At 42.1% G+C, this 72,089-nt stretch overlaps 2 protein-coding genes across 5 annotated transcripts; one reads left to right on the forward strand and one right to left on the reverse strand.

Annotated features, from left to right (window-relative positions):
• Window positions 1-38: 38 nt before the first annotated feature.
• CPA1 (carboxypeptidase A1) lies at window positions 39-6,366 on the forward strand. The gene is made up of 10 exons (XM_070425045.1): window positions 39-114; window positions 535-616; window positions 1,040-1,273; window positions 1,497-1,598; window positions 2,084-2,185; window positions 2,394-2,504; window positions 3,169-3,259; window positions 3,742-3,941; window positions 4,453-4,537; window positions 6,114-6,366. The coding sequence occupies exons 1-10, from the start codon at window positions 50-52 to the stop codon at window positions 6,299-6,301; spliced, it is 1,260 nt and encodes a 419-aa protein (XP_070281146.1). The 5' UTR covers window positions 39-49; the 3' UTR covers window positions 6,302-6,366.
• Window positions 6,367-16,232: 9,866 nt separating this feature from the next.
• Window positions 16,233-51,985, reverse strand: CEP41 (centrosomal protein 41). Of its 4 annotated transcripts, XM_070423899.1 has the most exons (11): window positions 51,890-51,985; window positions 43,806-43,869; window positions 33,260-33,307; window positions 29,115-29,176; window positions 27,777-27,846; window positions 21,743-21,887; window positions 19,950-20,101; window positions 19,492-19,559; window positions 18,067-18,181; window positions 17,207-17,422; window positions 16,233-16,604 (listed from the first exon to the last, which is right to left on the reverse strand). In XM_070423899.1, the coding sequence occupies exons 1-11, from the start codon at window positions 51,920-51,922 to the stop codon at window positions 16,456-16,458; spliced, it is 1,122 nt and encodes a 373-aa protein (XP_070280000.1). In that variant the 5' UTR covers window positions 51,923-51,985; the 3' UTR covers window positions 16,233-16,455. The 4 variants fall into 4 exon arrangements, with proteins under 4 accessions (XP_070280000.1, XP_070280001.1, XP_070280002.1 ...); XM_070423900.1 differs by lacking the exon at window positions 43,806-43,869 and having other exon boundaries at window positions 51,890-51,967; XM_070423901.1 differs by lacking the exons at window positions 43,806-43,869; window positions 51,890-51,985 and adding an exon at window positions 35,916-36,499.
• Between the last annotated feature and the right edge of the window lie 20,104 nt (window positions 51,986-72,089).

Here is a 72,089-nt window from a genome sequence, read left to right on the forward strand (position 1 = left end):
AGGCCCCCGGATCCTCTCTTCTCAGTTGACCTTCCCAACTGGCTTCAGCATGCAGGGGCTGCTGATTTTCAGTCTCCTGCTGGGGGCTGTCCTTGGCAAAGAGGACTTCGTGGGGTAAGAGGGGAGATAGGGAGGGCTCAGCCTCCAGCGTCTGGAGGAGATGGACAGACAGACACACTCTGGGAGGCAGGCTGACCAGGGACCAGGGCTGAGAAGGGATCAGGGCCGCCCCTGAGCCCTGGATACCTGAGCTCTGAGGAGGAATTTCCCGGAGAAGAGGCAGGAGGAGGCTTGGCTGGCTTTGGAGAGAGACACAGAGTCTACACTGGGACTGGGGACAGCAGCAGTGTCCGGAAGGTTCACAGGAGCCCAGACCATCTATGGCTGAGACCCCTTGTGCTTCCCCCTGCTCAGCCCAGAGGACTGAGGCCCAGCCTGGGTTTCTAGGCCGCCTGCTGCCCTCCTCCCACCGGGGAATGTGCATGGCCAGTAGGGGCTTCTCGGACCCTCAGTTTCCCCTTCTCCTCTGCCCAGGCACCAGGTGCTCCGAATCTCTGTGGCTGATGAAGCCCAGGTCCAGAAGGTGACGGAGCTGGAGGATCTGGAGCACCTGCAGGTCAGAGGACAGAGGAGCCTTCCCTGAGGCCCAGGGTGCCTCTCAGGCCACCTGGGCCCACCCTCGGCCCCCACTGACCCCTGGAGCCTGGGCTTTCTCCCCCAAGCCCTCTAGAAAGGACTGATCCCTGTTAGGAAGTGATTAAACCCCCAGTTCCTGGATCTCGGTGCCTTCGAGCACCTGAGCCAAGGGGGATCGCCATTCTAGTCCTCCCCACCCCTTGCTGTCTCCAAGTCCTCACCCCATTCTGCTTCCTGGGCCATTTCTCTGTGTCCAGGGGTTCCCTTTGTCCTGTGTCCAGGGGTTCCCTTTGTCCTGTGTCCCTCACATCCCCAATTGTATGGGAAATTCTGCCACCAACCCCTTTCCCAAGCTGGCCCCTCCCCAGCCCGCTGTGACAGTGCCGGCTCTTGTCCTTCCCAGCTGGACTTCTGGCGGGGCCCTGCCCAGCCCGGCTCCCCCGTCGATGTCCGAGTGCCCTTCCCCAGCCTCCAGGCTGTCAAAATCTTCCTGGAGACCCATGGCATCGAGTACACCATCATGATTGAGGACGTGCAGTCGCTGCTGGACGAAGAGGAGGAGCAGATGTTCGCCTTCCAGGCCCGGGCTGCCTCCACCGACACCTTTAACTATGCCACCTACCACACCCTGGAGGAGGTGAGGGCCCTCTGGGCCACGCCCACAGGCACCAAGCTCTTGGTCAGGCTGGCAGAACCTGGGTGTGCATGGCACCTGCCCTGTCTCCATGTGGCCTGGTGGTCTGGGCCGTGGCCCTTCCACACTGCAGGGCTCACTGCTGGCTGGCTAATGGAGCTGTTAAAGGAGGCATCCCGGCGCCTGGAAGCCATTAAAGCCGGCCTTCCCTCCTGTCCCTTCTCAGATCTATGGCTTCATGGACATGCTGGTGGCTGAGCACCCAAATCTTGTCAGCAAGCTCCAGATCGGCAAAACCTATGAAGGCCGTCCCATCTACGTGCTGAAGGTAATGAGCTCCTGCAGGTGGTGTACACGGCACATATGCAAGAATGGGCACCCACATCCGTGTGCAGGGGGAGCCTGTGGTCACGGGGAACACCGTGTTCACCGACTCCCCGTGCCAACAGTGGGAAGGTCTGGATTTCCATGCTGGTCTAGGTGTGTGCATATCTGTATGCACAATTTTAACTTTTAAGTGAACTGTTTCCAATCCAGAGTCCCATCGTGGAAAGTATCCTGGAGTTGGGGTAACCCAGACCAAATGTTTTGTGACCTCCAATGGAGAGGAACAGGGTGGGGCCTGGAAGCTTGGGCTGAGGGCAGGAGGCCAAGTTCTGTGGGGGTCTCTGTCCAGGCCGCGCCCCTATGCCCCACCTGAGTGGTAGCCCCACAAACAGAGTCTCAACCTGTGATACCCAGAGAGCAGCTGGCCTCTGGCCCCGGGGCGAGACCAGGCCCCAGCCCGACCACCTCTCTGCTCTTCTCGTTTAGTTCAGCACTGGGGGAAACAACCGCCCCGCCATCTGGATCGACACAGGCATCCACTCCCGGGAGTGGGTCACTCAGGCCAGCGGGATCTGGTTTGCAAAGAAGGTAAGCCTGGGGAGCTGGTGGGCGGGGGGCGGGCAGGGGAGCTCTGGCCCCGTGGAGCACTGGTGCCCCAGGCCCATAGAATACTGGCCTCCTCTTCCCACCCAGAAACCGTGACTGCAGAGGGTTGGGGGGCACGGGCAGGTGTCTACTGGTCTAGCATGGCAGATGCCTGGCCCGGCCCCCTCCACCTCTCTGCCTTCCAACCCAGATCACACAGGACTATGGCCAAAACCCGGCTTTCACCGCCATTCTTGACAAGATGGACATCTTCCTAGAGATTGTCACCAATCCTGATGGTTTTGCCTTCACCCACAGCAAGGTATTTGCCTTCTCCTGTTCTTGGGGAAAGCAGGGTGGGCCTCTGGCTCCTGAGACTAAGTTACTCACCCCTATTCTCAACCTCCAGGAGTCAAGGGAAGGGCAAAGAGACCTGTACCCCAGACCAGGGTTCTCAACCTCGGCGTTCTTGACATTTTGGTCGTGCTAAGTGTTTAGCACATCCTGACGAGTGCTCATGAGATGCCAGTAGCAACGCACTAGTTGAGATCACCAAAAATGTCTTCAAACATTGCCCAATGTCCAGTTGTGGGGGGGCAAGATTGTCCCCAGTGGAGACCCACTGCCCAGACCTTACTTCCTGGTTTTATTTCATTGTTATGGCAGGTACAGCATGCTACCAATCAAATGCGAATGGGGTGGGCACCTCATGCCTTTTCACTTCCCACCAGAAGAAACTTCTGGCCACATGTCACCCATTGTCTCCTCCTCCATTCTCCTTCAGCCGAGAGCCCCTCTACTAGTATACGTCTTCCTCTGACCACCAGTCGAGAGTGGTTTCCGACCCCACGCCTTGTCCACACCCAAGCTCCGGGTCAGGGTGCTTTGAGTTGACTGAGGCCTCCAGCCCACACTGCTCCCTGTGGGCGCTGAGCCCCAGGCTAGCGCGGTGGTGGTGACAGACTAGTGTCTGCTTCCTTCCTCAGAACCGCTTGTGGCGCAAGACTCGATCCCTCACGGCAGGCTCCTCCTGTGTTGGGGTGGACCCCAACCGGAACTGGGACGCTGGCTTTGGGAGTAAGGCCCAGGGTGATCTGGGAGCAGGGATGGGACAACTAGGAATGCCTTCTTACACTTCTGTCCCTGTCCTGCCCCAGCAGCAAGGGCTTGGGGTGGGGGCGGTGGGACTGTCAGCCCCTCTTTGAGGCTCAGTGAGGGAGGTGGCACTCTGAGGCTTGCTTGTCCCTTGTCTGTAACGAGAAAGTTCCTCCCAATGGAACTGAGATCTGAAGCTTCCCTAGGGGTCTGCAGGCCGCCCCTCTGTGGCCACTTCATGCAGAAGTGGGTCTGGTTTGAGAGCCCTTCTCCCATCGTGGGCGGGTCCATCATCTCTGCCCACAACCTGGAGAGGTGGGCCCCCCAGATTATAAAAGGCCTCTGGCTTTTCCTTCATTGGAGGGTGGGGGTGAGCCCTCCTACATCCACCTCACCCCCTACCCCATGCAGGGACACTTGGCTTCGCTGTAAGGAATGCCAACCACCCCCTCTCTCCTCCTCAGAGGCTGGAGCCAGCAGCAACCCCTGCTCTGAGACTTACCACGGCAAGTTTGCCAATTCTGAAACGGAGGTCAAGTCCATCGTGGACTTTGTGAAGAGCCATGGGAACATCAAGGCCTTCATCTCCATCCACAGCTACTCCCAGCTCCTCCTCTATCCCTATGGCTACACAACAGACCCCGCCCAGGACCAGGCTGAGCTGGTACGCGCTCACCCCTGCTTGCCCTTCGATCCCAAAGGCAGCTTTGGGCAGCAGGCCTAGGGCTTCATCCATCAGATCTGCTTAAGGCGCGAGGGCCTACACCTGCCTGACACCCTGTTCCCCCCTGGGCCCCTGGTGGGGGAGACTGGCAAGACAGACCAGCCTTACTTTTAGTCTGGGAAACTGAGGCATCGAGTGGTTGAGTCGCTTCTGTCACGTGGCAGACTGAGAGGAGGGGCTAGACTTGGAGCTTGTATCTCAAGTTCACACTTGGAGCTACAGTGTGACAAAAGGGCAGGAAAGTGCCAGGCAGACACCCTGCAGGGTCAGAGGATCCCAGCTCTGGAGCTGCCCTGCAGGTCCTAGCAGGCCCTGTGTTCTCTGCTCGGGACCTGCTTTTGTGGGGTGCGTGTTCCCGGGTCACCCTGCCACCTCTGGGCTGCCCTGGCCCTGCTGTTCTGGGGGCTTGGTGTTGACGGCCATGATGGGTTTTGTTTGACATTTTCTCCAGGATGAGCTGGCCAAGTCTGCTGTGACGGCCCTGGCTTCTCTGTACGGGACCAAGTTCAAGTATGGCAGCATCATCAAAGCAATTTGTAAGTGGGTGCATGGTCTCTGTGTGTGGCCCCGGGGGAAGCTCAGTTGGCCAAGGGTGCCCAGATCTGGGGACATGGGCAAGGAGAATGGCTCCTGACCCCGCCTGATAACTGCGGGCTCCGTGGGCAGTGCTGCCCTTTCTCTGTCTTCTTCGACACCTTCAAACAAACATGTCAGTTCCTCTGAGAACTCTTGTCCCCTTGTCTTGGAGTTAAGTCCAGCTTCATGGAGAGTGAAGGTGGAGAGTTCTGCTGGCATTCGTAGATCACCCAGAAATTCAACTTAAAAAATATCCCCCGCAATGCCCTTCAATTAGAGAATACATCTGCTCTTTCCCCAGCGACCGTGGTAGGAACACTGCTATACAACAAATATTTATTGAGCACCTACTGTGCACTAGGCCTTGTTTTACCTGCTTGGGAATAAAATAAGCATAGATTTAAAAACAAAACAAAGTCTTACATTCTAGCCAGGGAGACAGACAATGACCAAGAGTAAATGGTACAGTAGGTTAGGGAGTAAAAGGAAAACTAGAACAGAGTGAGGGGACCCAGGAACCAGCGGGTGGGAGTGGGCGGGCGAGTTGAAGGGAAGGCCTTAATGAGAGAGTGAAATTTGGACAAGTGTTGAAGGAAATAAGGGAGGAAGCCCAGAGGCTATCTATCTGGAGAAGAGCTTCCAGATAGAGGAACCTTCTAGAACAAAAGCCCTACCTTGTGGTTTGGCCCCTTGTTGTAGGAATAGCAGGGACAGCACAGAGACCCTCGTGGCTGCAGCCGAGTGAGAACACAGAATTGTGGAGGCAGGTGGGGTGCAGGCAGATCTGTGGGGCCCGGAGGGAACGCACTGGGTTAACCAGCTGACCGGAGGCAGGAGCACTGAAAAAGCAGGGCACAGGGACAGAGGTGGGGGGCGTGCTGGTCTCATATACGTCCCGCCCTCGGGCCCAGGTTTTGGTGGGTCACAACCTTCCCCAGAGCTGGCCTTGTTTTTGGGCTCCAGGCCTTTTTTTGGCAACTGTTTCAACATCAGGTCTAAGGTTTTTGCTTTATTCAAGGCCGTCAAGTTAAATTCGGATACGCAGCCGCCTCCCTCCTCCCTGCCCAATTTGAAAGCAGCTTCCTAACGGCTTGGTAACTGCAAATCTGGGCCAAGTTTCTCCTGAAAAGACAGACAAGGAAGCTTTGCTTTGACTCTGGCCCTTGCACTTTCCCCTGCAGACCACGGCCCCAGGGGGCAAATCCTGGTGACCCAAGTGGGTAGCTGGAGACCTGACCAAAATGGCTCCTGGAGGACGGAGGCGGTTCTCAGTGGCGCTTTTGCAATCGCGGGAACTTTCCCGCATCCCCAGGGAGAGGAGAACCCTTGCCCGCCCACCTCTGTGGGCCTCTTGGGCTGAGAACCTTCTGGGGAGTTACTAGGGAGGAAGCCAGGCTGCTTGGTCAACAGCCGGCACCAAGTAGATGGTGTGACCCCATCAGCACTGCAGGGGCTCCGGGCTTTGGACCATCAGCCTGGCCCTTGCAGTATTTCCAAGTGACTGACCTTCGCTCTCCCGCTTCTGTTCCTGCCCAGACCGAGCCAGTGGAGGTACCATTGACTGGACCTACAACCAGGGCATCAAGTACTCCTACACCTTCGAGCTCCGCGACACCGGGCGCTACGGCTTCCTGCTGCCCGCCTCCCAGATCGTCCCCACGGCCCAGGAGACGTGGCTGGCGCTCCTGACCATCATGGACCACACTCTGAAGCACCCCTACTGAACCGGCCCTTCGCTCTCCCCTCTTTAGCCTCCCCGGCAACCGAATAAAGTTCGAGTGCACATGGAGCAGAATCTTGGGATGTGCATATGGGAACACATGGGGCGCGTCTGCTCTTTCAAGCTGGGGCAGGAGTGATTTAGTTCCCGCAGGCCTCGCTGCACATGTGTGGGTGGTTGGACTAGATGACCCCGAAATCCCCCCCGCATTCCAAGGTCCTGTGAGTTTGTATCCAAGTGGCATCTGTTTTAATTAGACCACCCCGAGCTCAGCTCGTCAGTGGGGTGATTTGTTCATACCTTAGTAGCAAGCTGCAGTCACAGCTGCTAACCAAATGCCTGGCACCCTGCTGCGGCGAGGAATTCCGCTCGTACAATAGTCTAGCTGGTTGGACCCATTCATCTACAACGGCAATAACTTTTAGTATGAAATAGAATAATCGGGTGGCCACTGCTGCCCCAAATAGATGTTGCAGCCAGGCAAAGCAAATTTCTGTAAAGCAAATATGGTCTCCCACTCCTGAATGAAATTGGAAGAGAGCAATTAGCTTAAACACAATCATTTTCTGAAGATGAAGAACACCAATCCCAGGACATTTAAAAAAAGATATATATTTTTATTGATTTCAGAGAGGAAGGGAGAGGGAGAGAGAGAGATAGAAACAGCAACGATGAGAGAGTATCATTGACCGGCTGCCTCCTGCACACCCCACACTGGGGATGGAGCCCACAACCCGGGCATGTGCCCTGACCGGGAAATGAACTGTGACCTCCTGGTTTGTGGTTGATGCTCAACCTCTGAGCCACGCCAGCCGGGCCCAGGACATCTTATTAATTGTGGTTTATCATGAAGACTGCCTTTAGAGACAGAAGTAGTTTCCTTTACATTTGCACAGCCTTTCCAGGATCTTTTGGTCCATTGTCTCTGCGCCCTTTCCTGTCCCACCCACCACCACTCCTGAACATTCACAGACTTTCTCAAACAAAGGCTCTCCTCTGCATACCCTCCACAGAACCTAGAACTTGCCTTCCCTCATTTGGCTTGCTGATTCTGATGGCTGTGATATACCATTAGTGGCTGGCACAACAATATATAGGGTACCTCAATCTTTTTTCAAAGCAAGAATCTACAGTTTTCTCCAAATCTCTTAAGATATGACTGTAGAGCAGGAGGTTACTCCAACATCTCAACTGAAGCCCATGCTTTCACATGGCCCTAGTTTCTATTCAACTAAGATGGCTTCCTACAGAAGTCACTGGGAAGTGGGTGGGATGGATTGGTAGCTCCCCAAACAGTGGGAAAGGGGGTGAGGGTGGCAGCCTCTTCCTGTATCAGCCGGGTTGGGATGTCACAATGCTTGCAGCTCCACTGACTTAACAGCCTTGTCTTTTCCCACATAAAATGGCCTAAAGGTAAAATGCCTTTTTTTAAGGGACCCTTGGGGAATTTTCATCTTGAAGGTTTTGTTTTTTTTTTTAATATATGTTTTTTTGCTGCGAAACAAACTAAAAAATAAAAAGAATAAAACTGACTATACATACAATATATATAAACTTATAGGAGGCAAGGTAAAATAGTGTCTCAGCCTTTATAGAAACATGACCTAAAGATTTTAAACACTTCCTTCAAGTTATCTTTTGGGAAACATTTCCCTTCAATCTATGAAGATAAGCTGAAACCCATTTTAATGGTTCAATTTGCACAAGTGAAAAGCTGATCTAACTTTTTGTTTAATAAAGACTAATAAGTGAAAAAATACTGTCAGTAAGAAAATATGTCATTTTATAAAACTGGATTACTTAGATTTCAAGGGGTCAAATTGCTTAATTTAAAACTGTACTCCCTGCCTGGCCTGTGTGGTTCAGTGGTTGAGTGTCAACCTATGAACCAGGAGGTCACAGTTCAATTCCCAGCCAGGGCACATGCCCAGGTTGTGTGCTTGATCCCCAGTAGGGGGCATGCAGAAGGCAGCTGATCAATTATTCTCCCTCATCATTGATGTTTCTATCTCTCTCTCCCTCTCCTTTCCTCTGTGAAATAAAAAATATGTATATTAAACACACACACATACACTAATAGTAGGAAACACTTTGACATTCAATTTCCAAAACCGTCAATAGTATTTGATATACAGATGTCCAATATATATTTGTGGGATGAATGTTCTCCACTTTTTCTAATGAACTCATGAATTTTATAATCTCTCTAGTATAGGCTTGCAAGTTATTTTGAATTCTCCAAGGGGTAGTTTAGAAAGTAAGGCTCTGAGCAAGTAAGAGTCAAGGAAATGGAAAAGACAAAAAATGAAGCACTAGAATGAAAATTCCATGAGGGCAGGGATTACATTGTTCTTGTTAATACTTAATCCCTACTGGTTGGCCAAGTGCCTGGCACATAGTAGGGACTTAATAAATGCCTGTTAAATGGAGACATAGAAGTCATTAATACTTTTCTTTTATATTTTCTTTTTTTTCTTTTTTATTAATTTTTTACAGAGAGGAAGGGAGAGGGACAGAGAGTCAGAAACATCGATAAGAGAGAAACATCAATCAGCTGCCCCCTGCACACCCCCCACCAGGGACGTGCCCGAAACCAAGGTACATGCCCTTAACTGGAATCGAGCCTGGGACCCTTCAGTCCACAGGCCGACGCTCTATCCACTGAGCCAAACTGGCCAGGGCTTCTTTTATATTTTCAATGTAGGAAGAGCATTACATTTTGTTTGCAGATACATATTTTTTAAAAATCTATTGGTGAAAATTTTTATTTTATAAATAAAAGCACAAAAGCTTAAAGAAGCATTAATTTTAGAAAGTATTGTACCATCTGTGAAAAAGCATTAATAACCTTGAGGGGAAAAGAGCTCTTATAAGTAAAAGCAATTCAAAAAATAGACTAATATTTCAAAAGAAAAATAGGCAATTCCCAAAAGAAGAAACACAAAAAGCCAATAAATGTATGAAAGATACTGATCCTCTGAGTAATCTTTTGGCCAATAAAGAAAAACAAATATATTATTTTCTCCCATGATTGACAAAGAATAAAAAGACCAACAAGGGTATGAAGAAATAAGAATGTCTTATCCTACTGGTGGGAGGATAAATTTACACTCCTTCCTGGAGGGCAAATTGGCAATGTGGGTAAAAGTTTTCAATGCATCGCCCCTTTGACCCAGAAGTCCACTTGGAAGAATTTATTTTATTAAAATATTCAGATAATTTCAAATACGTGTATGTACATGGTTGCAATAATAAAAATTTAAATAAAAAGAAAAAGAACCTAAGTAGATAACAGTATTGATGCGAATGTGACAGGTTTATACATGGAGTGTCGTGAAGCCACTGAGGTCTATGTTGACGTGGGAAAATGGTCACAACATCCTGAGTGAAAGAAGCCGGCCGTGCCATGGAAATGTTCTAAAACAGGACTGCGTATGGTTGCACAACGCTGTAAATTTACTGCAACACTGAATTACATATTTTAAATGGGTAGTGGTGGTGGTTTTCCTCTTTAAACTTTTCTGACTTTCTTGCAATGAACTTTGATAATGGGGGTCAGGGGGGTGCTGTTTCAAGCACACAATATAACCCACGGATAAAGTTATCTAGTATCAACATCAAACATGTAAACAGCCATCTACATTTGAGCCCAGCCCTGACTGGTGTTGCTCAGTGGTTGAAGTGTTGGCCCATGGACCAAAGGGTCATGGGTTCGATTCCTGGTCAGGCACATGCTTGGTTGCATGTTCAATCTCTCCCTCCTCTCCCCCTCCTTCCATCCCTTCCACTTTCTCTAAAAACCAATGGAAAAAATATCCTCAAGTGAGGATTAACAACAAAAAATAAGTAATACATTTGAGCCCAGATTCTTTTTTATAATTTGTCATTTCTTCTACTCTGGCATCATATTCCACCATCAATTGCCCAGAACAATGCAATTGTCTTATCTCTGGAAAAATTTACACTCCAGATAGAGCTGGAAGCAGCAGTTTTTACGAAGAGAAAGGGTTACTCATGCCTCCAGTTGGGGACCATTCCCTGATGCACTCTGCCGTAGCTCAGAGGAAAATTCCCAAGAGCTCCTTCTGCTCAGATTCTGTTCCCCTAGCTTCTGGGGAATTGACTATGGCAATTGATTATGCTTAGTCTCTACAGCTTTTCACAATTCCTTATTTTTCAATGAACTCATTTTACTTTTTTCTTAGCCCATTATATATGGCCAGTGAGGCACTGGTGGTCCATGGGAACCCTTCGGGTGGTCTCTGAACTAACACTCACACACACACACACACACACACACACACACACACACACGTCTAGCTTTCTGACTTTGGCCTGAAGTTAAAATTGAAATGTCACTGAATGCAATCCAGAAATGATCTCACTGGCCCCTCGTCCAGTGCCGGCTCTTCATCATCTCAGCAATTGTTTTGCAAGGGTGAGTGGGACTAGGTGGATCTGAAGATGCAAATGGGCTCTTGCTCTCAGGACTCTAAGGACAGAAACATCCTTCTGTGAACACACTAAGGCCCAGATGCTACTTTCAGAAAACTGATATGACCAACTGCAACATTCAGATGGGCCGGCTGAAGGAGGAGCTCCGAGAAAAAAAGCACAGAGCACCCGTGAACTCTGAGAAACTGTCAAAGGGTAAGGAGTGCTCCCCAAAGCTTTCAGGATCCGCATTAAACTGGGAACGCAAACCGTGAGCATCATTTAACAACCCCAGAGACGGACGCTGCCCGATGTTTCTTGCCAAACCGAAAGAAGAAAATGAAAATTCTTCTGCTTAACCCGAGCAGCGGCTCAGCTGCATTTCAGGGGAGTGCAGTGAACATCGCTGCTAACACCCCTCAGGGGGCACAGAGGGCTGCTGCTGCTTCCTCCTGCCCGGGCCTCAGGCCATGGGCCAGTTCACATCCTTTCTGTCTCAACCTCAATCAGAAACATCACCACAAAGGAGAGAAAAGACCAGACACCAATCGCATCAATATGGTTTATTGAATGAACAGTTGGACTTCTTGGGAAAACGGCCTATTTTCTGCCTACAATCTAACGAAAAGTTTGTAACTCGTTCCTTAAGTGACACCTCAGTAGGTGTTCGCTAAGAAGCTAAACAAACCCCAGAGACCTTGGAACACCTGTCCTCAGGACGGGTCCCCAGACACAGATGGCGGAAATGCAGAGACACAGAGTCCCGGGAGCAGATGTCAGTTCCTGAGCTTCCGTGGCGGCGGAGTGCTTCCTGTGGAGCCCCAGGTGAAGGGGGGGCGGGGGGGGCAGCCAGCAGCCAGGGGAGGTTACATTCTCACTGGTAAGTCGGAGGCCTGGCGAGGGAGAGTGTGGTTGTGCGCAGCTGATGGAACCTGCTCTGGAGCCACAGTTCTCCAGCTGGGTCCTGTCCTCCCGACCTTCTAGCTCAGCGACTCAGGGCGAGTTGCTTGGTTTCCACTCCACCCTCAGCCTCCTACCTGAACATGACGGCGCCTACCTCGCGGGACTGCTGTGAGAACTAAATGAGTCAAAACATAAAACAAAGGCTCTGGAAACACTGCCTGACACATAGTCAGCTCTCCATCAATGTCTGCTGGTACGACTGTCTGGACATCTTCAAGATTTGAAATAAGAGAGAAAACATAACTCACTCTCAGCTGGGGATGGAGTGGGACCCAAATTTGGTGAATGCTGAAGGCAGACTGCAGACAGCAGGGAATAATGAGGCCCTCACAGCTCTCCGGGGCCTCCTACAGCGGGTAATCTAAAAACCTCGGGGTTGTGAATGCCTCTCCCACAAAAGCAGGACGTGCACAAGGGGATGAAAGAGAAAGCGCTTCCCGGATGTCCAGAATGGCCGGCCGGCATTGAGTCGCCCCACAATGGGCCTCACATCCCAGACTGCAGACTTGACAGGTTCCATTCACTTGGTCACACACCCTGATTAAGGGCCACTGTCATCTAGTTGGTGATTTTCACCCTCGAGGAGCTTATAGTCAAAATAAAATTTCAAATAATTAAAAAAATGTAGCCCACCAGGTAACAGCATCTGGTAAGTGACCTCTGTTGGCCCCACATTTCACCAAGCGCCTGGGGATGGTGCACACGTGAGAAGAATCTGCTGCTGCATTTGGAACAAAGAGGATCAGCATCAGAGAGGGAGGCCATCGGGATGGTGGCGTGACCAACAGAGTTTTGTAAACACATAAAACCATGCACTGAATCCTGTTCTGCCAGAATTCAATGCTGAGAAGTTTCCGTTACATATTTTATGCTATAATTGACCTGTGTACCAATTTAAGAACTCCACAATAGACAATTTCAATAATTACTACAATTGTGGGAAAGAATTGCTAGCAAAATGTATTTTGAACACTTTGCAAGCACAGCCTGTTTTATTTACTGTTTTTATGAGGAAAATATATTTGCTAATCAAAAAAGTAATTGAACTGCATGTAAGCATGTCATCATGCTCACATAACCAAACTGATGAATTAGAATCCATGTTTCTGATGTTTCTTGGGAAAAAAAAGAAAGTATTATGGAGTTACATCTTGGAAAAGAATTGTGAAGAAAACAAAGGCACACAAAATACACTGAGAACATTCTGGAACTGGGAAAAGAAAGGTTCTTCATTATTATCTTCAGAGTAGAGCAAGAAGGGAGCCACGGATTTAAATCCAGGTGGACAGAAATTAATTATCTCCCTTAAAAAAAGTCAGATAACACAAAAGACAGAATCTATAACCCATAAATAACATGACAGGAGCCAAAACCAAACAAGAAAAATTACCCCCATATTTCTTCCTAGTCTAGGACTCTGATTCCCCTTATATTCCAGAAGGGAATTAGAGAAAAGGAGGTTTTGTTTTGGACTGTGTTCTTGGTGAGTAGCCTAAAGTCTAAAGAATTTTTTTCTGGTCTCAATAGCACCATAGGAAAAATCCCTCAGCAACTAATGAGCATTGTTTGTCCTCTTTTCATTCTGATTTACACCAAGTCCAATATGATTGTGCTGGTTCTGGCTTTCCACTCAAGGGAAAAAATAAAATGACTTTAAGGTTATTTGAATCATTCTTTACCTTTCAATAGATTAAATCTGACATTATTACAGCCCGAGATTGTTCTTTTTGTTTTTGAATGAGTAACGCAGCTTTTCCCTCCCGCCCCACTTCTTGCCTCCTTGCCTCTCCCCTTCCTTCCCTTCTTTCTTTCTTAAATACATAACCCTTTAGAGCAGTGGTTCTCAACCTTCCTAATGCCGCGACCCTTTAATACAGTCCCTCATGTTGTGGTGACCCCCAAACATAAAATTATTTTCGTTGCTACTTCATAACTGTAATTTTGCTACTATTATGAATCGTCATGTAAAGATCTGATATGCAGGATGTATTTTCATTGTTACAAATTGAACATAATTAAAGCATAGTGATTAATCACAAAAACAATATGTAATTATATATGTGTTTTCCGATGGTCTTAGGCGACCCCTGTGAAAGGGTCGTTCGACCCCCAGGTTGAGAACCGCTGCTTTAGAGCATTGAATGTACTATTTAGACGTGGGCCCTCACCGCTGCGCAGATAGAGCTGTAGCTGTGCAGTGACAAAGCACCTTCCATGTAGGGGGTCGCGAGCCCAGGGCATCTCGTCAACCCCTGAAACACTGTCAGTAAAGCCCTGCTTCATGTGTTTAAGGTGGCAATCAGTCCCTGTCTGAACATGACACCCAGGCCTCTGCCTGGAGAGCTGACGTCCCTTGCCCTCACTGGAATGGTTCCTGATTTATTCATACAAATATCCCCAGTCTCACATGGCTCCCCAAAGTCATCTCACCAGAGAGGAAGGGAGAATTTGGCCGAGGTCAGCATATCAATAGCAAACAACAAATGAGTAACTACGCACTTTAATATTCAACATTCATCATTGCACAGAGTATCACTTAAATAATACATGTCAGTTAACCTAATGTAGAAACGAGTAAAGTCAAACATTCAAAGCAATACCTTGAGCATGGAAAGACTGCGAGTGCCACTTAACACCCGCAGTGCAGCGTCAGAACGGGTCTTTAGGAATAGCGACTCCCAATCCTTACCAACGGGGCAAAGCACTGTGGGGAACGACACACACACACACACAGCCTGTCAGACAGCTTCGGCTAAATGCACAGCAGTTCTGACGGGTTTGGCGAACCTGACTTTCCACGTATGTACAGTAGTTTCCAACACTCGAGTGTCGTTGGGTGCTGGGGATGCAGAGTAGGAAGACGGGGGGGCTGCCATTTACCCTAAAATAGAATCGAGTGGGGGAACCTAAACTCCTGACTAGTCAACTTTAAAATGGCATAACCAGAACGTTGTTACAGAGAAAATAGTGTGTTTTATTTTCTTAAAAATGTATGTGTGTCAAAAAGGCTGAAAATCTTGTCCGTGCTAGGGGAAAGTTGAGTGTGGAAAAATCTGCATTAAAAAAAAAAAAAATGTATGTTGTAAAGAAAATAAGAAGCCAGAGCATTTTGGCATTAAAACAGGCCGCACTAGTTCTCAGGCAATAAATTTATGGGGAAACATGACAGGCTCCTCATTAAAGCTATGTGTACGTTGGCTGGATTTTATACAAGATTCTTGACTCTTGTGGAAAACTGGGCACGGCTTGACATCTGAACAATGTCGCTGGTTTGTTTGATTTCTAAAGCATTGGAAAATGTTATACTTTGGAAATCAAGTAGAGAGGAATAAACATACTGCAACAGAACTGGGCTGAATCGGAAAGTTCTTTTTCCATATGAATCTATGCGATATTTATTACCTTTACTTCTCTTACAAACACAGCCCCCTTGCTAGAAATACTGTGGTACTTTTTTCTTTTTCTTTTTTTTTTTTTTTGATGGCGAGAAAATAGTGCCGTTAAGGCGAATCTTACCCAGCAGCAGTAACCACCTAAGGATAGGCAATTTTCAGTTGGCTTTTCAGAAGCTGGTTGCCATGACAAAAAGCACAATTTATTCCTCAGTTCCTTATCGCAGCTACAGATCACAGACCATAAAAATTAACAAGGCTCTTTTCCTTTTCCTGATGATTTCAGAGTTCCTCATCCTTACCTGAGGTCTTTTGTTCCCCCAATTAAATGGAATGAATGTCAGTCATCTAGCAATTCAATTAATGCTGATTCAAAATTCTGGCCCAAACCAGAATCTATAATCACAACCTCCTAATCACAGCTCAGCCATGAGAATGAAAAGTAAGTAGGAAATTGCACTAATTACTCAATTAGACTAATACTGTATTTTAAGCAAGGGCTTAAGGGGCTGTCAGCTCTGACAAAGGACCATGGGGGCGCCCTCACCTGTGCGCCCTCGGCGGCCCGCCCGGAGCTGATGTGCACAAGTGGCCATGATTTCTGCCCATCTAAGGTGGGATGGGCCCGAGCTGGGTCATGGAAATTCCTAACAGAGACACCAGCGAGGGGCAGCCCTGCACACGGACAGCAGGGCTTTCTGGGAGGCCGTGTCCAGTGAAGGCACTGAGCACACACCACCACCGGCGCTGGCTCCAGGAAGCGTGCCGCGAGGAGGAACGTCCAGGAAGTGTGAGAGCTGCTGCACTGAACCTTAAAATTGAGCGATGCTTGCGGAACCAGCTTCCAAACTCACCAGAGCCTGTATCTGCGCTGGGAAGAGCGCCTCGACCTGCGGCCCTCCCCTGGGGGCTCTGGGGAGGCTGGGAGCTAAGAGTCACCCACACCCCAGGGCCAGCTTCTCAGGCAGCACAGCCTCTCTGGACAGCCTCCATGAAACCAAGAACGTGAGTGGAAAAGAACTGGGTGGGAAGAACACCCCAGATGTGACTGAAGTATTTACACAACAGCACGGGATACACACCCAAACAAGCTGGGCCCTATTACAAACACGATACCCCCCCCCCAACCCCCGTCCCCCACCCCCAGAGACCCTTTCTTCCTACTCAGTTCCAGAGACGTGAATATGGTGTGGATGACGGGTGGACACGAGCCTGTGCTGCCTCTGGTTCGTGTACAAACCCTTCTGGAGCTGGAGAGGAAGAGGGCAGGGGCCTATCACACGTGTCCTGGTCTGAAAAGGACCAGCTGGGGAACTGCTCAGGGGTCCGCAAGCAGAGAAAACATTTATTTGAGTGGGACAGACAGTCTTTACTTCCAGGGTTTGCCTTGCAGGTGGCCGCTGCCTTGAGAGCGGGGGTTCGCGTGGCTGGCAGGGCCCCCGCTGGACAGGTTCTGAGCGCTGCGGGTGCCGGGGACCTTGGAGTCTCTTGCCGAGGCGTTGGCGTGGCTCAGCCGGCCTGAGGGAGCAAGGGAGCAGGGAGAGAGCTGCAAGCATGGTCCCAGGGACAGTCTGCCAAGTACACTTTTAAACGCATGAAGTCTTATGCTACAACCACTTTGAAGCTAATCAAGTCCTATTCAGCATTCACTTAAGGCTAAAACCTACTGTTTATCCTTGTGACCAACTTGACAGTGGGGAAAAGGGCAGGGATGAAAGGCAACCCCGCCAAGCTAGCCTGTGCCACCTTCCTTCTAGGCAGAGAAGTGAGCAGGAGCGATGAGAGGACAGAGAAGAGGAAGCAGTGTGCAGAGGAAAGGCCTGAAGAGGTCTGTGTGCCTAGAAGCAACAGAAGGACATGAAGACTTTCCAAGAAGGAATCTGGATGCTTCAGGTTGGCCTCTCAACTCTGCCTGAGACACACACGTCGATAAAGTCTCTCCTCTCCTCTCTGTGCACAATGCCCAATTCTTGCCACAATCTCGCATCACCTCCACTTGCCCCCCTCCCTGCATCGCTCCTGTACCTTCCAAAATACTGGAAGACTCTGAATATATTACAAGGGATCACAAATCTCAAGCTCTACAGAAAGTGTCATCTCTAAAGGTCAAAAGATCTTACTGAGGTTGTCTGTCGGACCCTGCTCCTCTTCCAGGTAATATTCTATCTGTTTTAGGTCTTCTGGGGTAAATCTCCACTTATTCTCAGCCGGTGGGGGTGGCACTTTGGGGCTGGGTCGTTTCCGGGCAGAACCAGGAGGAAGGGCTTGCTGGCAAGATGCAGGCAGGGAACCCGTAATCAGTCCTTCTGGGAATTTCTGAGCTAAGACTTTGAGACCTGGGTGTGGGAGATCAGAGAGAAAGCAGCGTCACCACTGCGAGGCCAAGGCGAAACCTGACAAGGAGCCCGCATGCCTCCTCATCCCTGGCTTTCAAGTCAAGGCCAGCACCAGTGGCGAAATCTCTCTCCACTGCTTCACCATTACGAAAATTACACCAGAAAATGTCGCTTGTTATGTGGGATTCTGAGAATTCCCCCAGAAATCCTTCTGCGTAAGTGCTCAGCATCAAAGCTTCCTCGCAGAGCCCTGATGCCATGTCAGTATTTCAGGAATTTAAAACATGCGCCGATAAAGCGCAGGGAGGTTTCACAGAACTGCCTCCTTTCAGCCGCACGGCTCTCTCTGTCCAAAGCACCGGCAGCCCTGGGTCTATTGCGCCGCGCTTTATTGCACTTCACAGATGTATTTTTATTTATTTTTATATTTTTAGAAACTGAAGGCAAGACCCTCTACCAGCAAAAAGATTATGACTCGCTTTGCTGGGATACTTGCTCGGTAGTGGTGATCTGCGTGTGTCCGAGGAACGCCTGTGCTAATCCTGACCTCTCCCAGGAAAAAGGGGATGATGTGGGGGTGAAGGACTGTGAGCCCCGATTTCAGCCTTTAAAGCCCGGAGCAGAACACAGCCCCGCTCGCTCACCTCCGGAAAGCATGAAGAGGTTTTCAAATCCCCGCTCGCACATGGTGGTGGCCGCCTGGCTGGCCAGCCTCTCGTCGTCGTCATACAGAATGATGATCTTGCCGTGAGCATTTTTCTACGAGTCAGACGAGTTAAGGTTTGACCACACTGAGTTAATGCTTCTAGACCACAAGAAACCCCCAAGGAACAGAGAGCTGTCCAAGTTTACCTTTCTGAATTCAGGGGAATGCCAGACGGGCCCTCTCTTTACCCATCCCACTGGCAGTTCCTAGATTTCTTCCTGTCATGGAACCCGCTCGAGCCGGTATTCTCTTCCCTTATAAACTAACAGTACCCTGATCCAAGACGCAGTAGGTGCACTACACATCCTTTAGCTCTGTTATCATCACAACCCTGGAGAACAAGTATTACAAGTCCATTCTATAGGCAAGGAAGTAGAAAAACTTTTATGTTCAATACGCTCTAACGCAGCCTTGTTTATAATAGTATAAAAAAAAAAGTACAATAAAGTGGAACACTTTAGTAAATTATAGTACATCTGAAGACATATACACTATATCAAAAATGGAGTTTATAAAGACCGTGTGTTAGTGTGACAAAGTACACTGTAATATCAAGTGTGGAAAAAGCAAGACACTAAATTATATATACAGTATGATTTCTACTTTGTTAAAACATACATAGAAGACAGTCTGGAGTAAAATATACAAAAAATGTAATAAGAGTTGTTCAAATGGGTGATTATCAAAGATTTCAATTTTCTTTCTCACATACGTCAATATTTAAATTATTTTCTACTTGTATGATTTTTATGAGCAAAAATATTAAAATTTTAAAAAGAAAAAAGTTAAAATATAAGGTAGAAAATTTACTTTATAAGTTTTACCTGGGAAAGCTTTCTGGGGGGAAAAATGTCTTAGGACTCTTTTGTGAGAGAAGGAGAGAGAGAGAGAGAGAGAGAGAGAGAGAGAGAGAAACATCAATGTGAGAGCAAAACAACCATTGGCTAACTACTGCATGCTCCCACCAGGGAACAAGCTCACAACTGGGGATATGCCCTGACCGGGAATCGAACCTGGAACCTTTCGGTGCACAGGACAATGCCCAACCAACAGAGCCACACCAGCCAGGACAGGACCAACTCTTAATGGATCATAGCCTTTAACCTGATGTTCGTTAGCCCAGTGCAGTATGGCTTGGAACCATCTGCAATCATAGTCAGCATATTCAGTAACAGCTAAGAATCCAAATTCTAAAATATGCCAAAATAAGCGAATTACTATAAAAAGTCATGCACACATTGCTTCCCGGCCTTTTGGCTAAGATCAAGTGATGTATCAAAAGTCCTTCACAGAGTTTTCCTGGTAAGTTTGATTATTACAAACCTCATCCTCACCCAACTCCTTAAAATGCAACAAAGGATACATATTCAAGAATGTCATTTGAATAAGGGTTCATTGTTCTAGACAGAGTTGCAATTGGGTAACTGTAAGCTGTAAAGAAAGGAAAATTAGGAAGTTTGTAGCTTTCCTAGTACAACTTGACCCCGCCCTCCAGTGGGTTTAAAGTCTCACTAAGAACTTAAAGAAATATATTTTCAAAATCAACAAGCCATAAACCTAAATACTTTTGTGAAAGAAAAGAAACAGGACACTATAAACAAAATATGAAGCTTTACTTGACTGTATCTGACATTCGCCCTGGGCCCTGAGCCATGGGAGCGCGTCATCGGCCTGTCTCAGAGCATTATGGGAAAGCCAACTCACCATGGACTGGGCTAGCATATGGTCCCTAACTGCTGACCATGGGATGTGGTCAGGTGGCCAGGATGCAAGAACGGGCAGCGGTGTTGGGAGGAGGCACTGTGAGGCCGCCTCTCTTACCTCCAACAATGTGGCATTGCTGGTAAGAGTCTCTATCGCGCACATCGAGCAGCAGGAAGGGGCAGTCGGGGTACGGCTTGTCTCTGCTGTTGGGCTCCGCTTTCTTCGCCAGCCCTTTGTCTAGATCCAGTTCTCCAACACCACTGATGACGCTGCAAGTGGAAAAGTAGGTCAGCAGCAGCTAGTCTTAAAGGTCAGATGCTTTTCCTCAGAATAGCGAGAGAGAGCTCAGTGTCTTTTCAAAAGACACTGCAAAGCAAAAGGAAAATGGGTATAGTGTCTCAGTTCTGCTTCTGAATACAAGATCCTGTGGTTCCTATTTTATCTCACTGGGCCCCAAGGCGAGGACCCACAGGTCCCCACTTACCTCCCGACAGTGTACGCCAGGCCATTAGCCTGGCTGAGGGGGGAGACGCTGTAGGGTGCATGCCGCCTCCAGCAATCAGGGCAGCATTCAGGGAAAGAGGCGGCGAACAATCAATCCAATGGAATTTTGAGGGGCGTAAGAGAGCAGAGCAAAAGGGGAAAGAATAAGGCTGATGGGGCAGGATAAACGAAGGCCTTTCTATATGTAATGGAAAGTAACGACGACTTTTAATTTATTCATTGAGTCTATCCAATCTGGATTTTGAACCTTAATGTTTTTAGTAGTTATGTGTACTTACTTCCATTTTATAAGGTTATGATGTTGAGGTTGAAGAGGCTTTTAGATTTAGTGACATTCATAGAATCAGACACAGGAAAAGCTAAGATTAAAATGAGTTCACCACTGACAGTTCTAGTTTAAGGTCATAAAATCACTAAAATTGGTCACCATATTAATATTATAAGCAAAATGGGGTTAAAACATGGATCAAAGGAATAAGAGCAGTAGGTGTTATGAACAAAATGGCAAGTAGTGGAGCGTCGCTAAGAGAAGATGATTACTTTCCTGGCAAATATGAAGACATGTATGCCAAACCACAGACTGACATGCAGTATATAGTTCCTCCCCATCACAGCAAGTCAAATTCTGCATTTAAATCTGATAAGCGTTATAACTACATGCCATGTAGTGCATATTTTGTTGAACCACAGGAGAAGAAATTCTATCCTCAATGGTAGTCTCGTTGGTCTATTTTGTTTTGAAAGCAATTTTAGAGTCCTTGCACAAAAGTAGTTATAAAAATAATAATAGTGGTATAGACAATAGCAATTCTTTACTAGTTGGACTATTTTACCAGTAGGAGGGATGGGTATGTGCCAAAAGTTAGCACTGTCTTATAATCAACAGTTACTATTTGTGGGAAGGTGAGGTGTCACAGTGTACGGAAGAAGGACCAGCCACGTGCAGCTGGAGGATCGACACCAAGGGCTGCTCTCACTCCTCTTTGCACCTACGTGATAGCAGAGCCCTGTGTGTGCCTCTCCACTTTCCTTCTGATTCAAGTCAGGGTACTTATAAGGGGCAACAGACAGAAAAGGTGAAGGGAATCATGCTCTCTGCGCCAAAAGACAGTAGTTGTAAAGCCACGTCCTGAGAAAAAAAACGTGCATATGGGAGGGGCGAGAAGAGTAGAAGCGAGGTGTGAAAATTAATGCTCTCCCAACAGCAGAGTCTTACATTCACCGACGGAGGATGCTGTGGGAAGACTCAGGAGGAGGCATTTACACAGAGAGAAAGTAGAAGGTTGGGTGAGAATGTGGGGCTTCACCATTGCCAGTCTGTTCCTGAGGTAATTAAGCCACTGAAATCGGTCTCTCGCCTGACAGGAAGGCAAGATGCAGGGGAAGCACGGATCCGATTGGAGTACCTCTGGAGTGTCGAGCGACTGGAGTCCCCCGCTCCCACGCTATTTATGAACTGGACAGGGCTCGGCGGCTGCTCATCGGGGCTCCCCTTGCCATTGGTCCTGGCAGTGACTTCGGCATCAGGGTCTGAAGTCGCAGAATCGTTGTCTAAAACGCGCAAATAAAGAAACAAGTACATTTAATCGTAGAATCTGTATTTACTTATCAGGCAGGGCCACTGAAATTAGGTCAAGAAAAGGAGCGCACGTCACCTTATTTAAATTGTTCTATAAATTCTCAAATTAGGTACATAGGTTCTCAAAATGCCACCTGTGGACTCCAGGAGTCCCCAAGGCCCTTTCAGGGATCTGCAAGGTAAAGATTGTTTCCATAATGATGCTGAGATGTTATTTATCTTTTTTACTGTGTTATTTGCCCTGATGGTGCAAATAAAATGGTGGATAACACTGCTAGTGCCTTAGCAAGAGCCAGGGTCATGGTGCTAAGTTTTATTAGCAATCACCCTGTTTGCACCAACCTGCAATCACAGTTAATATGGCAATCTCACTTAACAATCGTCCCTGGTGACGCACTAATAATGAACAACTTTATTAAATTTTACCCTCACGTACACGCCTTTTTCATATTCTGTGTGATGAAATGGGGAATTGCATACCGACCGTTTGCTATATACCCAGGTCCCATGGTTGTCTCAAGGAAAAGCATTAGTCTGATTATTGCTGCTTTTGCCGTGAACACCATTTTTACTTGGAAGAAAATCTGAGAAAAACTGGTTACTTAGACGTGTGCATTTGGCAGACATGAAAAAAAAATGATCTAAGTGAAAAAGTGAACTTGTCATTTCAAGGAAAACAACTGATGGCATTTGTTGCAATGATTACATTTTGAATAAAAAATCATAATTTTGGGAGCTATGTACCATCGGGAGCTTGACTGTTTCTCCATACTTAATGCCTTTTCTGATAAGATAGGCGGTGAGATTGATGAATGTGTTTGTTTGCCTTTTATGCTGTGTAATGAAATTTGTCAACATTGGGAAGAGCTTCATAACTCAGTGAACCAATAATTTTCGCACGACCAAGGCATGATGTTATAAAATCATACACGGATAAAAGATTCATTCAAAGTGCAAGACAGACCGATGGCTTTTAATGTAACAGCGTGTGAAAAATTCATTAATATGGTTTCAGATTCTACATTACAGCTAACCTTTAGGAAACTATCAGTTGTTGTTTTGGTGTTGTATCAAAGAAAGATATCCACAATAATGGAAAGGGCTATTAAAACACTCTACCTTTTATATCTACAGGTCTGTGTGATGCCACATTTTCTTCAGATGCTTTAACCCAAATAGCATATTGCAACACATTGAATACAGAAGATAGGAGAATCGCCTGTTTTCTATTAAATCAGACATTAATCAGATTTACCCCAAAAAGTAAGTAATTCCATTCTCAGAAAATTTTCTATTTTAGAAATATAACTATTTTGCACAAAAATATGTTATTTATGTTTATAATGGGTGAAATAGTGAGTAAATATTTTAAAGTCCTGTTTAAAATCTTAATACCCCAAATATTAATAGGTATAATTTACATAAACCAAAACTTTTTGAGGTCCTCAATAATTGTTATAGTGTGGAGGGAGATTATTACCAAAAAGTCTGAGAATTTACTGTTCTAACCAGTATAATTAGAGAAGAAATAGAAATGAGATCTTAATTTGGATATGATATAATTTACTGAGCAACTTCAAGAGATTCCTATAAGCATAAGGAAAATAATTAGGTGGTTAGATAAAAATATAAATACTAACAAAATATTTTTCCTATATACCAATTAGAAAATAATATGAAGATCTCATTTACAGTAACAATTACAGATATACAATATACTCACCTAGAAAATAAACCTAATTAAGAAATGTAAAGATCTGGTAAAAACTTGTAAATCCTTTATAGGTCTTATAAAAATTAACTTAGGGACATTAACCTGAATGAAGAGAGTGGCATACATTGAATAGTCCTGACTGGGTGACTAAAAGTTAAATGATTTAATCCTTTCCGGATTTATTTTTTAGCCTTAATACAAATCCCAATGGGATAAAAAAAGAAGTTTAAAAGGGTTTTAACTATAAGAAGAAAAAAAAATTATACATACATATATAAAAATTTAGAGAACCTGATTCATCAAATAGTAACATATATTGAAAAGGTAAATGATAAAAGCAATGCTGAAGTACAACCAGAACAATAGAATACAATAGAGAACACAGAAACAAACCCTAGAAAATATATAAGAAGCTAATATATGTTCAAGGTGGCAACACAAATCAGTTGATAAAGGAGAACTACTGAATAAATGCTGTTGAAATCATCTGTCAACTATCTAGAAAAATCAAGTTTAGCTAACCTCTCACATCATATACCAATACAGGGTTTCTCCTCCAAAAAAGTATACACACTTTGAATGATCATAAAGTCAGTGTTTATTAACATATAGTTCATTAAAAAAATTTAAAGAAAGCTACAGAAATGAATACTTTTGTGTGTGTCAATGCCTGTTTTCAAACTGATGACCGTTTTGGTCCAGACACCGCTGATAACATGAAGCAATGAAATCACAAATATTAAGAATCATTTTGTTCAGTATTTGTGTGCCCTCAATTTGTCAACTATTGCTGGCTTTGTACCGTAAACTTTCTTTTATGTATCCCCATAAAAAAAGTCTAGTGGCACTTTAGAATACATTTTCTTTGTTCAAAGCTTAGTCTGGCTTCACCCATTATTTCAAATCAGTTAAACCTGAAAAGAAGTGAAAATTAAGTGATTATCAGCTGGTAAAGTGTGCATACACTTTTTTGGGACACCCTATATATGTAACAGATAGATTGATATTAAAACAAAAAACAAAACTAACAAGCAAGCTGGTAGGAGAAAATAGAGGTAAATAATTTATCTTATTTTAGAATCTGTGAATCTAAAGCAATAAAACAAAACATAACATGAATGGCTGATTTAATCATGTAAACATGCAAATCTCATATATGTCAAAATCAACACAAAGAAAATTAAAAGGTGAATAACAAATTAGGAAAAAATACCTGTAACATATATGGATGAGAAAAGGTTAATATACTTAATTTGCAGAGTTTAAAGAAATTAACTAGCTCCTTAACTGAAAAAAGGCTCATGTGTATAAGGTAAAAATGCAAACAACATAAATTTATGTGGAAAGGAAGCCTTCTTCCGATTCCAGATGCATGGCCCTCGGGCCTCCTCCCCCAAGGGAACCAGCTTCACATATTTATGTCTCCTTCCAGAAATAAAACAACTACATACTTCTGCATATATTTTATTTCCTCCCCTTTTTACATGTCCAGGAGAACGCTATTCATACGGCTCTACACCTTGGCTTTTGTTTTGTTGTTTTATTTTTACTTGATAATACAGCTTGGAAATTGTTCCAAATCATCAAGTAAAGATTTTTCTCCTTTATTTCCAAGGCTGTATTGGTTTCCAAAGTAAAAAGATATAATACTTACATAACGCTTTCATAAAACGGTAAGTAAAAGATGAACATTCCATTAGAAAAAAATGGGAAAGGACCTGTAATATCCTCGAAAGAAATACGTATGACCAATAAACACACACACACACAGAGCTCACTGTCACTATCAGAGACATTCAAAATAAAACCATGCTAACACTGGCTGGGATGGGGAGAAACATGTCTTCTCATGCACTTGGTGGGCTGCAGAGGTAGAACCTTTCAGAGAGGCTGTGGAATCAGCATTGAGCGCCTCCAAAACAGGTCTACCCTTTGTTCATCTGCAGCGATTCATCTCCAGGAAACAATCAGAACCGCACAAGCACTTATGTATTTACACCGCAGCATTATTTTATAAAAGTGAAAAATTAGAAAAACTGTAGTGCCCCAGGAATAGGAGAATAATTAAATAAATTATGGTATGTCCAAAGGGTAGGCATTATACGACCACACGACCTTTACACCGAAGCTCTGTGAGTCTATGTAATGACACGGGAAAGTATGCATGACAAAATGTTAATTGGAAACAGCATAATACAAAACTATATACGAAGAGTATGGATTTGGGTGGGAGTTAGATGGGGGGCGGGGGAATAGACAACAAAATTTAAAACAGGGATTATTAGTTATTTTAATTTTCTTTATATATTTTTTGCAGTTTTCTAATTTTCTAAAAATACACTTTTAAGTCAGGAAAAAATAAACATTACAAAAGGAGATCTTGTAATCCTTCAAAGATAGTCAATATGCAAACAGATACAATCTGTCCTACAGGCATTCCTGAGTGAGTTATTATTCTGTGTGGAGCACTAGAAAAACACTAATATTACTCACACATTATGGTGTCCTATTTTACAAGAGCCTATTTTGCTGTGCAAATTCATCTCAGAAGAGAAAATTGCATGAGCCCATATGTCCTGGTGCTGCAATCTCTATAATGAATTAAAAGACCCAATCCAGGTACTTATATAACCAGGTTAAAATTGGGTGTATTTGTATGAGGAGACTCAATTATCTCTATTACAAAGAGCCCTTCTTTCTCTGCTGTGTGAGAGGCATCTGTCAAAGATAAATTCCTGGCTTTTTCAGATTCCCTTTATCCTCGCTAACAAAAACAAGCCCAGGGAAATGACAGTGGAGTTGCACAAACCCAGTGTTCAGACTTCCTGAGAAACTTGTCTTGAAATCAGAAGTCAAATTCCTGGCCTACATCAACCTTAACAAAACACATTCTCCGTCAATAAACAGCCACACATTGATTGCTGAGCGCTTCAGGATAAAATGAAGACCTTAGCTCTGTGTATGCCTTTCATGAGAGTACAACGAAGAGGTTTTATTTCGTTCGACTCGGCATTTAAGAAAGGAAATCTGGAGCCTACCTATCTTTCTGGCCTTATCTCCTACCAGGCACCTATTCCTGCCTCAGACCACAGCCAGACTGGATTACGTGACTCCCCAGGCACGCCGGGAGCTCTCTCTTCTCCGGGCCTGTGTTCAGCCTTTTCTTCTCGGTGCCTCTCCTCAGCCAGCAACAGCCTCACCTGGAAGGTCTGGTTCAGAAACCTTAAGAAAGTCTACCTGTTTTCCAACTGGAAAATACCTTCCCTCCCCCGGCACTCCCGCAGCAGACACTGGCTGCCATGGGAGACACTCTGGCTGTATCACCTTCAGCAAGTCACTGCACCTCTGGGCTTGGGCTTCTCATCGGTAAAGAGTACCTCTTTCTAGAGCAGTGGTTCTCAACCTTCTGGCCCTTTAAATACAGTTCCTCATGTTGTGACCCAACCATACAATTATTTTCGTTGCTACTTCATAACTGTAATGTTGCTACTGTTACGAATCGTCATGTAAATATCTGATATGCAGGGTGGTCTTAGGTGACTCCTGTGAAAGGGTCGTTCGACCGTCAAAGGGGTTGCGACCCTCAGGTTGAGAACTGCTGTTATAGAGTTTTTGCAATAAATTAAATAAGAAAACACAGGTGAAGTACCTAGCAATATACATGAATTCAACAAACGATAGCTTCCTGTCAGTCCTCCATTACAAATTTCTGCCCTGTTAGTGATTCTGTGCTTCTGCCATCATTCTCCTCACTCAACATGCAAACACGTGTGCACCCGTGATGACAAACCCCACGTATGGAGAGCTGGGTTTTATTCATCTTTGTAGTCTCATAGCGCCTAATTCTGTGGCTTGTACATACATAGAAAACACTAAAAATACCTGTTGAAAAAAAGTAATTAGTATATCAAACACATCTAAAACATTTAAAACTACAAATGCTAGAGCCAGAAAACCAGATGGCTTTTTTTTTTTTAAGAGGTAAGAATTAACAATTAAAGCAGCAGATAGCATTGCTCAGAGAGCAACAATCTAATTACAAACAGGTACATCAAAGTCCCAAGTCGCTGCCAACGCAGCCGCAGAGGGCGAGCGCTTCAGTCAAACGGTCAATCCGTTACTTTCCCGCAGCCTCAATTCTCATTACCTTCCAGTCTTTGAATCTCCTCAGCTGTCACTTCCAGTGTTTGATCTGACAAGGAAGCAACCTGGATGACCTGAGAGAAAGAGGAATGAAATGTGGAGATGTGTCTATGTTTGTTTGTCTTTAAACAGAGGCAAGCCTGTCTTTTACAAAAGACAGGGAACATCAAAGATCTCTTGTTTTAAGAAACTGTCTGTGTCCTCAACTAGAGACTAACGCTCGGGTCCCCTTACTCCGGGAGTGGTCATTACACTGCAGAGGACCGTTCCAGAAGAAAAGGGTTCATTTAAGACACTGCACAATAAACTTCAAAGGCCAAACGGGCAACTTAGGACAAGAAATAGGAATAGGAGTACCTAGCCATATACATGAAACTACGCCCATATATATTCTGGTCCCAACATAACATGTTATTACTTTTTTAAAAAAAATCTTTATTGTTTAAAGTATTACATATGTTATACTTTTTTAACATGTTGTTTCTTAAAAATGCAATACTTATAATAACAAATTGTATCAGCAATTCTTCATGCAAGGAAGAAATAAATGTAATTATGAGTACATTGATTATAGCATTGTATACCTAGATTTTTTTTTAATCCTCACCTGAGAATATTTTTCCATTGATTTTTTTTTTTTTTTTTTTTTTTAGAGAGAGTGGAAGGGAGAGGGAGAGACGGACAGACAGAAATGTCAATGTGAGAAAAGTCAACTCGACTGGTTGCCAACCCGGGACGCTTCAGTCTGCAGGCTCTATCCACTGAGCCAAACTGGCTAGGGCCTTACATATAGATTTTGAAGCAGTTTTTAAAATTTAGCTCATAAGACCCAAGATCCATCTTGAGTTACATCAATGGAACTCTTGTTTGGGTACCAGAGAGACACTTGGTCCGTAATTTTCAAATGAAAGGATAAAGTGACTTTCCCAAAGTAAAAAAAATAGCCCAAGGAAGACTTGGAAAAAGAACTGTCATCCAAGGGCGATCACCTGGTTTACACAGAGAAAAATGTCCAAACAATCCAGAGTCCAGAACTCTAGATTCTAAATATTAAATTAAATGGAAAAGAAAAAAAAAACAGAACCTAAGCCACAAATTTGATGATTTAAAAGTAGAATGTACATTTTACTTTATAAAATTCTTATCAAAGAAGAGAGAAAAATTTCACACTGTCCTCCAATGAATATACACATCATACACCAATTAATTCTCTCACAGGTAAAATATAAATAATCAGAAGAAACCCCACTGCAAATATTACCTAGAATCAAATTTAGAGATACTCACATAAAGCAGCACAAATTAGACAAGTTTTACTCCAGTGGGAGATTATTAAACTTACCAGCTGGGCAAAGGTGGTAACTTTTAGTCTCTTGAAAAGCTCATCTTTTTTGTATCTGTAATCTGAAAAGCACAAATATTTTTCTAGGTTTATTTTGCTTCCTCAGAGGTATTCATTCTTTCTAATCACCAAGTTATATTTCTCAAGTTATTTATGTGCTTTTACATACCTTACCTCATTTAGTCCTCATGATATCCTCAAAATTAAAAGTGGTCAGTATTATATAATTTCTTCATTTCTCCTCCCCCCCCCCCCCCCCCCTTTGCTTGGGCCATTAGAAAGCCTATAATTGAATAGCCACCTCTTTGTGTCTAGAGACTTTATCCTTTGCCTTTATGTTATTAGTCTACCATTTTTCTGTTACCATGCTATGCTATGGCTGTACTTTGGCCATATTGTACCACATTTTTGTAAACTGCTTTAAACTATTTTCAGAACAAAAGGAAACAAATCTGCATTTTATAAACAGGACAGAGACCCTTAAGCGGAGTGGCCCCAGGTCAACCCTGCCCTGAAAAGACGAGTTACATTCCAGAGGTTACAAACTATGCAGGAGACACAGGACAACACTTCCTCCCCCAACCCTGGGCACAATGCTGGGCACACGTGACCATCTCTTGTGTCCGTTTCTCTTCACCTCCACTTCAATAAAAAGCAACCTGTTCAACAGGTTTGCAAGATGAAAAAGTTCTGGAGATCTACTGTACAACAAAGTGAATATACTTAACACTACTGAACTGTACACTTAACAATGGTTAAGACAGTACATTTTATGGTATGTGCTTTTTACAATTAAAGTAAAAAATCAACCTAAAACATCAATATGTACTCAGTGCTATCTGTACAGTTTTGAGACATAACTCCTCCAATGAGGGTACCCCTGTAATTGTGATAATAATCCCATGTAGCACATTAAACAGTTCTTTAAAAATTTCAGCCAATATCACTTTATCCAATCTCTGCCCCATAGAGGCATGTTAACGGTTAGCTTCCTTAAACTTTTCTGAAAATGACTGCCCATCCTCAAGTTCTCAGCACTGACCCCCCTCCCACTCTTACCCTTTACTCCTCTCCTCTTTTAGGTGTTTATTTTGGAGCCCAGGGCTCCTTAAAGACTGTGCCATTACTTCAGAATTACTAAAGGTCCGTTAGCTGGATAATTACTGTGGCCTTCACAGCACAAAGTCTCATAAGCCAAGACTCCTAGCAACAAAGGAAAGGATTAAGATATTTAAGGCTGTTTACCTGGTGTACTAATCATTTCTATGAATTTTCCAAAAAACCAGCACAGACCGGATAGTTATTTCGGAGGATAATGTTTGCTTGATTTATCAAACACCTTATGACTCAGAGTCAGGAAATATTACCTTAAAAACTCCATCAAGATTCTTGTCTTACAGGGAATTAAAGTTTTGCTGCTCTAAAATGTCTTAAAGAGAGCAATTTGGCTAATAACTGACCATTACTTCTAGAAAATTCTTAGAACAACTTCTTCTGGATACAAGGTAACAAACCTAGATGCAAGCCAGCTTCTAAGACCCACCAGGATGTAGACCCAAATAGGCTGACCACAAGCAATAACAAGGGCAACGGAATCGCCACCAACCCGTCCACCAAAAGTCACTTATTTAAGTCAAAATGGTGATACATCAGACAATGAAAGTAGTCCATCGCTCTCAAGCAGTTTGCACTGTGCCATTTATCTACCGATATTCTTTCTGTATAGTTCCATAGTTGGAAATACTCTCCAATTCTTCACATTCTAAGTACATTAAAACCCCCTTTAACTTTGTTGAATTACCTCAAACAAAAAAACCGGTTCAGCTGTCTTCTAACGATCGCCCTCTCGCACGCACTAGAAATCCCACTGCACATTTGAGCCTCAACGCTACATACCTGGTTCTGGTTTAGAAGGGCAGCCATCGCTAGGACTTTCTGACATTATTGCTCGGAGATAAAAAGATCAAGCTAGACGTTGTACAGTAAGTTTTAAAGTTTACAAAAAGGATGGCTTGGAAAGCTCTGTCAGTGTCCTCGCGAACAGAGCTTTAAGAATGGAGCTTCTGCTACTGGTAGCTTCTCCCAACTCCGTGATGGAGACAATGAGCCCGAGTTTCAGATATGCTATCAAGTTTTGCTTCTCCAGTAGGTCTGGAGGCTCAGCCTGTCTCTCTCGAGTTACTGGAAGGACAGAGACCTAACTATCTAGGATGTCCCACACTGGGTCCAACTAGTGTCATCTAACCACCAGAAGCCAAGAATACGCTTTGTAAGTGGTCAATAGACACAGAGTGTCTGTTCTCCCCGGGCAGAGCTGAAAGAATATTCAGATTACAAAGGAATTCTGCGTTTTCAGGGTTTTGTTAAAACACGTTATTAGCAAAGGGAAGTTGGGCTCGCAGTGGAAGACAAATCAAAGGAAGTAACAGAACAAGGTTTGTGATTTCACAGAAAGACATGGCATCTGAGGTAATCCGAGAAAAGTGATGGGGCTCGGGTGTCACGGAACAAGGCAATATTCTCCTCCCTTTGACCCAAAAGAACATCTACAACAGAAAATGGGATAAGAGAAGGAAATATCGTTCAAAATGTAGATCCCAAACCAGAATCTGAAGTAATTCTAGTCAGGGAATCAGCACAAAGTGTATGAAACCAGGTGAGAGGAACCTCCTGTCTTACTAAAAGGAAGCCCACAACTTCTAAAGAGAAAAGCATTTCATTTCCAAGGACTCCATTCCAGAGGCATTTCTTTGGGGAGAAAAGCTCCATTTAAAGTTTAGATATTAAAGAAACCACACTGTGCTTTTTAAGAAATGTTTTAAACCGGGTTTCCGCAATCTGGGTGGAACGAGACATTTTTAGGGGACAAATTCTGGTGTGGACACGTGAGCTTTGGTACTCGGCTGCAAATGGACAGGAGGTGAAAGAGACCACACACCGAACTCGAAGCAGGCCAGCCGGATTGTCCTGCCACGGATGAACTAAGGGCGACAATAATGCAGCCCAGGTGAGTAAACAAGATTTTTTTCATAGTTTAAAATTTTAATATATCCTTAAAATACATACGTATACAATATAAAGTGCAAAATAATGTATAAGCTATAATGTAGAATGTATAAGAAGAAAATAAAAGGCCGCTGGGACATTACACATCAGAAAACAAATGTCTCCAGCAGGAGTCCTATAGCTCACGGAGGCAAACAGCAGAGTCAGCAGAAAGCTGCTCCAGAGTCCACATCTATTATCTGGGGTTTCTCAGCAATTCAAAAGGAACAGAAACATTATCATTTAAATTAAAAGGCCTGCTGTGTAAAAACAAAGTTCTCTGAATTCTGGATTTGTAGTAATCTCTTCCCAGAAGATGTATATTACCAGAGCCAACTACTGAACTGTTATCTGAGCGAGTCCCTCTTCCCTCACATTAGCTAAGTACTCCCCTCGCACTGTGTTCCACTGGAGATAGGCGCAAATCCGTCTTAGGACGTAGATGTTTCTGCTTCTTCTTTAATTCTGGCCTTGATGTGTACATTTTACATCTGTTTTGGACACAGACTGAAAAATTATGATTTTGTACAAGAGCAAAACACTCAGTGACTAGTGGCATATCTTTGCAGAAGATTAGTTTTTAAAAAGAATGTGTATGAAATATGATTTTTAATTAAAAGAAAGCAGACTGCAATGAATTTATAATGTATAACATCGCTTTAAGAATAAGCTCTTTCTCATATCTCTAAGGCTTTCATGAGTACTAATTTATACTCAAAAGAGCGTTATGAAATAAGACATTATTACTCCTATCTCAGGTATTGAGAAAGGAGGAAAGATTAAGTACCATGAAAAAGGCTAAGAAGACCGTAGAACAATGAAACTAAAGTGCAGGTTCTCACTGCTCACTCTACATTCCTACATTAACACCTCCTCTGAGGTCTAAGTCAGGCACAACTCGACCCACAAGCCACGATCCTAGCAGCTAACCAGGAAGGTCATGTGTTTCCCACGTCTCTCCAGCCTCTTGCCAGGCCAGCGGACTCCCATAGCTCTCCGTGCGTGTCAGTTACAGAGTATGATTAGGGTTGTTAATACCCAACTTATAGAATTACTACAGGGTCCCATTATGCCAGCCCATCAATAATAGTGCTACTTACTTTTTTTGATCTCTTCTAGCTTCTCAATGTATTTAGTCATACTGTTACCTAAAAAGAGAATAAAGATTTTAGATATGTTTTTAATGGAAGGAAATTAGTAACACTGTGAAAACAAAACGGAGTACAAGTATTCCCTAAGCCTTCCTATCCTGTTCTTACAGAATCACAGGAGGCAAATGGGCCACACACAGTAATACTCTTTTTTGAATTATCCAGCATCATTAAAAGATGATGAATCATGGGAAATGTTTGGTCAAATGTGTTAAGTTGGGGTGCACGCCCAATAAACATTAAGAAGTCCCAGGCAGTAAAGATGATCATTTTATGTAATTTTTTTCCTTTTTGAGTCAAGGCTTTCCTCCTTTTACTCCCTCCATAATCTTTATGTGGAAGAAAGAAGGAGAAAGAGAGGCAATGATCTTCAAATGTCCAAAATGTGCCGTTGTGGCTACCCAAGCAACCCTTTCCTCCCCACTTAAGTCTTGTGGTTTCCCTCTTTCCTGAACTTGGCCTTCCTCTATTCATGCTGATGCTGCAGCCTGAACTAGACCACACAGTCTGTACACTGGAATTCACGGTGGACTTGATTTGCTGAGAAATAACAGCAGATTCCCACAGTGTGGAGTCCCCGGCCCTCACAGTTTATAGCCTGGTTCTACAATACCAACTTCCAGCCAAGGTGGGCTGGAGAGTTTGTGTGCATTAAAACTGGGCCAGGATCATTCTGGTTTCTGAATGAACTACAGTCTGGTTCTCAAGCCAGAGGTGATTTTCACTGGACATGCTTTCATTTGATTCGAGTCAATAGAGCAAGCTCTATCTGGCACCTAAACGGTATAGCAAAGAGGGGAAAACATGCAAAATAATTTCTTATTTCTAAAATTGTGCTCCTAACTTTTAAGCCTTGAGAGGAGCCGAACTTCAGATAACAAAATGCTTTTCAATGAATGGCAAGAACTACTGTTTTTAAGGGTTATTCTGAATTTTTCTTCATGGTTAAGTCAGAAGCAGAGAAAGAAAAGTCTTGCTCTGAAACCCAAAATTCATTTTCAAAAATAACTTATGTCATTTGTTATTATTCATCATGGAATGAAATTCCACTGAGCTAATTTTTTTTTTTTTTTTCATCTGAAGACACACACTCTCTGGGATCTGGACTCGGTGTGCAGTCTTAGAGCCGGAGTCTCTCCTCCGAAGCTCAGAGACAGAATTGCCATGATTCTTCCCAGACACATATCCTTCCCTCTCCCTGCGCCTCTGAACTCAGGTGGGAGCCGGTGTGGTCAATGCAGTGGGGGAAGATGCCAGGGCAAACAGTGTGCTGCTCAGCACCCCACAATCTCATTCTTGAACTATTTTACGTAACAGCTTGTGGTTCTGTGCCCCCGAGTCCCCGGCAGTCGCATGTTGCTGGCATGCAGATTTTTTTTGGCCAGGGCCGCTTCAGACGGTCTCATCAGAACACCAAGGCACAAAGAAAGAGTCCTGACTTGTTCTGACACAGCAAGTGAATGACTAGATGAACAAAGTGGTCCTTTGTTCATCTAATATAGCTCACTAAAACACATTGCTTCTCTAGTTGTAATGTTTTAAAAACACGATTTAACTGTGAGGTAAATACGTAGGAAGTGTTACTTCCTTAACAGAAGCAGGTGGGAAGCATTTCGTGCTCTAAATCCCCCAAGGCATGCTATGCATGGAAAATAATAGCCAACCTTATTCTATAGTCTTCATTATGAAAACACTGCATTTCCTGCCCTAGCTGGTTTGGATAGAGCATCGCCTGTGGACTGAAGGGTCCCGGGTTCGATTTCGGTCACGGGCACATGGCTGGGTTGCAGGCTCCATCGGGGCACATGCGGGAGGCAACCAATCTATTGTCTCTCTCACATCGATGTTTCTCTCTCTGTCTTTCTCCCTCTCTTCCACTCACTCTAAATATCAATGGAAAAATATCCTTGGGTGAGGATTAACAAACAAAACAAAACAAAACAAGCCACACTGCATTTTCACTAACAGTCAATTATCAACATTTTCAGAGTATTTACACAGCAATTCATCTTTGTACCAGCAGTGCCTCACAACAAGCTGTCACTCCCACTGTTTGTTTTTCCCAGAAAAGGAAAAGGCAGGGAAACAAAGTCTTTTGCTCAGGTAAACAAATGTTTGGCAAAATTAAGAACAAATCTAAGAGGGCCATTGAGAAGAAGCTGTTTTCACTAAAGATATTCATTCTATCCACGTAGGAAGAAAAAAAAAAAAGAAAATGGTGGATTTCTGCATTGTCCCAGTTGGAGAACTGAGACAGCAGGGTGGCTGACTAACGGACACAAAGTTTCCTCACAGTGACTTCAGAAGGTATGGAAAGTAGTATTCTACCCCTCTTCATATGAAGACTAACTCATTAGCTCATCTTACCAGATCTTATTTCATCTGAAAATAGTTTTTTGACTACCATTTAAAGAGACTAGAAATAAAACAATTCTATAATTGATTAACTTGTAAACATCTTTGTTTTATACAAGAGTAAGGAGCCTAAAGGAATATCAGCAAACCAGTTTTTAAAAGAATTGAAATGACAATTATTGCACGATACATTTTCTTAGACAAGATTTTGATTTAAGAAAAAAAAAGTCAGTGGCTCCCCATTGCTTACTGGCTAAAATTTAAACTCCTTGCTCTAGTGCTGAAGGCACCAATATCTTGCCGACCACTTCAATCTTGTCTTAATTCCAAACTTGACAAAATCTCTGTTAGTCTTGGATTCTTGAACATGTCACCTTGTCCATGTAATCATAACTGCTCACCAGGCTGGGAGGGAACTTCCCATCCTCCGTGCTTGGCTTTCCACTCACAGGCATTTATCATTTCACTGCCTTATTTGTGTGCAAGTCTTATCTACCTTATTACTGGGGAAGCCAAGGACTGTTTACACACACACACACACACACACACACACACACGAAGAGAATATCTCTCTCTCCCACTGTCTAGCACAGGAGGCACTAAAAGATATCTGAAGAATCCTCACGAGTTATTTTTATAAAGCAAATAATCATACCACAACCTGGTTTGAGGTTTGTATGCCCGCTTTTCTTTAAATGTACAACCTGATTTATACGCAGTGTCTGTTATATACTACCTATACGACCCATATTGTTTCAGGAGTCAGGTAACCTAGAAATGTATAAGGTGGTATTTAGTTTCTACTTAGTTTACAACTTAAGTAGCAACAAAAGATATATTTATAAACTTTTTCAATTTGAACCAAGAGAAAGAGACAACCCAACTATATCAACAGCGTTATGCAAAGATAGAGCAGAGTCGATGAGCTAAGAGACTCATTCAGTATATTTTTTCCTTTCTTTTCCGATAATTTAATAACATTATTTGCACTAAGCCAGTAAGAAAAGCAAGTGATTTTGAGCAGCAGTAATCTAAAGTAAGATTTATAAGGCAGACCCGGTTGCTAAGAGACAACTCCATTGCTTTATTTTTCTTCAATATTCCCCTCCTCTATGGAGAAGTTCTTTGGGCTCAGAAGGAGCAGAAAGCGTGAAAAGAGGCACAGTGGTCCTTTGTTAATCTCAATAAGTTATACGAGTGCATAGTGCTTTCTGGTTTGTAAAAGGCTTTCACATACATTTCTTCCTTTGACATAAGAAACAGAATTAAAAACTGAAAAAGATGAAGAGTACCTAGACTGTAATGAGTTTGACTGCTACAGATCAAGGCTATTAGCAAAAATTCAGGAAAAGTAGACGAAAGAAAAAAAGAAAATACTAGTTTGCGCAGAGATAATAAAAGTAAGGTGAATAAAAAAAATAAGGCTAGAAAACACTGAGTGGAGAAGGCTACAGAATTTTAGAGAGCTAAAGAAATTTGAAATTAGACCGAAAATGGAGTGAAATGAGGGGATAATACAAGCAATGAAAGAGTGTAGGAGACGAACAAAGGGGGAGCCCTGTGGCTTGGAAAGTGTTCCTTAATCAGCCTGCGGTGCCGCAGAGCAGAAACACAGAGAGGGTGCTTGAGAATAAACGAGAACCCTGCAGTGGAAACGGAACAAAACGCCGCCAGGGATTTCATCAGAAGCATAATCCATTCATGGTACAGTCTGGCAATGCTGGGGAGCTGGTAAGATATACCCAGGCACCTATGGGACAAAAGAAATATTTGAAGTTCAAAATAGTTCTGATATTCCCAGCCATGGCTATACACTGGTGTTTGAGTTTATAAGAGAAGTAGAATCAGGAGTATAGACATAACAAACCATCTTTACCAAGGAAGAAGGCATCATCAGTCTTTGAAGAACTCAGTAGCCAATGATTTGGGTGAAGACAGGAGATATCAGGAAATCCTTGATTTCTTGTGATTATCTCTGAATTACTCATTGTTTGGTAAGAAAAGATGAAAGACCTATCTATTTTGCCTAGAAATGAGAAATGCTCACTCATTTCTGTGCCTGTTTCTATGGCTCTGATGGCAGAGCTTAAAAACATACCACAGATGGGACCTCTTTACTCTCACTTGGGCTATAAGGTCACTCTTGTGTTTTCTTAACCAGGTCTCCTCACCCTTTTCACCTTATGGCATACAGATAAGTGATAATATCTGGACAGAACACAGCTTTGCATTGTCTCAGGCTCTGATGGCTACCAAGAGGGCTAAAGGGATCTGTAGTATAACTTGGCATATAATACACAGGCCACTATACTGAATACACAGAGAGGTAAGTCATAAAAATGCATAGAAAAAAATTAAAACCTTTTCCCTAAATTGTCTTTAAAACAATTTAATACATTGTTTGCGGGTAGTTTTTATTGTGCACTAACAGGTGGCTCTACTTCTTACAGTCAACGTAAAACGTATAAATACATTTCCCGCATAGAAACAACAAAAGAAATTGAACACTAGAATAAAACGACTCTCCCACACTAAGCTAAACTAAACTTTGAGTTTTAAGCCATGAAGCACACTTTGGTCCTTCCAAAGCCATTAAAAATGAGTTTGGGAGACATTTACTTACAGGAAGATGAGGTGGATGTATTTTTCTCTACTCCTCCAGCTAAATACAACAAAAACCCTGGATGACCCACAAAAAGGGAGAAAATATTTGCAAATCCTATTTCTGATTAGGGTCCAGAATCCAGAGAATACAAAATAACACTTATAACTCAACAATTAAGAGAAAAATAACCCACAATTTAAAAAATGGGCAAAATGGTTTGAATAGCCACTTTTCCACAGGAGATAGACAAATGCTAATAAGCCCATAAAAAGGTGCTCAACATCATTAGTCATTAGGGAAATGCAAATCAAAACCACAATGAGATAACACTTCACACCTACAACCATGACTGTGATCAAAATGATGGACAATAAAACATTTTTGAGGATGTGGAGAAAATAGAGCCCTCCTGCATTGCAGCTGCTTTGGAAAACAGTTTGGCAGTTCCTAAAAGAAGTAAAGACAGAGGTAGCATAGGACCCACTATTCAACTCCTAGGTATGTAACCTAGAGAACGGAAAGCATATGTTCACACAAAAACTTGTATACTAATGCTCATAGCAGCACTGTGGCCAAAAAGTCTAAATGAACCAAATGCCCACTAACTGATGAGTGGATAAGCAAAATGTGGAATCACTATACAAAATACTATTTGGCAATAGAAAGGAATAAAGCACTGACACATGCTACAACAACACTGACCCTTGAAACACGGATGCTAAGCGAGAGAAGCCAGGTATAAAAGACCACATATTGTTGAGCTGGTGTGGCTCCGTGGTTGAACGTCGATCCATGAATCAGGAGGTCACAGTTTGATTTGCGCTGAGGGCACATACCCGGGGTTGCTGGCTCGATCCCATTACAGGGAGTGCAGGAGGCAGCTGATCAATAATTCTTTCTCATCACTGATGTTTCTATCCTTCTCTCCCTCTCCCTGATATCAGTAGAAAGAATATATGCACCCCTATGTTCATAGCAGCACAATTTACAATAGCTAAGACCTGGAAACAGCCCAAGTGCCCATCAGTGGGCAAGTGGGTAAAAAAGCTGTAGTACATGTATACCATGGAGTACTATGCAGCAGTAAAAAAGAAGAATCTCTTACCCTTTGAGACAGCATGGAGGGACCTGGAAAGTATGACTGAGTGAAATAAGTCAGTCAGAGAAAGACAGGTATCACCTGATCTCACTCATATGTGGAATCTAATTAACAAAATAAACTGATGAATGGAGTAGTTCTAAAGACATGGAAGCATGGAACAGAGTGTGGAATCTCAGAGGGAAGGCGGGGAGGGTAGATGGGTGAGAGGTAATCAACCAAAGACCTTGTATACATATATGCATAACCCATGGACACAGACAATAGGGTGCTGAAGGCCTGGAGTGGGGAGTGGGGGTGATCTGGAGGGAGTCTACGGGGGGAAGAAAAGGGACATATGTAATACTTGCAACAATAAATATTAAAAAAGAAAAAGAATTATACACCATGACTACGTGAGATTTATCCCATGGATACAAAACTAGTACAATATTGAAAATCCACTATATTAACAAGTTAATGGGAAAAAAGTCACATGATTATATTAACTGATGCAGTAAAAGCATTTAGGAAAATTCAACAGTCATTCATGATAGAAACTCTCAGAAAAACAGCCACAGGAGGAAATTCCCTTGACCTAATATAGCTAACACTACACTTAATGATGAAAGAGTAAATACTTTCCCCTAAGGCTGGGAAAAGACAAGGATGTCTACTCTTTTCACTTTTATGTGACATAGTGCTGTTACTTCTAGCCAGAGTGATAAGACAACAAAAGAAAATGAAAAGTGTACCGACTGGAAAGGAAGAAATAAAACTGTTCCTTTTAGTAGATGACATGATTGTCTACACAGGAAAGCCCAAGGAATCTACAACCTTCCCTGTTTCACCCCAAAAAACATATACCAAAATGCCTCCTGTACCTAAAAAAAGTGAGTTTAGCAAGGTCCTGGATACAAAATAAACATACAAAAAATAAGCTGTATTTCTAGCAATAAACACTTAGATACCAGAATTTAAAATATAGGGCCATTTACAATTGTTCAAAAAATTACATACTTAGGTGTAAATGCAACAGACCATGTACAGGATTTATATCCTGAAAACTATTCAATGCTGATGAAATAAATCAAAGAAGGTGTAAATAAATGGAGAGACATAGTATATTAACGAATTGGAAGATTCAACATAGCAAGATGTCAATTCTCCCCAAATGAATATACATAGGTTTAATGCAACTACTATTAAAATCATAGTAATATTATTGTAGGTATAAATAAGATGATTCTAAAATTTACATGGAAAAGCAAAGGAATTGAGATAGCTAAAATAATTTTGTAAAGAAAAGTAAAGTGGGAGTAATCAGCAACCAAGTTTAAGTATCTAATTTACTATGTAGCTACAGTAATCAGGCCTGTGTGGTGCTGGCAGAGGAATAGACATATAGGTCAATGGAACAGAATGGAGAACTCAGAAGCAGATCCATATAAATATGCCCAACTGGGTTTTGACAAAGGTGAACATGCAATTCAATGGAGGAAAGGTCATCTTTTTAACAAATGGTGCTAGAGCAACTGGACATCCAGAGCAAAACGTTCATCTCACTCTAAGTCACATATCTCACACAGACATTACCTGAAAATGTATCATGGACTTCAATGTAAAACTTAAAGCTATATAACTTTTAGAAAAAAAGCGTAATAGAAGCTCTTTGGGATCTAGGCTAGGCAAAAAGTTCTTAGACTGGACAGCAAAGCATGACCCAAAAAGGAAACATTAAAACTGCACTTTCCCCAAATTAAAAACTTTTGCTTTTTGAAAGACCCTGTTAGGAGGATGAAAAGACAGGCTACAGAGTGGGAGGAAGTATTTGCAAAGCATGTATCCAACAAAGGACTGGCTAGGATACATAAGGAACCCTCAAAACTCAACAATTAAAAAGCAAACAGTTCAGTTAGAACATAGGCAAAAGCCAGGAACAGACATTTCACCGAAGAAGATAGACTGATGGTAAATCAGTGCATGAAGATGCTCAACATCACTAGCCATTAGGGAAATGCAAATCACAGCCATAATGATACGCCCCTGCATATCGATCAGAATGGCTAAAGTAAAAAACCAAGTAAATGCTGGCAAGGATGTGGAGAAATTGGATCACTTAGACATTGCTGGTGGGAATCAAAAATGGTCCAGCCGCTCTGGAAAACAGTTTGGCAGTTTCTTAAAAAAACACAATGGCAACTACCATACAACCCAGCAATTGTACTTCTGGGCATTTATCCCAGAGAAATGAAGACTTATATTCACACAAAAATCTGTTCACAAATGTATACATCAACTTTATTTGTCATAGTCAAAAGGTGGAGACAATCCAAACCTCCTTCAACAGGCAACGGTTATACTGTCGTATGCCATGGTATAACTACTCAGTCACAAGAAGGAACAAACTACCAATAAATGCAAAAACTTGGATAGACCACCAAAGAATTATGCTGAGCGAAAAAGCCAATCCGAAAAGTTGTATATTGTATGATTCCATTTATACAGCATTTGTGAAAGGACAAAATTCTAGAAATGGAGAACAGGTTAGTGGTTGCCATGGTTAGGGAGGAGGTGAGGGTGGAAAGCGGAAGTGGCTTTAAAAGAGCAGCATGAAGGATCCTTGTGGTGACGGATATGTTCTGTATCTAGTCTGTAAACATCAACGTCAATATCATGGTTGTGATTTTGCAGTATCATTTCCCAAGATGTTACCATGGGAAACTGAGTCAAGGATCCATGGAATCTCTCTAAATCATTTCTTATAATTCCATATGAATCTAAAATTACCCCAAAATAAAAAGTTTTATTAGCAAAACACTAGCTTAGAATGTCAGGATAGCCTTGGCCGGTGTGGGTCAGTGTTTAGACCACCGGCCCACCCACCAAAGGGTCTCGGGTTCAATTTCCAGTCAAGGGTACATAACGGGGTTGCAGGTTCGATCTAAGGCCCTGGTTGGGGTGCATGTGGGAGGCAACCAATCGATGTGTCTCTCTCATCTCTCTCTCTCTCTCTCTCTCTCTCTCTCCCCCCCATCCTTCCACTCTCTCTAAAAATCAATGGAAAAATACCCTCAGGTGAGGATCAACAACAACAACAACGAAAATCTCAGAATAGAAAAGGATATAGGTAATCACTATGTGTTATAAAAAAGATACTTAAAACTGAAATTAATTTCAGGTATCATTATACTGAGTCAAATTTTGGTTATGAATTGAGAAATTGAGGAGAAAAAAATGATTTTCATTGAAATTTCAGTTCAATTTCTAAGAGACAAAGATATAAAGCTATACACAAATATTTATTTTTTGGGGGAAAAAACCCTCAGCTCTGGGGAAAAATTAGGACAGTACACAGGACTGAAACAATACACAGGACTTTGCACCAGTTCTCCAACATCCACTTCCTCATCCTGCATACAAATCCGTTCTAGCTTCTTTACTGAACTTCATGTAAATCACACGATCTCTGTGCCACAATTTCCTGCTTCTCAATAACAGATAATATTTTTTTTACCTCCCATCAAACAGGATATTTGCAAGGAAATATCTGTACAGCACGGAAATGTTTGAAAGAAAGATCCCCAGAAATTGTATCTGCAAATGGGTTCATTTAAAGCATTTAACTCTATTTTATATGAGGAAACATGTACAGTGTGAGGTAATGATTTTGAAGGAGACTGGAAAAAGACAAAGACAAAATGAATGAGATTTAAACAAAGTTGACATCCCAATTTATTTTCTCAGTTGTCTTCAGGTTACTGGTGGAATGTTCAGTATTCTAAAGGCATGCAGTACCCCAATCTACTAGCGAAACCATCTTAATAGGATGGATTTTCCACAGCAGGCTTTAAAAGTTTGAAAAAAAAAACTAAACAAATAAACAACAAAAATCTCACAAGGCTGCAAATCCACAAGGGGCCTGGTGAAAAATGTTAACAGCATGGAAATAAGCAGTAATACACTCAAATTTCATTTTACCTGAATTGCAGCACTAATTTAATTTTGTCTGGTATTTCAGTTACTCATTCAAGTCTGTCTGCCTCCACTTGAATCTAAGCTCTTTGATTGCAAAAAATCACGATTCACACTCATCTTTCTAGTCCCATAGGCCATAACTTTGCAAATACCAAATTGAACAAAGGCACACAAGTATAATCTATTACTCCCAGTCTAAAGAAACATACTTGAGGTGTCCCCAAATAGAAGTTGACCATCTGATATTTATTAGCCTCAGCCCTGCAACTTATTGAACAATGTTTTCATCAATTTCTCAATTTATAATAAGCTAATCCTGTGAATGGAATTGTCGTGGACAAACTGACAAACAGGTATCAAAAGCAAGTCCCTGAGCCCAGAAAGACATCAAACAAGACAATGGGAAACTTTTAGCTGCTTCTTGCCAATAATTAGCTTTTGAATTTTTAAAAAGTTTTAATTTTTTAGTCTTTACTCACCAGTGTCCAGTCTTGACTTGACATGCTGATACTTTGGGTTTTGTGGTATCCTTTTGGTCAGATACTAAAAAAAAAAATTAAAAATTCACAATACATTGGATTAATGTACTGTAAAGATAAGGGTGGCAAAGTTAGGAAAGAGTCAGTTACTTAAAAAATAGAACAAATGCTACAATTTCATCGAATTTATAGGTAGAAAGAGGTCCAACAATCCCTTAAAGATAGGACTATGTGCTACAGCATCTCTACAGGTGAAGATGGCTGTCTTGTTTCTGTCAAAACATTTGCATATTTTGCCAAAATAATCTCATAGCAGCATGTAAAAAAAGGACTCGGGAAAAAGGCTCTTAAAATCATTTCTGACATTGAGCCAAAATTGGTCACTAATTTCCATCCAGCCCACTGTTGCAACCCAGAATAAGCCACCCGCCTCTGCCTCAAGAAATCAGTTAAACCAACTCAAGGCAGCTCTCTTGTTCTTCTTTTTAATTTTACTCTTGGTATGATGACTTGTAGGCCATCTCCTCTGGAGGCCCTCTAGCTTGTATCCACATCTCTCCTGAAAAGGGGGCACGTGGACCCAGACCTGAGCACAGCGCCCAGATGTTGTCGGGCCGGGAACGGTTTGGCAGGCCTCTCCCGCTGCCTGCCTGGAGCCCGCGGCTCCACAGACGTCACGGCCATGGCAGCTGCTCGCGGTGCAGCCGGGGCACATCCGGGCTCGGGGTAAGTTTATGGCCAGGAAAGATGCCTATCTTGGGTCTCCCTTGTCCTGTACTCTGGCAGTGAACTCTGAATCCAAGCTCAGGACATTGACCCACATTAAATTTTCAAAAGCCATGGACTGAGGAAAGGCTGATGAATAAGGACATTATAGAATATACTTGCTTGCTCAGGCTTTTTTTCTGGCCTACAAGTAGGAAAACCATATGTTCAGTCACAGGTAGCTGTGGAATATGAAGTTAAACCGGGTAATATGCCTTTCCAGCTTCACCTTTCGCCACTCGCCCACATGTTGCCAAGTTAAAGTTGCCTGAGTGTTCCCCAAAATGTGCCACATTCATTCAGGTCTCCAGTCTTAGCAAATGTCCGCCTAGGATGCCTTTTCTCAGACAAAACTTCACTTCCTTTATAAGCTGTCCCAGGTGGAATTAGGCACTTTCTTTTCTCCCTCCCTCCCAGAATATGGACACCCTGTACCACTGTTTACAACTCGCCCTTCTTCTCTCGGCTAGGATTTCCTTGAAGGCAGGGACAATAACTTACTCAAATTTGTATTCACCCAGGACTTAATAATCAATCAACAAATGAATATATAGAATGAGGACTGTACTATCACAACTACTTGGTGGTTCCTTAGATGAGAACATCAAACTTTAAAACCTGTATCACTTGCCCTTAAAAACGTAGGTAACTACAGCATTTAGTTAACGACTCAAAACTACCATCTGCTATTTTAACACTTAAAAAGAAAAAAAAATCTCAAAATAAAGATTGGTCCTTTATTATTATTAAAAAACTCACTGACATTACCTGTTTTTCATTTCGCCCTAGGTAAGTAAAACCTTCGCCATGGATGTGTTTGTGGGACCCCTGAATTATTTTACCCTGAAAGGTTTCTCCAGCTGATCAGTCACATGCTGTCTACAAGAAAAAGGGACTCTAATGCCAATTTCAACTCCTTCCTAGATGAAGATGGAGAAGATTCTTTCTTTCCTTTTTTTTTTTTTTTTGAGAAGGCTTTTAAGTGAAAGAAAATATTCAAAGACTAAAAAGAGGGACTTTAGGACAAGTTCCCAGAGGAAGACAATACCACAGCAAAACAAAACAAAAAACCCCAAAGCAAACAAACAAACAAAAAAAAACGGAAAACATGTGCCTGGTAAATTGAGTCAAGAAAAGCTAATACTTGCCCTGCTGGTTTGGTTCAGTGGATAGAGCATCGGCCTGGGCACTGAAAGGTCCTGGGTTCGATTCTGGTCAAGGGCACATGCCCAGGTTGCGGGCTTGATTCCCAGTGGCGACATGCAGGAGGCAGCCAATCAATGGATTCTCTCCCATCGTTGGTGTTTCTATCTCCCTCTCCCTTCCCCTCTGAAATCGATAAAAAAAAAAACATATTTTTTTTTAAAAAGAAAAGCTAATACTGGAACTCAGTTATCTTAGGCTAGAAATTTTCTTTTTTTCTATCTTGCTCTCCGTATTTTTATAATTTCTATATGCTATTTCCTGTTTTTACTTTTGTTTTGCTTTTTCCCTAGTTGCCTAGCAAAGCTTCTTTTGAAAAATTCCAGGCTCGTCTCTGCTGAACTAAGGGGATTTGTCCATACCTAAGCCAACATAGCTAAGAAGTGAGGGTGTCTCTGGGGACCAGGTGTGGTGGCAGCAGAATGATGGGGGGAGTGCGGACAGCTGCAGTCACGGAGCCCCCCCGCCCCTGGTTTTCCCTTACACAGCCTAATGAGAAATCCATATGCTGCAGTAGGAAAATGTAGTATTTCTTCTCATTTTCCTATTTTGGTCCAACTTCTTGTTCCTGACTTTCTAGTACCAATCGCAACGTAAAAGCATTTGTGCTCCGCTCTAAGCAGAGCACCGTGGGTTTTATGGAGCTGCCATACTTTTTTCATTAAAATTCTTGCTTTGGGGTGACTGTTTCTTGACCTACTGACCAACTGGCTTTTTTTCAATTACATAAACAGGATGGGATGGCGGGAAGTGAAAGAACTGAAAAAAGAAGCTGTTTCAAGGAAAACCATTCATTCAAAAAGCCGTATTGGGTGCCAACCATTCATCCAGTCGCATTTACTGGGTGCCTTCTAGGAGTAAACCACTGTGCCGAGGACACAGAGGTGAAAAACACATTCTCAGCCGTCCAGCTCTGCCTGATGCTGGAAAGGAAGGCGAGTGAACGGATGCCACACTGCACGATAAACAAGGAGCGAGAAGCTGGGGGTGCCACGGGAGTATGTAAAATTCGCCCCTAAACCAGACCAAGAGGAAAGAACCGTTTCCTGAGGGTGAAATCTGAGGGCTGAGTCAATTAGCTAAACTCGAGGAGTAGTGGGTGGGAGCGACAGGGGAGGCAGAGAGGCTGAGAAGGTTCATGTCTGTGGTATTATAACAGGCTCTTTGAGGGCAGCCATAGGGGGCAACATGGGGTCAGATGAGGCTGGAGAGACACACAGGGACAGATCACAAAGGACCTTGTATCCATGCTAGGAAACCCGGATGTTACCCTGTAGGTAACTGGTCCTCAGACAAGTGCACTTTTCTCCCCCCACCCCAGGGACAACTGTCAATGTTTAGAAACATTTTAGGTTGTCAGACTGGGTGGTGGGTGGGCTACGGTTGCTTACTGGCTGTGCTCTCCTGAGCAACTTACTGAGACTCAGTTTCTCCATCTTTATTTTCTATTTTTTTTTAAAATATATTTTTATTGATTTCAGAGAGGAAAAGAGAAGAAGAGAGAGATAGAAACATCAATGATGAGGGAGAATTATTGATTGGCTGCCTCGTGCATTCCCCCTACTGGGGATTGAGCCTGCCACCTGGGCATGTGCCCTGACTGGGAATCGAACCGTGACCTCCTGGTTCATGGACTGACTCTCAACCACTGAGCTACACTGGCTGGGCACCAATCACATTTTTAATTTTGTGTTGTTATTGTCAATTCTCACCTGAGGATATTTTTTCCATTGCTTTTCGGAGAAAGTGCAAGAGAGGGAGAGAGACACATTGGCTGGTTGCCTCCCACATGCGGGTGGGAGCAAATGGGAAACCCAGGTACGTGCCTTTGACCAGGAATCGAACCTGGACCCTTCAGTGTGCAGCCTATCTCTAACCACTGAGCATACCAGCCAGGGTCCAATCACATTTTAAGTCTCCTACACGAAAACATAAATTAACAATGTAGGGATAAAAGAAGTCTGAAAACATTGATATAGACTGAATTGTGTCCCCCCAAATTCATACATTGAAATCCCAATCCCCAATATAACTGTATTTGGAGAGAGAGCCTTTAGGAAGTAAAGTTAAATGAGGTCATAAGGGTGGACATGTTCTTATAAAGAGAAACACCAAAGAACCTGCTCCTTTCCCATCCCTGCACACAGAAAGAAGAGACCTCTTTCTGTGAGCACATCTGCAAGCCAGAAGAGAGCTCTCACCAGAAACTACATTGGCTAGCACTTTGATCTTAACCTTCCCGGCCTCCCAAACTATGAGGAAAAAATTTCTGTTGTATAAGCCACCCGATGTGTGGTATTTTGTTATGACAGCTCAAGCTTACTAATACAAACATCTCCAACAAAACAAAAAGAAAAATAGCAATATGGAGGAAACTGAGGCTATGAAGGAAAAATATTTAAAAACACTATTAGAGGAATGAAAACACATATCCACACATGAACTTGTACAGTCATATGCCACTTAACAATGAGGATACACTCTGAGAAATACACAGGCGATTTCGTCATTGTGAAATCTAGATGATCTGGCCTACTACATACCTAGGCTATATAGTATGTAGTATATACCGTCGTCGTATATACTCAGTTTCTAAAAAAAAACTAAATGTAAGCTTACATACCACCCAAGAACTGTACTCCTAGGCATCTATCCCAGAGAAATGAAAATTAACATCACACAAAGAACTGTACCCAAAAGTTCCTATCTTTATTTATTATAGCCCAAAACTGAAAGCAGCCAAATATCCCACAATAGCTGAATGGTTAAATAAACTGTTATACATCCAAACCACAGAATACTAATCAGCAATAAAAAGGAATGATATTGCTACAAGCTACAACTTGGATGCATCTCAAGGACATTATTCTAGTGGAGAAAAGCCAATCTCAAAAGGTCACATACTACTTGATTCCATTTATGCAATATTCTTAAAATTACAAATTGAAGAAATGGAGAACACATTAGTGGTTGACAAGGGTTAGGATAATGAGGGGGAAGAAAGTGGATGTGACTAGGAAGGGATAGTATAAGGGAGATATTGTAGTGATAGGATAGTTCTGTATCTTGATTGCAAAATCTACACACGTGCAAATCTTGATTACTAGTATATTAAATCTACACATGTAATAAAAAGGCCTAGAACTATACACACATAGTACAAAGGCCAATTTTCTGGTTTAATATTGTACTATATTTGTGTAAAATATTATCATTGGGGGAAACTGGGTGAAGGGCATATGGGATTGCTTTGTACTATTTTTGCATAGTAATCTGTATTTATATCATGTGAATCTGTATTTAAATCAAAACAAGAGTTTTTATAAAGGATATCAGAGTCCAAAACAGAGCTCTTAAGGATTAAAAACATTATGGCAGAAATTAAAAACTCAATAGAAGGATTGGAAGATAAAGTTAAACAAATCTCCCAAAGAGAGCAAAAAGACAAAGATGTAGTAGACCAAAGAACATATATGCACAGCTAATGGACAAGACAACAGTGTGGTGAAGGCCAGGGTGGGGAGGGTGGGGTGGTGGTGGTGGGCAAAGAGGGAGAAAATGGAGGGGGGGGGGGACATCTGTAATAATGTCATCAACAACAAAGGAGATAAAATTTTTAAAAATTTGAGAAGCAATCATATAGAAGCAGCAACACAATAATGAATTCAAGAAAGAGAGGATGGAGAAAACAGGAGGGAGATCACAATGCAATGTTTTCAAAATGCGGATGGAGTTCCAACCAACAATTCTATACTCAACCAGACGTTCAGGCAAGTACATGTGAAGGTAGAGGACTAACATTTTTAGACAGGCCCAACATCTTAGGCATAAATAAAAAATATATATTTATTTCTTATGCACTTCCAAGAAACTACAGGAAACGGTGCTCCGCTAAAACAGGAGAGGAAGCTGGACGTCTTCCTTTAGGACACAAATGTATCCTCACACATCCCTGCTGCTCCCGCCGTCCTCTTCCACCCACATTCCTGATCCCGTTAGCATGGCATCGGCACCAATGAGGAGCCCAAGCTGGGAACCAACCATCCATCACTCTCTCGTTTCTCAAAACGAATGATGAGGTCTTGATGATTTTACCCCCTAAATATTTCTCTCAATCCTGTCCCTCATGCTGTGGCCTTTCAGGGGTTCTCAACCTTCCTAATGCTGCGACCCTTTAATACAGTTCCTCATGTAGTGATCCCCAACCATAAAATTATTTTCGTTGCTACTTTATAACTATAATTTTGCGACTGTTATGAATTGTAATGTAAATATCTGATATACAGGATGTATTTTCATTGTTCGCGACCCACAGGTTGAGAACCGCTGCTTAGGTCTATAACATCATAACCACCCAACCCGTTTCCTTAGGCCCAGACCTGGGCTCCTCAGATCCATTCTCCACAAGGTGTCCCAACCACGACCTGAAATGCAAATCAGATCACGTCACTCTTTACTTTAAAAGGCTTCCTGGATTCTGGCCGGCAGACAAGAGAAACATATGGCAGCTTGACTGCCGCTCTCCACACCTCCCTCCCTCACCTCCATGGTAGAGATCATACAGCAGTGATGGCGAACCTTTTGAGCTCGGCGTGTCAGCATTTTGAAAAACCCTAACTTAACTCTGGTGCCGTGTCACATATAGGAATTTTTTTTTATATTTGCAACCATAGTAAAACAAAGACTTATATTTTTGAGATTTATTTTATATATTTAAATGCCATTTAACAAAGAAAAATCGACCAAAAAAAAATGAGATCGATGTCATCGGTTCGCCATCACTGTCATACAGAATCCATCCTGGCACGCTCCTGCGGAGCCTAAGCTCAGCCTCACAACTTTGTCTACATAGCTCACAGGCATCCACCCTGAGGTGAAAATAAAATAAAATAAATTGCAACGCCTGGACAGTAAGAAAGGCCAGGAGTTTCAGCAAGGCACAGAAGGCCCTTCCGGACTTGACGCCTGGGCTCTGCAGGGAACTGCCACTGCCTGTTTCACACCTTCTGTCAAACGCATGCTGTCCCACCTGCAGCGCTTCTTCGCCTGGCTCACCCCCTGGCCGGTTCCGGCCACTCCAGCGCCCTTCTCTCCCTCCGTGCGGTCCTATCGTCCCCTTGGGCTCTCTTACATGTTGCTCCCGAACCACATTGCATCCAATTCTGTTTACAAGTCTCCCTGGCTCGACTGAACTCACTACAGGACCAAGGCCTTGTCTTACTGTCTTTGCATGTCTAGCTCCTACTCCAAGGTGGGAGTCCCATGCACACGAGTGGAAATTAAATGAACACAAATGCAGCAGGGCAGTAGGGGCGGAACAGACAAAGTAAAAGGTGCTGTGGGGTCGGGGTAAAACCAATGTGATAGTTTGCGCCCTTTCCAGAAGGCTTGGTCTGCTTATGGCTGCTCTTTCTGTATCCCCATAAGGCAGTGGTTCTCAACCTTCCTAATGCCGCGACCCTTTAATACAGTTCCTCATGTTGTGGTGACCCCCAACCATAAAATTATTTTCGTTGCTCCTTCATAACTGTAATCTTGCTACTGTTATGAATCGTCATGTAAATATCTGATATGCAGGATGTATTTTCATTGTTACAAATTGAACATAATTAAAGCACAGTGATTAATCACAAAAACAATATGTAATTATATATGTGTTTTCCAATGGTCTTAGGCGACCCCTGTGAAAGGGTCCTTCGACCCACAGGTTGAGAACCGCTGCCATAATGAGCCGTGATAGCTGCTTTTGATGGTGTTAGTCTCCGGGCTGCAATGTCACGTTCCTCATGTTTTGTATCTGCCGCTCCTAGATTGCAAGCCCTTTGAGGGAAGGGGCTGTGTCTTTCGTTATGCACTTCGCTCCTCTCGGCGACAAATACCGGCGTGCAGAGAGCAAGGGGTGAGCAAGGGCGGGATGGGGGCCCAGCGCGGGAGGAAGGCCCGGGCTCCGCGCCCCCGGCCCGCCCCGCCTCCTTTCCCCCTCCAGACCCCTCCTCACGCCGGCCGCTTCCCGCCTTGCGGGCGGCGGAAGTCGCCGGCTGCTCTTCCCTGCCCACGTGGAGCCTTTTCCGGTGCGCCCGCCCCCTCCGCCTCTCCGATCCGGACCTGGCCCTCACCTCAGGATTCCCAATGTGCCTCCGGACAGACATACTGGCGCCAACCGACCACGTTCAGGGTTCTAGCCTCACCGGTTGCCTCTAACCCTAACTTCCTACCCCTACAATCTCCGCTCAGCCGCCTCCCTACAAGCTCTTCTCCGATTGGCTTGCCTTTCCCGGCCAGCCAATGGAGGCCCCGTTTACTACCTCTTTGCAGGGTCTAGGCAGGAGATGCTACTCCAATGGTTGCCAAGGGCAACGCGGGACGCCGGCTGCCAAGGCCTTTTGTGCTCTCGGCTGGGCCCCACGGGCTGGAGCTGTAGCGCGGGAAGAGGGGCGCGGGGGAGGGGCTGGCTGGCGCCGGCACGGGGGCGACTGCGCAGATGCGGGGGCGGAGGGTTTAAGGAGAAGGGGAGCAGGGGCTGGAAAGTGGGGAGGGAGATGGTGGTGGTACAGGGAAACAAGCGTTCTAGCAAATGTGGAAGAACAAATACGGTTTAAGACACACACACCACCACCACCCTTAAGGCCATTTCAAGCATCTGGGCTACTTCCACCACAGGGAACAGATAAGGGACAGGACTGTTCAGCAGGGGTGGAAATTTGTAGCTTATTATTTTCAGGTTAAGTTAATATGCAAATTATGCAAAATATCGTGTAAATATAGTAATTAGTGTTGCTTTAAAAGCTTTTAGCTAGCTAGAGAACGGCAGCCTTAATTGCAAAGTACACACACCATTCTGTGATTCGTGATTCATTTAACAAATATTTAATAAGCACCTTATGAGAAAAGCTGCAGAAGGTTTCGTGGAGGATGGGAGGATGACTAAAACCCAATCCCGTTGTCATGGAAACCATTGTGACTCCTGCCATCAGCCACCACCTGTTCTTATTCCAGATCTGAAAATTAAGTCCTAGCACCTTTATAAAACAATCACACACAGTTTGACTTGGCTCCCCAATGTCCCACCAAATCCATCAAAATTATTGTTTCCTTTTACATGGGAGGAACAACACAGTAACTCTTTGTTCTTTGCTCTAAGTTGTTTTTTCAGGGACGGAGAAATGTTACTCTGAACTGTTCATATTCCTGGCTCTCTGTGAATAACAGCATCCATGTGAGCTATTTTAGGGTCTGTGTAGATGACCCATTCAACAGTATGGCCTCACATGCCCTGTCTTCTCAGACACTTGGGCATGCCACCCTGAGGGCCACACCTTGAATCGTGTTGTCACAGGTGGGTGACCCTAGGAGCTTACACTGCCTATAGCGGTCTCTTGCCTTTTCAAGCTTCTTACTGAGTTTTGTCAGAACTTCTCTAGTGTTCTCCAGTCCTCCAACTAGAATAAGGAAGAGTTCAAGGGTTGCAAAAAATTGGGAGGGGAGCGGTGGGGAGGATATTTATCTAGAACCTTTTGCATAATAAGTAGAAACTTGTGGACACATTACTAAGAATGTATGCTTATCCTTACCCAGGGTACTGTAAGGGTAGGGTAGAATAAACAGTGGAAGGGAAAGAAGAGAGGACGATCATAAGGAACAAAACTAAGAGGTGGTGAGAAGGAGCAGAAAATAAATTTAAAGACATTTGTTGGTAAAATTATTGTATACATGAGAAGAGGTAAGGGATGCAAGGAATGGGATAGCTGTAATTTTTCTAACATGGAGGACTGAATAGATGAGTGATAATTCATTAATCGAGTTCAAGAAAAATTGAACATACCTGGAGATTATAGAAATGTGGGTTCTTGGGCCCAACTGTCAGAGATGCCGACTGTGTGTGTCTGCAGTGGGGTTTAGGAATCTGTGATTTAAATACATGTGGCCCCCCTCTCTCACTCCTTGGTTCTGATGCATAGAGTCCAAGGGCCACACCTTGAGAGACTGTGCTCTAGAAAAACCTCCAATTTCCTTTACATTTTGCCTCGGAATCCTTGGAAAGCTTAAAGCTATAAATCAAAAGGCTTTTAGCTTCATGAGTTTCTTTTTAGGGTCCCCTTTGGATTTGCTACAGCAAAATTGCATCAAAATTAAAGCAAGTTGCTTACCCCAAATATAAAAAACAGTAAATGGCACAAAAAGATGATTCATAGAAGAAAAACATTCGATAAACATATGAAAGACAAAACCAAACAGCTAGATCCCATTTTTCAACTAACAAGCAGACAAAGATTTTTTGTTTTCTCTCTCTCTCTCTCTCTCTTTTTTTTTTTTTTAATGATAATGCTCAGTGCCATGCTCACACATTGTAAAGGTGAGTAAAAAGCAGTGAGACCATTTTGAAAAGTAATTTGAAAGTGAGTATGGAGAAGCTCTCAAATCTTAATAGTCTGAGAATTCCTCCTAAGGAAATAATAAGAGAGATGCACAAAGATTACAGCCACGGATATTTACTGGAATTGTATTTAAAAGGTTAAAAAATTGAAATAACCTAATTGATCGTCAGTTAAAAATGATTAAAATAAATGGTGGCATATCCATAAAATATAACATTATGGAAGAATATTTAAAAGTATATTTTAAGGAATAACTAAGGCAATGGAAAATTGTTCCTGATGGAGTAAATGGAAATAGCTGGAAACGATTTTTAATTTAATATAACCTGATTTGTGAGGGGGGGGGGGGGAAGCAGTACCCACAAAAATATTGTTTTGAAAATATTTAAAATGTAAATCATCTCTGGATTATGGATAGTTGTTTTCTTTTTTACACTTTTGTGTATTTTGCAGATTTTCTTAAGTGACTATGAATTAATTGTATACCTTAACAAAAACACCCACCCCCTAAGAAACCAAAAACCGCATTCTTATTTCAGTCTGAGAATGGTCTATGGCATTTGTCTGGGCCCATTTAGACCTGAGCTGAATTCTGTGTAATTCCGCTATTTGAAGTGCAGTTTGCTCGTTCTTGGCAGGAAAAAGACTCTTCAAGCACTCGAGTAAGATCCTTGCAATCAGAGTTGTAATTGCTAAGAGGTTTGAGCTTTGTTTGTAAGAGAAGAAGTTCTGATTCTTTTCTTTAAAAGTTCCTACTCCCACTGATTAATCTCATTTTTCATGAAGTTGGAAGTGCTCTTGTGAACTTGCATTTGCGTGATGTCTTCTTTTTAACCCTGTATGTGTCCCAAACGCTTTTAGTTTCTGCAGAGTTGGTGGGAGTCCCAGTTGGGTAAGTGTGGCTGGTTTAAGGATAGCTAGTGTTTTAGATGCTGTGATTGGTCAGTGAACGTGTATGTGTCAAGCAGTCTGGCCCTCTTCTGAGCCTAGAAACCTTTGGACCCTCTTCATCCTGAATCCATCTTCTTCTCCAGCGCACACCATCCAATTAGCTCCTCATCCCCTCACGCTCAGCTTTCAACCTGGTTTCCTGGTCAGAGCCCAGGAGCCTCCCCTCAGACCTGTTTCAAGATGTTGCTTCTCAAAGATGGGCCTTGGCTCCCTTCCTTGGCTTCGTTTACCTTCATTTCCTAAATGACACAAACTCAGATGCTTAAGCAAACAATTCTGCCCAATTCGGTCCAGTCCTGGGGTCCTTCCTCTGCACCCCAGAAATGGAAGAGCAGCTGAGGCAGTGAACCCACAGATCCACAGGCTCCACCCTGGGATAAAGTCCCTGTGGCTCTGGTAACAATTTGGTGTCGTTCTACCTGGTGGTTGAATGTGTCCAAGGGAGGAGCACACTAACCTCTAGGCCAGTGATGGCGAACCTTTTGAGCTCGGCGTGTCAGCATTTTGAAAAACCCTAACGTAACTCTGGTGCCGTGTCACATATAGAAATTTTTTTAATATTTGCAACCATAGTAAAACAAAGACTTATATTTTTGATATTTATTTTATATATTTAAATGCCATTTAACAAAGAAAAATCAACCAAAAAAATGAGTTCGCGTGTCACCTCTGACACGCGTGTCATAGGTTCGCCATCACTGCTCTAGCCTAAGCGTGAGATCTGACCTTTCTCTGCCTCCCGCTTAGGCTAGGGTTGAAGTACATGGCTTGAGCCCAAAGTCTCAACCATCCTGCAGCCTCTCCAGGTATGTTCCCTTGACTGGGAATTGAACTTGGGACCTTTTGGAGAGTGTGTGTGTGTGTGTGTGTGTGTGTGTGTGTGTGTCTGATGCTCTAACCATTGTGCAACACAAGCCAGGGTGTAAATATCTGTTTAAAATGATCATTATATAGACGTTTTCAGACAAACAAAAACTGAAGGAATTCATGGCCAATAAACCCATATTACACAAAATGGTAAAGTAAGTTTTTTGGCAGAAGGAGTATGATATTAGTGGGAGTTTTGACATACACAAATGAAGAGCAATGGAAATGATAAAATGAGGGCAAATATAAAAGACATTTTCTTTTGATTTTTATTCTCTTTAAAAGAAAATTTACTGTCTCAGTACAAATAATAATAATGTACTATGGAATTTATAACACGTAGAATTGAAATGCATGACAATAATAACACAAAGGTTAGGAGACAAAATTGATTCTTAAACTGTACATGAAGTAGAGAATTATTTCAAGGTAGACTATAATAAATTTAGTATGTATATTATAAATCCTAGGGCAACTACTTTAAAAAAATAGTCATAACTAATAAGCCAATAGTAGGGATAAAATGAGTTAATAAAATACTCTGTTATTCCAAAGAAGTCATACAAAAAAGAATAAAGACTAAATAGGACAAATAGAAAAGAATAGCCAGATGTTCAGATTAAATTAAACCATATCAATAGTTAAGTAAAAATTGTCTAAACCAGGGCATAAATTATGATTCTCAGCTCAAATCTAGCTTGTAGTCTGTTTTTTTAAAATAAGTTTTATTGGAATCGAATCATTATGTATATACATCAAACTAAGATAATGTTATATATCAATTATGTCTCAATTTTAGAAAATGAAGAATAAGAAGAAAAAACAAAGTGAAAAGCATCCAGTTGAGTCTCAATCAATTGAAAGAATTGTGAAAAATAATGAGATAGTTATTTTAAGCTAAAAAAAATGTTTTGTTGGAACATAGCACACCCATTGATTAATGTATTGTCTATGGCTTTTTTCTGACTCCAATGGCAGAATTGAGCAGTTGCAACAGAGACTGGATGGCTTACAAAGCCTAAAATATTTACTATCTGTCCCTTTACAGAAAACGTTTGCCAACTTCTGGTGTAGACACCTCAGTTAAAAGGCAAAAGGAAGGGGAGGACATATGTAATACTCTCAACAATAATGATAAAAAAGGGCAAAGATGGTTAGATTGGATAAAGAAAATCAACTATTTGTTATCTATAAGAAATATACTTTAAATATAAAAATACTGATTGGGTAAATGTAAATGAATATCGAAAACTGCAAACACTAACTGAAAGAAAGCTGGAGAGAGAGTGAAGTCGATTCAACAAATGGTGTTGGGAAAACTAGCTATACACATACGAAATAACGAAGTTGAACCTTACACCATATACAAAAATGATCTCAACGTAGATAAGAAACCTAAATGTAAGAGATAAAACTCTTAGAAGAAACATAGGGGGAAATCTTCATGACACTGGAATTGGCTATTATTTTTCTTACAAATTATCAAGGCAATTTATTAATAATATGATCTTTCAAGAAAAGCTCATTGTCCCATGCAAATTAGAAAAACAATTACAACATTCAAATCTCTCTACAGCCCCAAAGAGCAGTAATTCTAATTCATGTGTTTATGCCTCATTTATTCCAGAGTTCTGTACTCATCAGCTGGGTCTCTCCCCATACAATTTGTTTGCTTCCTTTCGATTGTTTTTATAAAACCTGGTGTTTTATAGTTGCTTTTGCTCACCACCCTCTCAGCTGACCAAACACCATCTTAAAAAAATGTGTGTGCGTTTCTTCCTCAAGATCAGAACTAGGAGGGGAGATGACAAGTACCTTGACAACTAAGTATAAACATAAAATCTCCGTGATTACATTATAAATCACTTTAATTTTAAGTCTAAGCTCCAACTTTTGATGCAGCCCATGGGAAGGTTGGAGAGAAAGGAAACTAGGAAACTGAAATCATGTGGCTTGTATAAATAATACATGACGGTTTACATTTGGCAATTCATTATACCACTCCTCAGGGAATTGACTATTGGGTTCTAGTATACAGCAAACCAGCTGTCTGGAAACACGGACTGACCTGAGCTGAAAGGCCATTGCCAATGGCCGCGTTCGTGGGGCTTGGAGGGCCCGGGCCGAGGCGCAAAGCTGTCTGTGTAGCTGGGAAATCCCTGCCTGGTGCTGGGGAGACAGTGGGCAGAATTGCTGCCCAGGTTTGAAGGAAGAGTGCCTTGATGGTACAGTGTTTGCGGGGGGGGGGGGGGGGGGGGGGGGTAGGGGCTACCGGGATCTGACACAGCTGCAGTGAACAAGATAGTCAGCCATCACGTTCCTCTGTGGACCAACACAGAAAGTTCAGTGCAAAAGTTCACAGTCACCAAGCCACCAAGAGTACCTACTGCCAGACCCAATGTTCATTTCCAACTGCATTTCTGAACATATGACTATCTCCGCACCTGTGTGCAAGTTCATAACTTATTTATATACTGTCATGGCAAACTCACCCAGAACAGGAATTCCGAAGTCACGCTAACAATGCTAACAAGTCGATTTGGGTAGTGAATGTTATTAATCAACGTAAGAATTAAGTGATGTAAGAGTTGCAGGTCTCAAATTTCTTGCAAATATCCTGTCAAAGCATCTAAGTATGAGTGCAGTAGTAAGGTTTCAAGCACCTGGAATGCAATCTTTTATAATCCAAAGTAATTTTGTCTTATTTATCCCATTCACCTCTACGTGCCAGCAAATAGTGACTTTATCAAAGCTCATCTTCCCTCAATTACCACTGCACTTAGTACCCATCATAGAACTTCAGTCACTTTTCCACTGGAGTACCAATGCAGAGGTAAAATTTTTAACTAAAGCAAAGCAAATCACATTATTTTTAAAGAAAGGTTGTTTGGTTTCATTGTTTTGCTTTCAAATACTAAAATAGGATCATGTTACAACACAATTTATCTGGAGAGATTTAGATTATGTCCCAGAACAAACTATGTTTCTGAAATGTGTCTGGTACATTCAGGACAACCTGACATAATGTCATTAACGTACAAACAGCAACAGTGTCATCGTGTCTTCCTTAGAATCAGCAGCAGGGAAAGCTATCAGGAGATACACTTTGACTCTTTTCCTCCAAACCTGGAGGAATAGTGGTGGGCTGGTACCAGGTCTCCCACAGCTGGCATGTCGGCAAAGTGGGCAGGGCAGTGGAGGGGACCTCCCCCTCCCCCATGATGTGGTTGAAAGCCATCAGTTGATTGACATCTTGCACAGCAGTTGCTAAACCAGACCTGTACCCAGGCCTCCGTGAGCTTTGCTCTCTGTGCCAATTCTCTCCTGGTGCACATCTCAGGGTAGTGGGTTCTCTCAAAAGCGCGCTCCAATTCTTCCAGCTGTTCTGCTGTAAAGGTGGTTCGGCTCCTGCGCTGTTTCCTCTTTAGTGGCAAATCGGGTTCAGAGTCAATGTCAGAGCCTTCATCCAACTGGGGTGCTGAGGCTTTAATGAAGAAAGAGCAGAGCAGGCTGTCCTCAAATTTGTAGACTTACAAAACTTGACTGTGTGAAAAAATAATAATATGGCAGCCTTTTCAGAGCCTGCTGCCACTTCTCCAAAGAACCAGCCTGGAGTATGTCAACTAAAGAGACTTAAAGGAAAAGAAAATTTGATCTAAACAACCCTTAGGAGCAGACCTCCTGCTCGGCAATTATTTCTTAAATGTAACACCCAAAGCTCAGGCAGCAACAACAGAAATAATAAATAGGATTTCAATCAAAATTAAAAACATTTGTGTTTTGAAGGGCATTATCAAGAGAGTGAAAAGATAACCTGCAGAATGAGAGAAAATATTTGCAAATCACATATCTGATATGGAATTGTTATCCAGAATGTATAAAGAACTCCTATACTCAACCGCAACAAAAACCCAATTCAAATAATTTGCAAAGGACTTGAATAGTAATTTTTCTAAAGAAGATATACAAATTGGCCAATAAGCCCATGAATAGACGTTCATTAGAGAAATGCAAGTCAAAACTACAACGTGCCACCACTTCATACACAGTAGGATGGCTGTTATGTAGATACAGTAATAACCACCACCAGAAACAGCGTTGGTGAAGACGTTATATATAGTAATATATATATAGTAATATATATATAGTAATATATATATAGTAATATATATATAGTAATATATATATAGTAATATATATATAGTAATATATATATATATTACTATATATATATATAGTAATTCTATGTTTATGCTTTATGTGTATATATGTTTATGTGTATATATATATATATATATACATATATATATATCTCCATGAAAATTGAAAACAGGGGCTCAAACAGATACTTATATGCCAATATTCATAGCAGCATTATTTACACTAAGTGAAATGTGGGAATAACCCCAGTGTTCATCAACTGATGAATGGATAAACAAAGTATGGTATATACATACTTAGAAACATTTATAACGGTAAACTTCATGTTACGTATATTTTGCCACCATAAGAACAAAGCAAAAGCTAGACTGGCTATATTTAATTTTAGACAAAGTAGACTTTAGAACTTTTCAGTGCTTCTCTGTAGTCTTGTGGTCAAGCCTAAATTCTTCAGCGTGACACACAAAACCTTTGACACTCTGTTCTCTGCCTACCACTTCAGCTCAGCCTCTCAACATCGCATTGCAAGTGCTCTAGCCGTTCTGAAGTGCAGAATGGCAAGCCATCTTGTCTCTTGCCTGTGAGTTTCTGTGCCTGTGAGGAAAAGTAGTTTTCCCACTCTTCACCTGGCTGCCTTCTACTCTCATCCTTTGAGGTATCGATGACAATCACCTCTTTCTGGCAGCCTTCCTTAAGTGACCCTTACCCCATTCCAGACTTCTGTTCTTTTAAATGTCTCCATGGCACCCTGTGTCTACCACACTGTACTGTGATGGGTGGTTTCTTTGCCTGCTTCCTTCACTGCCATGCTCATCCTTTATATTCCCAGAGCCTAGTACGGCGCCTGCCATAGGGTATGCACAGAGTACATGTTTGTCAAATGAGTCCAGTCCTGTGACGGTGCTCACCAAGGCACGAGGAAGACCAAAACAATGGAAATCGGCCCCTTTATCACACTGGTCATTGTGACTTTTTTTTCCCTGCTGACTAGCATATCAGAACATAGGGTAGAATGGTGAGGTATCCCCCAAACGGATAAATAAATATTATCCTGTGATTATGAAACTAGTGAAATCTACATAATAGATGTGATTAAATGTCTGCAAATGTCATCCTAAGCAACAGGATGTAGCGGTGCCTGGAAATTTAATCAAGGCGTGACGGAATGTGGAGGAAAGCTGTAACCCAATCAATGGCCCTAACAGCTGAAGAAAGAATATGTGAGCAGAAGGGGGAGGGGGGGGTGGTCTGTAGGGAGTGCTGAAAAGTGGAGCCAAGGAACAAACATTTGTCATTATGTCTCCAGCCCTGTCAAGGAAAAGAGTTTTTTGACCATTGACACGGATATGCAGGCCACCCTATATCCCTATGGGTGCCACAGAGCCCATCCAGTTCCCTCCCTTTGTTCTGATTTCATGCTCACAAACAACCTCTTGATTATAATTTGGCTTTCCATGTAGGTTTTTCCAACAGGAGAGAATACGCTGACCAGTCAACATGAACATCTGGTCCATTTGGCAAGGGGTGTCCTTTTTGTATATGAATGCATGTGTGTTCTGGTTTATACATCAGTCAGTTCATACACCCCAGGGGCGGCCGAGGTGCTCATTCTCCCAGCTCTCCCCGAGCCTGCACGCAGCTCTGTTCCTCTTTGTTTGCACCTCCCTCAGCAGGGGCTGAGGACAAAGTTTCACGAGCAGCCATAGCCCTTCAGCCTTGAGTTCACCTTATAGAGGAAAGGGCCTTGGACCCACCGTTGGTGCTGTTGTGCCAGTCTTTACCCCCGACTGACCTTCCTTTTCAAAAATCTGGCCTCTGCTATTGGTACAGTTCTCATATTCCCACACCTTGCTGATTCCTTGCTGGTGTGTTTATTTACTTTAGTAATCACGTCCAAACGTCACAGATTAGGAACAATGCTTTCAGAGAATGAGGTGGGAGTTGAGATGAGTCTGGCAAGGGCTCAGTTGCAAGTAGAACAGGAGAAGGAGGAGACCAGCCTCTACCTGGTTGAGTTAGTCTTTGAAATGGTTGTTTAGATAAGTTTCCGTAGGCCCTCAGGCCTCAACTAATGATTTGGGTATTCCTATGAGTATTGTGTGGGGTGTTTGGTCTTAATAGGCTGTTTTGAGTTCTAGGAAAAGTTAGGGGCTAAGTTAATGGAAACGAATCAATGCTGGACTGGAGAAAAGCCTTGAATGCATTTTCAGGTGGAAATGAAGAGCCATAGAAAATACAGGGAAGGAAGATAGGGTTGGTGAACCCTACTTTAGTTTTTTAAAAAAACACCCTGAAAATTTGTGATGAAATAAAAGGAATTAAGCTTTTATCCTTCTCTTCTAGTAGGAACTGTATTTCAGGGTAAGCAAATAGCCCTCGCTGATGAGGAAAAGCTCTTCCAGCAGGCCTGCAAATAAATAAATGTAGAAAGAATCAGACAATGAGGAAAACAATCATTTGGAAACTAGTGAAAATATTTCTGCAGACAAGGTGCTTCAGTTTGTTAAAAGCTGTTTGCTGAGTGATGGCTGGGGAGCTGATACTTGCAGAGTGTTAAAGCAACACATCACGGATAGCTTTCCAGGGGCCAGGTGCCAAACGGAGCCGGGGCCAGGCTGATAGGTCTCATATCCTGGGATCAATCATGGTGTTGCTAAGAGAGAGTCAACCAGATGTTATGTGTCCTCTGATGTGACCCAGGATAGTGTGTACAGGAAAGCCTACAATATGCTCTAGTCAAATATGCTTAACTCAGATGTATAGTTTAGATATCACTTGTATTTTATAGGAAAAACAGGAGGTAGAGGAAGCAATCAAACAAATTCAGAGGGTAGCATATTCTGCAAGACAACGGACGTGGCCTTCTTCAACAGCCAGTGTTATGAAAAAGAGAAAAACAAACGAACAAACAAAACAAAACAAAACAAAAACAGGCCCATAGAAGCAGAGACCAAAGGGATGGTTGCCAGAGAGGAGGGGGATAAGGGTGGTGGAAAGATGAAGGGGAATATAGTCAATGATATTATATAGATAAATTTGCACGGTGACAAATGATTACGAGAATTAGTGATCGCATTGTAAAGTATAAAAAAGTTGAATCACTATGTTGTACACTTAAAATTAATATAAGACTGTATACCAACTATACTTAAATTAGAAAAGAGACGTCAGCCCTGGCTGGGTAGCTCAGTTGGTTAGAGCATCATCCTGATAACCCAAGGTTATGGGTTTGATCCCCAGTCAGGGCACATACAAGAATCAACTAATGAATGCATATATAAGTGGAACAAAAAAAATCAATGTTTTCCTCTCTCTCTCAAATCTATCAATCAATAAAAATTTTAAAAAGGGACTTAAGGTACATCAAAACAAAATGTACATTAGACTTACTGTGGTGATCACAGGTTAAGGATAGAAATGTCATTTAAAACTAATATATTACTGTATGTCAGCTATACTTCTAAAAAAAAAGAAAGAAAAAACTCCCAATAACAACAACAACAACAGGAAAGATGTAATGTATGATCCTGGACTGGATACTGATTTGAGCAAAGTAGATCTAAAGAACATTTTTTAAACAAATGGAGACATTTGAATATGGATTGAGTATTAGATGAAATGAAACTTACAGAAATGGCAAGATGACTGAGAAAGAAGGTTTCAAAAGCACATTTAGTAATATGTCATTTTGGTTAAAACATTACATATTACATATACACATAGAAAGATCCAAAGAGGCATGAATATATTATCAGGAGTGGTTCTCTTTTTTGAGATATTATTCACACACCATAAAATTCATCCTTTTAGAGTGTACAATTCAGAGGATTTTATTATAGTCACAAGGTTGTGCCACTATCATCTCTATATACTTCCATTTTCATCACCTCAAAAAGAAGCTCATATCCATCACTGGTCACTCCCTAAATCCCCCTTTCCCCACACCTGGCAAGCAATTATCTACCTTCTGTCTCTATGAATTTGCTTATTACGAATACTGCATATACATGGAGTCATACCATATGTGGCCTTCGATGTCTAGCTTCATTCACTTAACATAATGTTTTTAAAGTTCATCCATATTGTGACGTGCATCAGTACTTCATCTCTTTTTATGGCTGAATAGTATTCCATTTTTGGGTATACCACATTTTGCTTATGTATTCATCATTTGAAGAATACTTGGGTTCCTTTAGCCTTTTGGCTATTATGAATAATGCTGCTATGAACATTGGTGTGCAAGTTTTTGTGTGAACATGTTTCCAATGCTCTTTTATACATACCTAGGGACAGAATTGTTGGTCACATGGTAACTTCATGTTTATCTTTTTGAGGAACTACTGAACTGTTTTCCAAAGGGGCTGTACCATTTTACATTACCACCAGCAATGTAGGAGGGTTCTAACTTCTCCATATCCTTGCCAATGCTAGTTACTGTGCATGTTTTATTTTTTTAAGTTGTTTTAATATATTTTTATTGATTTCAGAGAGGAAGGGAGAGGGAGAGAGAGACAGAAACATCAATGATGAGAGAGAATCATTGATTGGCTGCCTCCTACACGACCTACACTGGGGATTGAACCTGCAACCCGGGCATGTGCCCTGACCTGGAATTGAACTGTGACCTCTTGGTTCATAGGTCAACGCTCAACCACTGAGCCATGCTGGCTGGGCTGCGTGGTTTAAAAAAATTTTTTTTTTAATTAGAGTTATTCTACTGTGTGTGAAGTGGTATCTGATTGTGGTTTTGATTGCATTTCCCTGATAGCTAATGATGTTGAGCCTCTTTTCATGTACTTATTTATTGGTTATTTGTAAATCTTCATAGAAATGTCTATTCAAATCCCTTGCCAATTTAAAAATTCGGTTATTTGTCTTTTTATTGCTGAGCTGTAAGAGTTATTTTATATAGTCTGGATACTAGATCCTTATCACACATGTGATTTGCAAATACAGGGTGTCCCCCCAAAATGTATACATACTTTAACAGTGGATAGCTCAATTTTGAAAATGAAATGTATTTGAATAAACACTGCCTTTGTAAATGTTTATATGGATGAACTTTGAAAACATTATGTTAAGTGAATGAAGTTAGACACAAAAGGCCACATATGGTATGATTCCATGTATATGCAATATTCATAATAGGCAAAGTGTGTGTATACATTTTTGGGGCGATACCCTATATTTTCCCACATTCTGTGGGTTGTTTTTTTTTACTTTCTTAAAAAAATGTGCTTTGAAGCAGAAACGTTTTTAATTTTGATGAAGTTTAACTTATATATTTTTTCGTTTTGCGGCTTGTGCCTGTGGTGTCACATCTAAGAAAGCATGCCTAATCTAAATTCATGAAACTTATTTCTATACTTTCTTCTAAGCGTGTTAGTTCATACAGTTAGGCCTTTGATCCATTTTGTATATGGTATGTGATATGTATGTACTATATACATAATACAGTATGAGTAAGGACCCAATTTCATTCTTTTGCAGGTGGGTATCCAGGTGCCCCAGAAACATTTGTTGAAAGGACTAATTTTTCTCCACTGAATTGCCTTGGCACCCTTCTCAAAAATCAGTTGATCACAATAGATTGTTCTGTACTCTCAATTCTATTCTAGTCATCTATATGTTTTTCCTTTTGGCAGAATCACACAGTCTTGAATATAGTAGCTTGGTAGTAAGTTTTGAAATTACGAAGTGTGAGACCTCCAACTTTGTTCTCCTTTTCCAAATTGGTTCTTCTGAGCTCCTTGCATTTCCATTTGAATTTTAGGATCACTTGTCAATTTGTGCAAAATATGGTATTTTGGGATTTTGATAGGGATTACACTGAATCTGTAGATCAATTTGGGGTGTGTTGCCATCTTAACAACAATAAATCTTCCAACCCATTAACACAAGATGTCCCTCTATTTACTTAAGTCTTCTTTAATTTGTTTCAACAATGTTTTTATAGTTTTCACTGTACAGGTCTTGCACTTCTTTTGTTAAATTCATTCTTAAGTATATATATATTTTAAATATTTTATTGATTTTTTACAGAGAGGAAGGGAGAGGGATAGAGAGTTAGAAACATCGATGAGAGAGAAACATCGACCAGCTGCCTCCTGCACGCCCCCCACTGGGGATGTGCTAACAACCAAGGTACATGCCCTTGACCAGAATCGAACCTGGGACCCTTCAGTCCGCAGGCCAACGCTCTACCAACTGAGCCAAACCAGTTAGGGCTCTCAAGTACTTTTTGATGCTATCTACGTATATAAAAACCCTGGGTGTATCATCACAGCCAGAACCACGACCAACTGGAAGGAAGTCAGTCCTGCAGGGGTCGTCTTGGAAACGGCTGCACCCTCCCCCAGCTGTTTCCTGGAGGGTGAGGTTTCAGGCAGGAACCCGCCCTCAGAGCTGAGCATGGAAGTGAAATGATTTGTAATGGATCTATTATTGAAGCTACCTTTGGAAATACTATATCTATAGATCAGTGGTTCTCAGCCTTGGCTTCACATTAGAATCACCTGGAAATCCTGATTTAAAATCCTGATTTCTGGGCCTCATCCTCCAGAAATTCTGTTTCTTTGTTACTAAAGTTGTGGCCCCACTCCATAACAAAGAAAAATTTCCGGAGGATGAGGCCCAGGAATCAGGATTTTTAAAAGATTCCCAGGTAATTCTAATGTGCAGCCAAGGTTGAGAACCACTGCTATAGATAATATTAAAAATATATCTAAACGTGCAATTCTTTGTCCAAAAAATGAGCATGTTCAAAAATTAAATGAAGAAAATTTGGATATACTCAATGGAGATTTTCACACATATTTGAGTGATGATTCCATTGACTCCACAGATGATGCTGAAAAGGAAAATTTTCCCATCGAATTTCTTAATAGTATTACTCCTTCAGGAATGCCGTGTCATAAATTAAAATTGAAAGTGGGTGCAATCATCATGCTCTTGAGAAATCTCAATAGTAAATGGGGTCTTTGTAATGGTACCAGATTTATTATCAGAAGATTACGACCTATCATTATCAAAGTTGAAGTATTAACAGGATCTGCAGAGGGAGAGGTTGTTCTGATTCCAAGAATTAATTTGTCCCCATCTGACACTGGCCTCCCATTTAAATTTATTCAACGACGGTTTCCCGTGATGCCAGCATTTGTGATGACTATTAATAAATCACAAGGACAAACTCTAGACAAAGTAGGCATATTCCTACCTGAACCCATTTTCGCACATGGTCAGTTATATGTTGCTTTCTCTCGAGTTTGAAGAGCATGTGACGTTACAGTTAAAGTTCTAAATACTTCATCACAAGGGAAATTAGTCAAGCGCTCTGAAAGTGTTTTCATTCTTAAAGTGGTGTACAGAGAGATATTAGAATAAGTTTATTCACTTTATCAGTCATTGTTTGCATCACTGTTGTTTTCATATCATGTTTTTGTCGTTTTTATATCATGCCTCTGTTGTTGTTATATCCTTTTGTTACTGTTTATTTATTAATAAATTTATATATTATTTTCATATACATTTTACTAATTTCCTTTCATCTCTCACACTTCTATTATAGAGAAAGGGCAAATAGCAATATTAAAATATCTCCACTAATTAATTCCCTTTTAAAAAATATATATTTTATTGATTTTTTACAGAGAGGAAGGGAGAGGGATAGAGATTTAGAAACATTGATGAGAGAGAAACATTGATCAGCTGCCTCCTGCACACTCCCCACTGGGGATGTGCCCGCAACCAAGGTACATACCCTTGACCGGAATCGAACCTGGGACCCTTGAGTCCGCAGGCCGATGTTCTATCCACTGAGCCAAACCGGTTAGGGCAATTAATTCCCTTTTAATGTGCATGAATTTCGTGCACCGGGCTACTAGTTATAAATAAAATTGTTTCCCTAATTTTATTTTTGAATTGTTCATCACTAGTATATTTTCCCTATTGTTTTCCTATTTTCTATCTCATTTATTTCAGCTCTAATCTTTACTGTTTCTGTCTTTGTGTTTGCTTTGGGTCAGATTGCTCTTCTTTACTAGTTTCTTAGCATGTGGGGTTATATTATTTACATGAAACTTTTTTCTTTTTAAATATACCTATTTAAAGCTGTACCTTTCCATATGAGCACTGCTTTTGAGGCATCTCGTAAGGTTCAGTATGTTGTGTTTTCATTCATCTCAAAGTATTTTTGAATTTCCCTTGGGACAGTTTTTTTGACCTGGTGGATATTTAGGAGTAAATTGTTTAACTTCCATATATTTGTGAATTGCCCAAATTTTCTTCCATTGGTGATTTATAATATCAGTCCATTTTGGTCAGAGAACATATTTTGTATGATTTCAATCCTTTTAAATTTATTGACTTATTTTATGGCCTAATGTATATTTATTATGGAAAAATGTTCCATGTACATTTGAGAAGGATGTGTAATGTGATGTTGGGTGGAGTGTTCTATACATGTCTGTTAGATCTAGTTGGTTAATGGTGTTGTCTTCTATTTCCATGCTAATCTGTTTGGTTGTTTTACCCATTATTGAAAGTGGGTTATTGAAGTTTCCAGCTATTATTGAATTGTTAATGGCCCCTCGGGTCTCTGAGATTCGTTTCATTTTTCTTTATTTTTTCTTTCTATTCTCCAACTGAGTAAGCTCAAACTATTTTAAAGTTTGCAAATTCTTTCCGCCCTGGCCCAGTAGTTCAATTGGTTAGATCATCTTCCCCATATGTCATGGTTGTGGGTTTGATCTCCTGTCAAGGCACATAAAAGAAGCAACCAATGAATGCATACACAAGTGGAACAACCAATCGATGTTTCTCTCTCTCTCTTTCTCTCCCCTCTCCCGTTCCTCTCTCTCTCTAAAAAATCAGTAATAAAAATTAAAAAAAATTTTTTTGCCTGCTCAAATTTATTTTAGAGCCCCTCTCATGAATTTTAAATCTTCATTATAGTACTTTTCAACTACAGAATTCTTGTTTAGTTCCTTTAAAAAAATATAATGTCTAACTCTTTATGAATATTTTCTATTTGACGAGACATTGTTCTCATACTTTCCTATAGTTTTTTTTAAAGACATGGTTTTCTTTTAATCCTTGAGCATATTTATAATAGGGAATTTAAATCTTTGTCCTTGTAGTGCAACATCTTGGCTTCCTAGAGAGTTTCTATTGGTTACTCTCCTATCCTCCCCATGTATTGACCATATACCTATTTCTTTTCATGTGTTACAATATTTTTTGCTGAAAACGGAACATTTTAATAATATAATATTGTAATCTAGAATTCAGACCGGCAATCTGGAATATAACCTAAAGTCAGATTCTCTCTCTTCCCCAGTGTTTGTCATTACTATTGCTGTTTGTTTACTGACTTTTCTGAACAAATGCTGTAAAGTCTGAACTCTGTTTATGTGACCATTAAAGTCTCTGTTCTGATAGCTTAGTGGTCAGCTAATAATAGGACAGAGATTTCCTTAAATGCTTGGAACCAATCAGTCTCCCAGTGTTTGCAGAGCAGTTCAGTATGTATGTTGGGGCACAACTTCAACACTCGGCCACGTGGGTGAAAATTCTTCTATAACCTTCATTTCCTGCTTGTGCAGAGGCTCAAGGGGTAAAGTGAGCTCTTGAGGTTTTTGCTGATTATGCACACAGCCCTGGCCATGAGCACAGCCCCACATATGCAGGGGCCTCCTAGATTCCCAGGAATATGCAGTTCTTCTTAAAGCCCCTATGGACATTTTATTCCCATTTTTTAAAAAAGTTTTTAAATAAGCCTATTCCTATTATTTGCCCCAACTATTATCCAATGACTCAGACAGCTGTGAGGTTAAACAATTACCTCTAATTGTTTTATTAACTCATTATTATTATTATTCCTCACCTGAGGATACATCCCTTCTATTGATTCTGGGGGGGGGGGGGGGGGGTGGGGAGAGAGAGAGAGAGAGAGAAATTGATATGAGAGAGAAACATCTATTGGCTGCCTCCCACACATGCCCCAACCAGGGATCAAACCTGCAACCCAGGTATATGCCTTGACGGAGAATCGAACCCATAATCCTTCAGTGCACGGGACAATGCTCCAACCAACTGAGCCATACCAGCCAGGGCACCTCTAATTGTTTTAGACAGTTCTGGGGAAAAGGTTTTTGCATGAGAAGAATCCTGAGTCAGTCAAATAAAGCCAGCCTTGCAAATGGGGTCTACCAGGGACCCACCAGACAGGACAAATACGTACTGACAATTCTTTGTGAATACGGCTTTGCAGGAGCTCCAATTCCGTTCTGTCCTCCCTGCAGCACCCACTTTCCACTTTCAAACGTATCCCAGTTTAGCTGACAGATTCGATGGCCCTAATTACTGACAGCAGCAGGAGGCGAGGAAGCCAGCACAGGACCCAGGGCCTGCGATGAGAGCAGATAACCTGGGCAGCCAGTCTGGGACCAAACCTGGACCTGGGAATAAATGGGTGAAGGGCCTGAGCATGGCTCCCCAGCTACGGCATGGAGGTTTCCACTGCAGTTTCTCAGCTACTTCTTACCCACCATCTTGGGTGAATTCTTGGTGCCAGGCTGCTGGCTTTCACTATAATTGTGGGCTGTTGGTTTTCAAGGCTACCAGGGAGCTAGAAATAGGTACTTGGGGAATAGGGCAATTTAAATTTCCCCAAAACATATAGTTTTACTAAGATTCAGATTTAAAAAAAAAAAGATCTTTAGATTGCTGTCTTTGTTCACTTTCCAGAATTCTGGTAAACTTGATTCTGTTATTTGCTTCTTCTTTTTTTCATTGCTGTTATGGATGAGCGTATTTGGAAGTTCTAAGTCCACTATTTTTGCTAATATCACTTAGCGTGATAATCTCTTGGTGATGGCCATGTAAGGTATTATTTTGTGTTTTGGGTTTGTCTACATTTTCTAATTTTCCACAATGCACATGTGATGTGTCTGCAATAAGTGTTCATTTACAGTCAGAAAAAGAATAAAATCTAAAACTAAAGGCCATGAAATTTTAGTTTGCCATCTCGGTGAATTTGACTGTTCAGATGAGGGACTTTCAGTTAGGAACTTTATATTCTTTTAACTTTCCCTCATTGGTTTTTTTCAGTTATCATTGTCAATTTGTCTCTGCTGACTAGAAATAAGGGCTTTAAAATGAAAAGCCTGTCTGCGTTTTTGTGGGAAGGTGGGGGGCAAAGAGGACGGTGTGGAGGCGGTGACTCTCCAGTTGCTTTGGAAAGAGAGAACCGAGAACTCCTTGGAAGGGAGGGGTCATTGTGACAGTGGCCATAAGTCAGGGGCGGGCAACCCCTGGCACGCGTGCCAAACATGGCACGCCAGTAACTTTTGCTGGCACGCGAAACCCTCTCTTATAATCTTCCATTTACAATTTTTTTCTTAATATCGACTTTTTTATTTTTCAGATAAATTCAGTGTAGGTGCATCTTAGATAAATAAATAATTTTACATAACAAGTTAACTTAAAGACCATAGACATGGATTGACCAGAGAGGGGAAGAGCACTTTCAATAGTGTTGAAAACGAACTATTGAGAACTTGGAATGCCATTCCAGAAAATGTTTTCTGTTTTAAAAAACTTTGCAACAGCATTACTCTCCATGTTTTCATCCACACACGCGTGTGAATCTTTGTTCTCAGTGATGAATTTTGTTAAGTCTTGTAATAGGAAAATATAAACCTGATGTAAAATCTCTGTCACCAGTGATGCAGCAGCAAAAGTCCCACTGATAATATCAAACAGAGTCACAAAGTTTTCTGTCGGACTATCAGTGTACATGTATACATTAAAAAATAAAGTGTATTTTTCATCATCATATACTGTGTTTTTGTCACTCAAATGAATTTTATTATTTCTTCAAGGTTCTTCACATACATACACCTTAAGAGATATCAAGTAGGCGTAACATGTTCTCAAAAAATTAGCGTTGGCACGCAGAAGA

Source organism: Myotis yumanensis, unplaced genomic scaffold (assembly GCF_028538775.1).
Source record: "Myotis yumanensis isolate MYYU_CA2020_CCGP unplaced genomic scaffold, mMyoYum1.0.hap1 SCAF_9, whole genome shotgun sequence".
Lineage (NCBI taxonomy): Eukaryota > Metazoa > Chordata > Mammalia > Chiroptera > Vespertilionidae > Myotis > Myotis yumanensis.

Coding starts and splice junctions, on each gene's coding strand:
- CEP41 (XM_070423899.1), bottom strand. CDS start 51,922: ATGTCTGTCCGGAGGCACATTGGGAATCCTGAG. Junction 33,308..43,805: donor CAAGTCAAGACTGGACACTG/GTGAGTAAAGAC, acceptor TTCTCTTTTTAG/GTAACAGTATGACTAAATAC. Junction 18,182..19,491: donor CAAATGACATTCTTGAATAT/GTATCCTTTGTT, acceptor TCTGACTCGTAG/AAAAATGCTCACGGCAAGAT.
- CPA1 (XM_070425045.1), top strand. CDS start 50: ATGCAGGGGCTGCTGATTTTCAGTCTCCTGCTGGGGGCTGTCCTTGGC. Junction 2,186..2,393: donor GGATCTGGTTTGCAAAGAAG/GTAAGCCTGGGG, acceptor CTTCCAACCCAG/ATCACACAGGACTATGGCCA. Junction 2,505..3,168: donor TTGCCTTCACCCACAGCAAG/GTATTTGCCTTC, acceptor TTCCTTCCTCAG/AACCGCTTGTGGCGCAAGAC.